The sequence below is a fragment of the Impatiens glandulifera genome, chromosome 1, assembly GCF_907164915.1.
Source record: "Impatiens glandulifera chromosome 1, dImpGla2.1, whole genome shotgun sequence".
NCBI classification, from domain to species: domain Eukaryota; kingdom Viridiplantae; phylum Streptophyta; class Magnoliopsida; order Ericales; family Balsaminaceae; genus Impatiens; species Impatiens glandulifera.
The window spans coordinates 149,973,369-150,045,457 of NC_061862.1; the positions used below are offsets into that span (position 1 = coordinate 149,973,369).

The window sequence follows — 72,089 nt, forward strand, 5'->3', positions numbered from 1 at the left end:
TTATAATATTATTTAACAATGAATATTATATATATATATATATATATTTATTAATTTAATTTTAAATATTAATAAATGACTTAAATTTAAAAATAATATATTTTAAAATAAATTATATGATTATATTAATTTTTATAAATATGATATAAAATAATTACAAATAAATTTAATAATATAATTTTAAAAACGGTATTTCATCGTAATATTTAACTCAATTATGATTTCAATAGAAAAATTAATAAATAAAAAATTAAAATTATTTTATAAGGATTCAATAATATGTTCATAATATGTAATGATATAAAATTTTCTTACCTTTTGAATATCATATCATCCGTTTTAAAATTGAAAATATAAACAAATATTATGATGCTTCTTTTCCACGTACATTATCCCTATAAAAATGATTGAAACATGTTATTATAACATAATAATATGATTAATTAATTAAATTAGTTAATTTTTATTATTCTAATCATTAGTTAAAAACAAATGATGAGAATCAAGAACGTTAACATGAAATTGTGGAACACAAAGAGTGAAGGATAGATTTAGTATAGAAAGATAAATGAGGAAATAAAATCAATTTGAAATTCAATTGTATCTTTCTAATTATTAAATCATGTAAATAAAATAAATTGACCTTTTATTTCGAATTTTTAAAAAGTAATTTGTATTGATAACAAAAAAAATAATTTATAAATAAGATGTGATTGTATTCTATATAATATCATCTTCATAAAAAAAAATATGAGTTATCTAACAATCTTAACCTACGAATTAAAAGGTATGTTTACTAAAAATATTGTACATGAAATAGTTCATCATACAATTGTAGCATTAATTAGTTATTAATCCTAATCACTATCCTGCTTCAATACTAAAATATTTTTATAAAATAAAAATAAAATGTTTGAATAATTTAATATAAATAATCGTCAAAAATTTAATTTTTAATAATCTTAATTTGAATTTCATAGCCTTCAAATTACTTAAATAATCTCGAATCAAACGAGCTATAAGAGAGAAATTTAAAAAGTTGTGAAAGATGAAATGGATTCTAATTTTTAAAATACAACTTATGGGTATTAGGCATTTAAGTACAACAAATTTTAAAGTTTCATTTGTTTTCTTCATTTTATTTTATTTTGCTATATTTTATCAACTTAATGTTTTTGTTTACCATAGAAAAAAAGAGCTTAATAACACAAATTAAATGATATAAATATAGTAATATTAGCCTACTTCATTTGTAATAATAACAGTTTGTATTGATGTATGATTTTCTTTTTGCCTTATTAAGTTTGTTTTTTTTAATTATGTAGTTTTCGACAAAATATTAGTCAATTTCTTTAACAAAAAAAAATGGTTGTACCTAATTTAATAATAAATACATATGGTTGGTTCATAAAATTCAAAATAAGAAATAAAAAATTAGTTGAAAATTCAAAGAATTGTTGATCGAAAGGACTATCGGTCCTTTCCCCTTACCGGACTGATCTCCTCCGGTATTTTTTGAAACGGTTCGGTCAAAGCTGGATGCCGAATCTTCATCATTGGGGGTTTCGGACCGCGGATCAGTCGATCCGATTGGTTGTCTATCCTTCTTGCTTCCGGATTTTTCTTTGACCGGAGCTGCTTTCTTACCGGTTGTCTTCTTCTTTCGGCCACCTGTAGAACCGGAGGCTTTTCTTTTGCCTTTCTTGTCCTTGAATTGATGGGACTTTATGATTTTGCTTGAGGCGAGAAGAACACTAGGTCCGGTGTTGATGTTGAAATGACGCGTGATTTTTTCAAGTGGGATGGCGTATCCCCATGACCGAGTGGATGTCGGATCCACCATTTCACACAGGTTAGTGAAGACTACCTTAGCTCAGTTTATTTTGATGCCGTTGACCAAACTAGCAAGCATCTCAATCTTTGCCCGGGTGAGACTGTCATAGTTTCCCCCTCTTGCTTGGACCGATTTTGTGAAAATATCACACAGCGGTCGGTACTCCGGTCGAAGAGATGATTTCTTTCCGAATACCACGATAGGGACCGTGGTTTCCGAAAGAATTTGGCAAGCTGCCTTGAAGGTTTCCTTATCTAAAGCCGCTGAGAAGTTGCTCCTTCGGATCGTAGATGTAGTATATTAGCGATCGACTCCTCCGTCAGTTCGATCCGTTGACCGCATACGGATCCGATGATTGTTCCTTCGGTCAAGAATGCGTTTAGGAAAAATTCTTTGACCGCATCCTGGTATAATATGAATGGCCCGCCCAGAAAGTGCTCGAGAATGGACTCGGAGATCCGGGATATCACATGCTTTGCCTGAGCCAAACCGTTAGCCCTAATTTCCTCGAAATCGACTTGAAAGATGTGTTTGAACAGCACTGAATCGCGACCCATTTTAGATAATCGAACCGAGAAATCAAGAGAATAAAGATTTGAGAGAGTTTGAAGAAGCTGAAAGCTAGAGAGAGAAAGCCGATTCGCGTGAGAATGAAATAAAATAAGGACCCTATTTATAGTTGCGGTTTGGAATTCCAACCGCCGCGAACCGTCCCATCATGATTTTGACGGGAATTTTCCCTCCACGGACTTTGAGCGGGAATCCATGAGCGGGAATCTATAGGCGCGAATTTATTGTCGCGAAACGATGGGCGGGAGTTTTTCCCTCCAAAGACTTTGAACGGTCTTTTGATTTTTCGGTTATGTAACTGGTGATTAGTCGGTTCTTCTTTTTAACCGTTTATTCAAGAAGCGGTTTATTAACTGCGATGATGCGGTTTTCGAGTTTGACCGGATTTTTCAACGGAGTAGTTTATCGATATTAACCGTTTATGGATATTTTGATTTTGCAATTATTGACCCAGTTATCAAGCTAAAAATAGATATTCATTGAAAGGAAAAGAAAAGGTACATGATAGAAACCGATACATAGATCAGTTTAGAATACATAAGCGATAAAAATACAACTTATGTAATGACTATCCTAGAGAGCCTATCCTCCACCCCATCCTTATCGAGAACATTCGATACGGATGCCGGTGTACCTGGTCCAAATTCTGGATGATACTTAAGGAAGAGTCGGCTTAAGTGAGGAGCGTAACCGAGACATTTCTTCGTCTCGATCATAGTCCTCAGGTTTTGATAGATGACCGATGACCAATTGATAGGTATATTGCTGACAATGTAGGTCATCATGTCAAACACTCTCTTAGAGTAGTGTTGGTTCGGAGATTGGCAGATGATGGATCGGTTGACAATCTCGTGGAGGAGTTGGATATGGTGGGCAAGACGGGTTTTTAGCCCGTGGTTCTCCACCGGTACATCGGTTCCGGAGAACATTTCCGAATAGTCGGTTGCGGCGTTTCCTACCCGAGTCGAAAAATCAGAAAACCCTTCTGTGGGCAGGTTGTACATTTGAGCGAGTTCGATTTCGTCCAAAAAAACGAAGTGGCCTCTCACCGAGGAGACAATGAAGTCTCCTCTCATAGAGGCATTGTTGAAGAACTGGGTTACATCTGGCATGAGTATTGGTCCGGATTCTTCGAGAAATTCACAAAGACCGGTGTCGATGAGTGACTCAAACATGAGCTCCTTTGTTTCCAGATCATCAAACTCCAAGCATGAGTCGAAATCAATGCTCAAGAAGTTCCTTAGTGTTCGGCTCGACATGATTACAAACTTTGCCAAGAGAGAGAGAGAGTTCAATAATTTCTGGTTTTGAGATGTGTTAAGTTGATAAGGTGGGGTTCCTTATATAGATCCGAAATTGGAGGGAAAATATCAACATTTAATGTTGAAATTCAGTTTTGTCTTATTAATGAAGAGAATATTTATATTTCCAAAACTCCTTGGGAAAGAGTTACTTTTGACCGGTTGCGGAGCTCGAGGTAAGGAATCTAGTTCAAAAGTAACTAAGCTTGTTAGATAGTAATTACTAATGTAGTTGGAAGTTGAGAGTTACTTATCATTAATGAAGAAGAGTACAAAAAATCGGAAGGTGGATAATTAAAACCGAAAAATAGCATAAACTAAGCCGAGATGATCATAATAGAGTTTGGACAATGATACAACCGGTGCGTACAACAAAATAACCGATTGTAAGAAGGAGTGACTTAATGTCCGTCGGAGTTGATGTGACCGTTGGAATTGATGTGGCGGTTCTTCCTCTTCCAGGCTTTCTCAAACCGCTCATAGAATGAGTCGATGACCTCTTTGGTGATTACCTAGGCCTGGTTCAACCCTTCGCCCGGACATAGTGGAACTCCAAGTTCCAGAAGTAGACAACTTATCTGAGGAACGAGACCGATTTCCCGAATGCCGATCATCCAGATTAAGACATCGAACAACACTCTTGACTAGTTAACTAGCGTACCCGTGGTTATGGCAGACATCATGTTAAAAACTGCGGTACAGTAAGTGTTGGTCACGTCCCTTCCCAGGATGCCTCGACCGATGACATCGTTGAGAAGCTGGTACTCAGCTCTCAGAAATGATTTGGCACCGTGATCATTTACCGGGTGGTTTGACCGAGCAAAGCTTAAGGCGATTTCGGCCTTTATTTCAGCCGGAACATTTAGGTCGGTGAGCCCTTGCTTCGGAAGGTCGAAACATTTAACAAAATCACTTTCTGTGAAATCGAACACAGTTCCTCCCACCTTGGACTGAATGTGAGTGTCGAAGTGAGGAGTACCTCAAAAAATCCTGGCATTATAGAAAAATTCCAGGACTGTTTCTGAAAGATGACATGTTTGTCATCTAGAAAGTGCTTTAGACCGGTGTCTTGAAAGGCCTTAATCATCTTGAAGACATCGTTACACTCAATACCTAGAGAAAGAGAAATTTTCAAGGTTAGGATTTTATTTGAAAACTGTAAATTTTTTTTTTGCTAAATTTGTTTTAGTCTGGTTTGTTGAATGTATGACAATGGCGGATTGATCTTTAATATGGGTGCTTAAAGTATAATTGAATATTCAAAATGAACTGGCCCAATAACAAATTTAATTTACTGGCCCATTCATTAATTAACCATTATTGAATGTTGTATGTTTATCCGAATCAGTTTTGCTTTTACCTAGCCACATATAAAAATATTAATAATAATAATATTATTTTATTTGATAATCATAAAAAAAATAAAAAATATATTAAAGTTATAATTTCAAATTAAAAAAACAGTAAAATTGAAAATTATAAAACAAATAAATTTAAATTCAATTGAAATTATAATTATAATTTTATTTATATTTATTTATCTTAAATATTTTATAAATTCTAAGAATTAAAACTAAACCATGTAAGAAACAATCAAATAAATTTATACCAAATTAAAATTTAAAATTTGAATGTGCTTATTGTATAAAACAAATTACTTATATATTTTATTAAAATTAATGATAAAAAAATATGAATAATTATAATTTGATTTTCAATCAAATAAAATAAAACCTAGAAGGTCCAAAAGAATATGTTTATGAAAAAAGAAAAAGGATAATATATATATATATATATATTAAAAATAAAATTTATATAAATTTGAATAAATATAAAATAATCTTAGTTTTATAATAAAATAAATACAACTGATCTATTATTTTATTTATGTTATAACATAATTTAATTGACTAAAAAATAATAAATATATATCTTATTTCCTTCTAATATATATTTTTTTCCAATAATTATGTGAAGTCTATCTTTCCAAATTCTTACCTATCAATCATTTAATTAAATTAAGTGGATCTTTAAAATTAAATTAAACTTATGGAGACAAAAGAATTATTATTAAATTAGAAAATAGATCTTTAAAAAGCATTCATTCCAACATACTTTTGAAACCCGAAAAAAAGGTTTATTTAAACTGTCTTATTTTTTATATTTGCATCAGTTCCATAAATAATTATTCTGTTAAAGGATAATTAATCAGCAGGTATATGTATAGTATATAGTTTATTTTTGTAAAGTTCTTTTTCTATTTCTTACTTTATGCATGAAACTGTTGTTCTGAATGAAAATTTGTATGTTTGTCCAATTTTGCTTTTACACGCGACACGTATAATTATAATAAGAATAGTAATAATATTTTATTTGACAATCATAAAAAAAAAGTAAAAAATTACAGTAAAATTTGATATAAAAGAAATCTATTTGAATTCAATTAAAATTATAATTATAATTTTATTTACATTTATTAATTTTAAATATTTTATAAAATCTAATAATTAGAACCAAACCATGCAAGAAACACTCAAATAAATTCCATATAAAAACACATTGCAAATTAAAATTTAAAATTTGAATATGCTTATTATATATTATAAAAAAAATTGACTTTATCTATTTTATTAAAATATGAATAATTTATAATTTGATTTTCAATCAAATAAAATTAAAAATGTATATAAAAGACTTCTGTAAAATATATATACAATAATATTAAAATTAAAAAATATGTTTTGAAAAAAAGAATGGATAATATATATTAAAATATATACATACATATATATTAAATATAAAATATGTAAATTTGAATAAATGTAAAATAATCTTAGTATTATAAGACCACCCAGAGCAGGGTGTCAAATTTTTTCATTTAACACTCTACCACGTCAGCTTAACACCTCTTTTAACACCCACTTTTTAACATGTCATACAGCAGCGTATTATTCAAGGTATCAAAATTACTTTTTCACTTTCTCTCACTTCCACATCATTTAAACATATACATAATTTCATTTTTTTTAACCACAAACAATATTATTCATCACTTAATAAATCAAACATACAAATATTATTTAAAACGAAGAAGAAAACAAACACTCTAAACATTGGTAATTTTTTCGGGTTGATTGTTGGGTTGGAGCAAGAAAAGTGGTTTGGGTATTCCCATCAACATCCCCTACAGATATTTGTGTAGAAAATTCGGGAATATCAGTTGAACCACTACTGAAACGTTGTGTGTTTAAATTATTTGGTTGTTCACTGTTTGGATAGTTGGTATGAGCGACATGAAAGTTATTTTCAGAGATAGGTGGATAGCCATAAGGCATATAATGATGGTTATACGAGTATTGCATGCCAAAGTTGGGTGGCATCATATATTGTTATGGAATATTAGGATGGATTCCGGTATTCATGGGATCTTCCGGACGTTCAATGTTTTGGTTCGAATGTTGTATATTTGAGTTTTGAGCTTGATTTGAGAAGTAATTTGAAAAGAAGTTGTAGTTTTGTGAAGGATCCATGTAAGAGTTTAAAGATTTCAAAAGAAAGGTGATACAAACAAGGATAATAATATGGTAGAAAATTTCTGAAATTTTTTGGTGTCCAAATGACACAAACCAAGTCTCTATTTATACATCGTGAAAAATAAAAAATATTGATATAATTTTTTTTTATTGATCAATTATTATTAAAATGTATTTTTAAAATAAGAAAACTAAAATCAAAAGATAGATATTATCCTGCCACATGACAGCCTCTCATTGGACTAAACAAAATTTGACACCCATGTCAAATTTAGACACCCAAAATTTGATATCCACCTTTGTCCCCTGCTGCCTCCCACCCTCCTCTTTTGACACCCAAATGACACCCTTCTGCGGCTGGTCTAATAAAATAAATAAAACTGGTCTATTAGGCAAACACAAGACATAATTTAATTGACTAAAAAAAATAAATAAAATAAAATATTTCCTTCTATTTTTTTTTTTTTCATAAATGATGTAAAGTCTATCTTTCTAAATTCATATATCACTCCTTTAATTTTATTTTCATTAAAATTAAATTGAGCTTATAACTTGGAGACAATAAATTATTAAATTAGAACAATAGACTTATTCTCAGTTTAGAATATTTGAATACATTAATTTTTATAAATATATTTATTATAAATATGATATAAAATAATTACAATTAAATTTAATAATATAATTTAAAATTTGATATTTCATCATAATATTTAATTCTATTATGATTTCAATAGAAAAATGAATAAAAAAATTCAATAATATGTTCATAATATAATATGTAATGATATAATTTTTTCTTACCTTTTGAAATTCATATCATCCGTTTAAAATTGAAATTAGAAACAATGCATCATTTCCACGTACATTATCCCTGTAAAAATGATTGAAACATATTATTTTAGTTAAAAACAAATGATGAGAATGTAAACGTTAACATGAAAGAGTGAAGGATTGATTTATTATAAAAAAACTCACGTAAAGGGAAAAGGCTCAATGAAGAACGAGAGAAGTTATGGAGGTGTACAGAGAGAGAGAGAGAGAGAGAGAGAGAGAGAGAGAGAGAGAGGAGCTTATGAAGTTATGAATGAAATGGAGGTTATTTATAGAAAGCAAATAATTCTTTATATATATAGAGAGAGAGAGGTGACATTTTTGAAAAATAATTGGACGGTGAAAAATGTTTTGGACGGTAAAAAAAAGGACAATAATGAACTGGTCATATTCTCCCATCTATTATCTACCCTATCTGATCACGGGTTGTACCACATAAGGACTAGCTTTAATTAATAATTGTACCACACATAAGGACTTGTTTGATTCAAAATTGCAGTAAAAAATTATTAACAATTTGTACAAATAATCTGAATTAAATAAGTGTACCCATTTCTCTATCCTTATTTGTTTTCTCTTAATTATAGCTAATTAGCATAATCAATTTAATAAATAATAATTAAATTGTTAATTAGTTGAATCAAACTAAACTTAAAATGTCTATAAATAAATATACAAGAGTACCCTTTGCAATATCTCGTTTGTTTTCAGATTTTTCAAACTTTACATCGATATTACTCTTAACAAAATTAAATATAATTAAAACTGTTTATGTGTTTATATATTTAATAAATAATTTAATTAGATTAATTACAAATATATATATTCAAATCATCAATCACACAATATGACAATACATATTGTGATTTCAATTTATTGGTGTGAAATATTTGAATTTTATTGAAAAACAACATAATCTTATTATTAACCACCTCTTATTCTATTAAAATAAAAAATAAAATATTTTTTACAATGTACTATATACTATAGATTATTAGGGCATTTGTAGCAGAATCTTTAAAATGTGTTATATCTCTATTATAAAGATAAATAATATAAAAGTTGTAAAAAAAATGTTTTCTCAAATTCTCTATCTTTATAATTTTTTAGGGATGATGAAAGTAGGATCCCTAAATAATAAAATAATATATTTTGACTTTAATGGATAACAATGAATATTTAAATATATATGAATAAGTAATTAAGTGGTTGAGATGGTTGAAAAGTTGGTTGTTTTAATAAATATTTAAATGATATATGGATAAGGATAAGGAAGCTGATGTAGAATAATTTATATTTTGATTCTCTAAAATAGAGATATTATTATTTTATATTATTTTTAGGGATATATATTTTACCTAAACAAACAAATTTTCATTAAACAATATTTATTTATTCCCCCACAAAATAAGGATTGTTAAAAAACATATCAAATAGTTATGTGTGTTAATAGGATTTAAAGATCTGGAAACACAAAACTGGAAGTTATTATTCTCATAAACTAAGAATAAGCTCAATCAAACTAACCTATATATAATTCTCTCAAATGATTAGCAAATAAGCTACTCACTAGCCTTAATTATTTATTGATTTATAAATTACACGTCCAAATATAATCAGTAATAAAATATAGTAGAACAAACTGAATCAAACAAGATATAATTTTTTTTTATTGCTAGCTTACAATCTACAATGTCAAGTCTCTTATCACCAGAGTCACATGTTGTTGTTTGCAGAGTAATTATTGTACTCTATCACCTAACAAAACCAGCTATATGTCTATTCGAATTATTTGACATTAAAAAACAATTTTAAAATTTCATTTTATTAGTGCTACAAAATTATAATACATTTAAAAGTGAAATTTAACCAAATAATTAGGTAACAAAATTTGTCATAATTAATAACTGAATATGTAAATGAAAAACAAAACAAAAAAAAACATCACATACTAAGAGCTTGTTTGAGAAAGTGGATTTTGGGTTTTAACTGAGTTTTCTCTTAAAAATCCTTGTTTGATAAAAACTAAAAAAAACTGGTTTTTAAAATTTTAAGACTATTTTACTCTTGAGTATAGAGGGTAAGGTGAATATGAAAAAATTGTGGATTAGAGAGAAAAATGATAAGGTGGCTTAGAAAGAGATGAGATAATTTTAGTATTTAAATAGATAAACTTAATGATTAGATTGTTGATAAGATGTTTGAGGTTTAGAATAAATTTATCTCAATAACCAAACATTAAATAAACCCTAAGTGAGAAAAAAAAATTAAAAAAAAATCTAATATTTTATTTTTTAATAAATAAGTCTTAAATTTAGTGTTATGGTATATAATGTTAATAAAAAAAATATTAAAATTTGTAGAAACATTCACAATTCAATAAAGATAGGTTTGGAGGAGTAAATTGAAATTAACATTAAAATTTTAATTTTAAATTTAAATTATAAATCCTAGGAGAAAATTGTAAAATATTAATTCAATTTTAATTATTATGTTTGTAAAAAAATATATAATAAAAATAATTTTAATATTTTATTAAAATATTTGTTTGACATAAATAATTAAAATAGTTTAAGCGTTAATTTTTGTAAGTTCTGATTTTTATTAAGACTATTTTAACTATAAATTTATTTTCAAACTCAAAATGCAGTTAATGTCACAATCAATCCATTAGTAATTCATCCCTAATCTAAAACCCTATTTTTAAACTCAAAATAATATTTTTAGAATAATCTTTTTTTACACTAATTTTAAATTATTTTTTATTTATTTTATTTTATTTTATATATATCAATACTTTTAAACATTTTTTACCTAAAATAATCATTATATCACATCATTATTATTTTCTCCTCTAGAATTTTTATAAAACCCAAATCTCCAATTTATCAAATAAACTGACTATAAATACACTCAAATAATTATAGCGAATATGAAAGTTAAATCATACAAACCTTAATTGTTTCACTTTATTATTTTTTACAGATAGGCCTACGACGCCCTACAGTGTCAATTTCGAGTCACATGCTTACTGTAGTCTGCTTGACCTATTAAAGCTTGATAGGTCTTTTCGAATTATTTCATTTTTTAAACTTATTTACGGAACTATTTCCTATGTTATCCACCTTTCAAACAATTTTTCCTAAATTACCCACCTTTTCATTTACATTCCCAAACTACACACCTTTCTCCCTCTAAATCATTAATCAACCCATTAATTAACTCACTCTCTATCTTAACCCACTAATTAACTCCTTCTCTCTCTAAACCCATTAATTAACTCCCTCTCTCTCTAAACCCATTAATTAACTTCTCTCTCTTTCAACTATTAATTAATTCAATTAAAATATATTATATAAATATTAAAATAAAATAACACATATGTTTTATTTTTATTTAAATCTATAAATATAATATATATTTCAAATTAAATACACTAAATTAAATAATTTAAATAGCTATTATAAATTAAAATAAAATAGAATACATTACATAAACGGGTACTTGAAATAAAATATATTACATCACAATAAAATACATAACATAAACATTACAATAAAATAAAATACATAATAAATATTAATCACGTTCAATATACAATAAAATGCATATTTTATCTTTATAATTCAATTTTTTTTTATATTTGAAACTGCGACGTTTAATAACCTTCAAAATGATCAAACTTATTGTCAAAGGTCAAGAGAATTATTTGAAACTGTTGAGAAAAAAGCATCATCACACAAGGTTATTATATACAATGAATAAAGAGGAGTCTTCGAAATATACAGAACCATAAATGGATATTAGAAGGGTGGTAACAAACATAATGTGGATTTATATAGAGGTTTTTGCTCTTGTGAAAAATGGAGTAGATATCATAAAATTGAATTATAAAGATAAAATATGCATTTTATTGTATATTGAACGTGATTAATATTTATTATGTATTTTATTTTATTGTAATGTTTATGTTATATATTTTATTGTGATGTAATGTATTTTATTTTAATGTTTATGTAATATATTTTATTTCAAGTTCCCGTTTATGTAATGTATTTTATTTTATTTTAATTTATAATAGCTATTTAAATTATTTAATTTAGAGTATTTAATTTGAACTATATATATTATATTTATAGATTTAAATAAAAATAAAACATATGTGTTATTTTATTTTAATATTTATATAATATATTTTAATTGAAATAATTAATAGTTTAAAGGTGAGATATTAATTAATAGTTGAAAGAGAGAGAGGGAAGTTAATTAATGGGTTTAGAGAGAGAGAGAGTTAATTAGTGGGTTAAGATAGAGAGTGAGTCAATTAATGGGTTAATTAATATTGTAGAGAGAGAAGGTGGGTAGTTTGGGAATGAAAAGGTAGGTAGTTTAAGAAAATTTGTTTGAAATGTGGGTAGGACCGAAAATGGTTCCTTATTCACGGGTGTACATGACCTCAGTGTTGTCAAATCAACCCTTACAAATTATTAGGCCAAAATCAAACAAGGTTCCAAATTACCCTTAGGCCTTGATCTAGAAAAAAATTATGTTTTTGTTTTAAATATTGAAAGTTAATAGACCTCAATTTCACTTATAAATAATTTTAAGTAAAATGAAACCAATTGATTATATGAGCTACAATTAAAAACTAAACCGATAAATAATTTGAGGCATTAATAAAGTTATATATACATCATGTAAATGAGATAAAAAAAAATTAATTAATTAAACAAATATCCGACGGTAGAGATACAATTGCTTTTGGTTTGATTGGACATTGCAAAAAATGAGTAAACGTACGGATGAGGGATTTTGAAAAAAATGATCCGACGGTAGAGATTCAATTGCTTTTGATTTGATTGGACAATGCATAGGCCTCCTTATCGAGACTACTATCCTACATTCAATTAAAAGTGAGAAGATTATTTATTATAAAGTCTTTTTATGGCCTTGGTTATGGTTTTTTTTTATATATATATAAATATAAATAAAATATAAAATAATAATTTAAATTAAAAAGTATTATAATATTTTGGTTAATAAAATTAGTAATTTAATTGGTAAAAATTGATTAATTGAAAATTTGATTTGATCTTATTTTTATAAAAAAATAAAGAGAACAAACCGATGGCTGTAAACCTGTAAAGCATACCAATTACCAGTTTTTAATTGCAACCCAAGATAATTAAATCTAGATTTATTAAGAATGTGACTTAAAAAACTTTATTTCTTATTTTGATTGTTGGTTTTTGTTGCTAATTTTGACAGGGTTGAATTTTAATATACTGGCAGTTGTTGCAGTTTTGTTAATTATTTTGGAAATTAGAAGAAAAAAAAATGCAACTATTATATATATATCTATGTTGTTCTAGCTACTCTTCATTTTTCTTCTTCTTCAAATATTCATGAAAGCACAATAAATAATAGTCATTGTATTAACCAATCTTCTACATTTTATTTTTAATAAGAACTATTTTAAAGTCTCATTAAATTAAATGCATGCATAGTAATTATTGTAGAAAATAAGCTTAACCAAAAAATCTACACCTTAATGGATATGGGTACAGGTTATTTAAATAACATAGATAAGAAAAAAAAATTATGATTAATAATGATTTTGAAAAGATAATAATAAAAAAAAATTAAAATAAAAAATATTTTAGTATTTTAATTAATAAATTGAGTAATTTGATGATAAAAGAATGAGTGAAATAATGTTTAATTTTTTGGATTATTTAATTAACCCAAAACCAAACAAGGCCTCTGGTACGTAACACTATTAGGGATAGTTACATGTACTCAAATGTTTAATACTGTCCTAACTAAATTGAATTAGAAAGAGGTTCTTTTATATTGAATTTGATGAGATTTTATACATTGATTTAAAATTTTGGTAGAGATATTATTATAACTAGCATTTAGCCCGTGCATTTGCACAAGTAATAATATAAAAATCGTGAAAAAAATTGCGAATAACATTTTTAATTTTATTTTTAACCGTTTTAAGTTTATGGGTGGGTCAACCCACAATCCGACCCAAGTATCCATTTAATCAACATCATTATATATTAGTTAGTTAAAAAGTTGAACTTATATTAATATTAAAACGTCCCGCGTTTATCAAATTTGGTGTTGAATTTAAAATATAAAGTATTTGTAGCATAGTTGGTTAAAGAGTTGTACTTGTTTTGTTAGGTTGCAAGTTCGAAACGGGAAATTTGATGAAATAGCCCTCATAAGAGGTCTAATTCTAAAAAAGGCCCACGGTTGATAAAGTTGGCAAAAAGGGTCTTTTTGCCCTGTGAAAAGTCTGTAATACCCCTTGCGCGACTGTTTTATCGCTCAATTACGAGAAATGTATTTCTCGCATTTGGTATTTCTCGCATTTGGTGCTCAATTACGAGAAATGTATTTCTCGCATTTGGTATTTCTCGCATTTGATGCTCAATCACGAGAAATGTATTTCTCGCATTTGGTATTTCTCGCATTTGGTATTTCTCGCCTTTGGTATTTCTCGCCTTTGGTATTTCTCGCATTTGGTATATCTGAGTATATATATTGAGATTCGGACATTTCTCGCTAGGGTTTCGAATCGATCTACAATAAACTACGAAAGAACAATCTCCAATAGAAGACGCGATCGCGATGCATTCATCTCTGGATATTAGATTAACACACATACATGACGACGACTCAAGACAAGAACGCCTTATCATCGGAGGCTCCACTTTCCCCCGTCACCGTCGAACGCAATGTTCGCTCCGACCTCGACACCACACTTCCAAAGGCTTGTATGTATTCTCTAGCTAGATCTTGTTCTTTCAAATTATTAAATCTTTGAGATTGGGTCTTTCATCAAATATGCAGACTTGGCTAGATAGGTCAACTGGGTTTGAAGGAAATGGTTGGTATTATATGAGATTAGAAATTCGAATCCCTAAAGTTGGATCTTTTCTCTCTATGATTAATTGAGTTTTTTTCGTTTATTCTTTAGTTCTAAGGGTTTTCGTCTTATGTATACAGGATAAAATGAATCACCAAAGATGTTATAACAACAGACAAGGAACGAATCCGGGAGATACACTGCCGGAAAAGGTGGATGTAAGTATTGAGATGTTTCTTAGGTTGCTGGTTGTTGGATTTCTACAAAAGTAAATTTGATTGTCTTACATATACTTCAGATATTCATACTCTTGTGTTTTATCTGCCAATTAATCACAAGACTACTGAAAATGTTGATCTTGATAATGTAGAACAAGCTTCATTGAATACACAATTATCATCTTCTAATATTGGATTTAGGCTTCTCCAAAAGATGGGTTGGAAAGGAAAAGGTCTTGGGAAGGATGAACAAGGTAAATAAACATCAGTTCTCCTATTGAAGTAGATTGATTATAATATGTTATAGCAAGGTTTTATGGGTAAACTGGCTCTCAACATAGACACTAGAATTGAACATTTCTTCAGGAATTTCATTGTTTGTACATCTGTTATGTTTTCTCTATCAAATAATTGGGTAGTAAATTATTTTTTCAGTTTATATTAAGGAATAATTGAGCCAATAAGGTCTGGTATGCGGAATGCAAAATTGGGAGTTGGAAAACAAGAAGAGGATGATTTTTATACTGCTGAAGAAAATATCCAAAGGAAGAAACTTGACGTGGAGTTAGAGGAGACAGATGAGATTGCTAAGAAACGAGAGGTATGCTTTTTGCAGTTTGTATGTGTGCATACCCGGATTGGAGATTGATGCTTGCCTTTTTTTTTTTACAAAACCAACATTTATTAGCAGAAGGCAGCACATATTTCTTTTATATGTGTGTCTTTTGAGGGGAATTGGTATCATCAAGTTTGGAAGGTCTTGAGAATTTCGTGCAGTTTTTATTACCAGGTTGCTTGCTTCTACTGCCAAGGTCCAAGATTCTGCAAAACAAGCTAAGCCAAAAAGGGAGGCAATTATTTTTCATTGTTACTTCTATTGGGACTCTTGTCATTGTTGTTTCCTAATTAGGAAGTTTCTTATGTTGGCTAGATTTCAAACAGTAGCTCGACAAAGAAGAAGGCAAAGATTCCAATAGCTTCAGTTTTCGGGAATGATAGTGACGAAGAACAGTGAAATATGTTTGTTGGATTGAACCTGAATCTGTTTAAGTTTGTAAACTATTACTGTCTTTATGTCTCTCTTTTGCATCATCTTTAAGCAAACACTATGCCAATTACAGTTTATTTATGGAGTTTTTACAGTCAGATTGTTAAGTGAAAATTACAGTTTATTTGTGGAGTTTTACAGTTAGTTTCTATCCAAATGTTTATTATTTTTTTTGCTAAACCCATTATGTTATTAAGACCGCAGGCTGAAAAATATCTGTTTTAAAATAATTTTATGAATATGAAAACCAAAATCAGATTATAATTGACAAATCGTTGTCTGGTTTCATTTTACGAGTACACATTTATAAGCATTTTTCATCATAAAACATGCACAATCTCTTAAAGTGATAGCTAAAATATCCTTTATAAAAGATACAGATTTTTCTTTATTTCATGTCAATCCGACAGACTCATGCTTCAACAACTGGAATCATGTCAATAAGAGGCTAACTATGTAGAAATTAAGAGGCTAACTATGGGCCTTGATAAGAACACAAAAACTCCTTGCGGCTTTTGCTTTGTCCTGTAAGAATTGTTGACATTATATATGTTGGTATTCGATATAAACCCTTTAACCATCTACTTTATTTATTCCCCATTTTCTTGACTATATATTTTACATATTTGAATAGCATGTTTGGTATGACCCAAAATTGAAAACACTCACATACATCAACATTCATAAATATGTTATGCGTATCACAAGAATTGAAAGGGTATATGATTCTAATCTCAATTGTGAATCAAAAAACAAAATTGACAAGTTTTTAAAAGCAAAAGAGTCCCCCGACTTTATTAGACAATAGCATTGGCAGCACTTGCAATTCTGGGTCATAAATCAGCACATTCCTTCCCAATTGAACCAGTAATGGCAGAACCTGGTTTTTTTATCATTAAACAAATAATTGTGAGTGAATGAATGAGGCCTAAAGATGATATAGTAATTTAACACATTTTGAGTTATTTTTTACCTTTCATTTCTCTCTTAGGATTCACTATCACACCAACATTATCTGCATAGTAACAACATATTTATCAACCAATATATTTACATATTACAATCAACAAATTTCATATATAAAAAAGATCGAGAAGTAGGTAAGACTTAGAACGCAAATAAGTGAGTATAGTGTTTCTAAATACATCATTCATCATACTATAAACTTTATTCATTATCCCTAATACTATTTCTTTAATATCTTAGTGGGTATATACAATACCCAAATACCCTTGAAAACCAATACTAAAGAAAAACTATTTCTAAATCCTCAGCATAACAAATAAGGGATTGTATCAATCAGATCGTGAAAAGAGTGGGTTCTTGTCTAACTGTTCTAGTAAAGAATAACAAAAAAATGGTTAAACAAGTAACAAGTTATAACACAAAACAAAATCAAAATATATTAAATCACCTTCAAAATACATGAACACTCCATCCTTTCGGCGCCAGGGCTTGCGTTGTCTAACAATGACAGCAAACATGAACTTCTTTCTCAAATCAGGTTTCCCTTTCTTCACCGTCGCAATAACCATATCTCCCACACAAGTATACGACAATCGATTCAAACGACCCTTGATCCCCTTCACTGATATGATGTAGAGATTCTTCGCGCCGGTATTGTCGGCACAATTGATCATAGCCGCCACAGGAAGACCTAGTGACATGCAGAACTTGTTTCCCGCCAATCCTCCGCGACCTGAAACGCTTTGTTTTTCAACATCGAATTACTATCAAGTATCAAGCATGTAGTTAACAGAGAATTGTATAGAAGATGAAAACACTAACCTCGCTTCGACATTTTGGCAGCTTTAGAATACAAGGACAGTGTGAAATTAGGGTTTTAGAGTATTTATATGAGAACCCTAAATTTAGGGTTCGTGGTCGGATAATATTTACCAAATGAGAGAAATACTAAATGCGAGAAATACCAAATGCGAGAAATACATTTCTCGTAATTGAGTCTACTGTCATTGTTAGAAACGTAAGCCCTGGCACCGAAAGATGACTATTCCATTGTCATCTTGATCAAAGAAGGAAGAATGTTGCTGGAGGACACTCATGCCATATTGAGGGTGCCCTATTGTTTCTTGTGGATGGTCCATATCAGGAGCAGTCGACCCTCTAGCCAAGTCTTCATATTTGATGAAAAAAAACCCAATCTCAAAGATCTAATAATTTGAAAGAACAAGATCTAGCTAGAGAATACATACAAGACTTTAAGACTTTGGAAGTGTGGTGTCGAGGTCGGAGCGAACATTGCGTTCGACGGTGACGGGGCAAGTGGAGCCTCCGATGATAAGGCGTTCTTGTCTTGAGTCGTCGTCATGTATGTGTGTTAATCTGATATCTAGAGATGAATGCATCGCGATAACGTCCTCCATTGGAGATTGTTCTTTCGTAGTTTATTGTAGATCGATTTGAAACCCTAGTCATTTTAATATATTTTACAAATGTCCGAATCTCAATATATACTCAGATATATCAAATGCGAGAAATAGAAAATGCGAGAAATACCAAATGTGAGAAATACCAAATGCGAGAAATACCAAATGCGAGAAATACATTTCTCGTAATTGAGCCAAATGCGAGAAATACATTTCTCGTAATTGAGCCAAATGCGAGAAATACCAAATGCGAGAAATACATTTCTCGTAATTGAGCGGTAAAACAGGCGCGCGAGGGTATTACAGACTTTTTACAGGGCAAAAAGGCCCTTTTTGCCAACTTTATCAAACGTGGGCCTTTTTTAGAATTAGACCTCTTATGAGGGCCATCTCATCAAATTTCCCTTCGAAACATACCTTTAGCATTTTTAATTTTATTTTTAACCGTTTTAAATTTAAAAACGGGTCAACCCACAATCCGATCCAAGTATCCAAATTAACCACAGCTCTCGACCCGGCAATCCAGACACTTTAAAAATTAAGCATCATTATATATATATAGATTATCAAATAATTTATTTGATTAACTTAAATATTTCTATTTTATTTTTATTAAATTCAAATCTCAAATCTCAAATAATATTATAATAATTTAATAAATTAAAAAGTCATTTTTTTAATAAAACAGTTTTTTACAAAATCCCAACAAAATCTTAAATAACCAATATAAAAAAGCTCTAAGAGTTAATTTATACACATATTAGTGAGAATTAAAATGAAAAATAGATACATTAGACAAGATTTTGTTATTTCTATGTCTTATATTTTACATTTTAAAACTAAAAATATTAAATAATTTTGAATAAAACTAATATATTTTTATATTTAGAATGACATCAATTCATTAAAGTACAAATAGGTGAATATCTTACCCCATAGTTTCGCGCATAGTTATAAATAAGGGTTTAAATTCGTTTTTTCGAGATTTTATGCGGTGACGTGATTTGAATAAATTTTATATAGAACATTGTTATACTTTATTCAATAAAGTTTGTTATTTATACTTTATTCAATAAAGTTAGTCTAATTGATCTTTGTTAGAAAAATTTATGAGAGTCTAAGATATGTACCAAAATCTATTTTTTTGTTAGAGTGTTATTTATGGTAAAATTCCCACTAATTATAAATGTATGCGAAAATACATGATTATTGTAAGTCGTATGTGTTATAAGGAATTTGAGATGATTTCTCATCTACTTTTAGATAGTCATATTGTTGCAAGTATATATATGGAGTCTTTTGTGAAATTTAACCGGAATTCAATGTGTTATTCCGAAGACCGTGAGTGACTATTGAGAGACATTGAGTGTGGCGACTAAATGAGACTATCTAGTTATAAAAAAAATAAAGAATAAGTAGGCCGTTAAAAATGATTCACAAGCTATTATCATGATAATGTCGGAGATTAAATCTAATAAAACTTGAAAATTCTATTGGAGACCTTAGTGCTTGAAATTTTTTGAGTTTTATCTATAATTAATATTACTTTCATGTTATGTTATGTTTTTAAAAAAAATATTTAAATTCAGTTTTTATTTTTTTATTTAATATATATATATATTATAGTAGTTATATTTTAATATATATTTATACATTTTAATTAAATTTTATATAATTTTAATAAATAATTAATAAATTTAAACTTTTTAACTTTAAGAATATAATAATTTAATAATTCATAAAAATAATTATAATTCAGTCAAATTAAATAATTAATAAATTATCATATTTATGTATTATTAAATTATTAAAAAATATATTTATTAATATTAACAATTATTTATGAAAACGATAATATGAATATTTATTATATTATATAAAAAATAGTTGAAATGTATAAATATATATTAAAATATAAATAATTAATTTTAAAAAAACAATACATATCAAAAATATAAATAATCAAATTTATAAATAAAAAAATTTAAATATATATATATATAATATAAATAATAAAATTCAGTAGATATTTAATAACAAGTTATAATTATTTAAATTTAAAATAAAAATTAATATAAAAAATAATAATAAAACTAAATTTGAAAAGTAAAATAAATTACACATTCAAGTTAATTTGAAAAAAATAAAATCAAATAAAATCAATATTGAGAAACAATCTAGCATCATATTTATTATACATAAGCACAGCAAAGTTATCAACAATATTTAAAGTTGATATTTTTTTATTAAAAGTATTTAGGACTAGGTTGTCTCTTCACAAATTATCAAAATTCAAAAATATTTATTACTCTTTTAATGTAAAATAAGTAAAATTATTGTGAGTGAATTAGAGAGGGAATAACTGACCAACTAGAGATTATTTTTCTGACAAATGATGTCTAACACCATTTTTCTTCATTTTCTCTCCCAACTTTCCTACCCATCCCTAAATAAAATAAAATAAAATTACTTTTCTACTGTTGTGGGTACAAAACAGTTGACACTCTAGCGTGTTTGATGTGCATTTTTTTTTAACAAATTTCAACATAATAATATTTATCATATAATCCATTGATTAAATCATTTTTGTTTGATATAATTTTAATCTTAAGTATAAAAATTGTTCTAATAATATAACTCAAATTATTAATTTAGTTCATAAATAGTATTTTAATTTTATAAGTGAGATTAAACAAATTCTAGTTACCTATTTTTTTTAATTAAAGATAAATAACATAACACAGAGACATGTCTTGTCAACTGAAAGCGTTTATAAATGATTATAGTTACCTATAAATATATTGAGAATGTTTGGGAAACACATGAAACTATAACTATATTATAACTGAAATGGAAAGAATAAATGTTATTAAATATTAATATTTATATAATTAAAAAATATTTTAAAACATTATTACATCTAAATAACCCCAATAAGATATTATAAAAAAAAATATAGTTTGTAAGTAAATTAAAAAAAAAAAATCGTCCAAACTCCAAACTCCTCCAATATATATACTTCCCCTCATATTCACATCCATATCCACCAAATTTATTTTAATTCGTCGTATATTTGCAATTTATTTTATACTAATTTATTGTTAAACATATTTAGCAGTTTAATAATATCAATGGCAATATTATTATTAGTCACAGTTGTACAAGTTATTAATGCAACTTTATCTAAAAACCAGGCTTTCAAACTAGTTACTAACTGAATTTTAATTTTAGTTTCATATTTGATTTCAAATTATGGATATGTATGGATTATAAATCTTTCAAATTCTGGGTAAATACATAAATTAATTCCAATCAAAGAATTCCCACCTAAATTTATATTATTTTTTGTCTTGCTAATTTAAGAAAGGACTTCACATGCATAACAGAAGTAACATGTGAAATATTAAGGTTTATTTGGCAATGAATTATAATGAAAGGTTGAATATCTGAAAACAAATGCATTGAAATTTCTTGGTAAGAAATAAATTATCAACTTAGACGAGCCATGATCTGCTCTCCAGGAGGGATCATAAAAAGAACAGGTTGAGAAGTGAAACCGGGATGAGGAATTCTTCGTCGAATTTCCCTACCTTCTTGGCAAAGCGCACAAGCATGGCAAAAAACATGAGTCCCAAAATCACAAACTCTCTCGCACTGCTCGATTATATCTTCCTCCGCCACAAAATCTCCACACACTCCACATGATCTTACAGCCGACTCGCAGCCACCCTGTTGTTCAATTTTAACCAAATACCAAGAAAGTATCATGTCAAGTACAAAACAATTCAATTTGAAGAATCATCATGATCCTCATCTTATCTGAATGAAAACATATTAGAATTATATAGGTCTTGCCTCGAGGTTAAACTTGCGACGAATAGAAGAACGATAAGAATATGAAAACCAAGGTGCTAGGAAATTTCCACCAAGAAATGAATTCCCAATCAAGTATAGGCCTGAGTAAGGCAAACAGTGACTTGCGAAAGATGTAGGAGATGAACCAAGTCTTTCCACATTGCTTGCATAGAGTACACAAGGAGCCACAGTTCCAAGAAGACCTGATTCATTATTAGCAAACCTGATTCATATCAGAAATCTGCATCTGTGGTTATCAAATTGAAAACAGAAATCATAAAGATGACCCTCATCATTATTAGCAAACATGATTCATATCAGAAATCTGCATCTGTGGTTATCATAAAGATGACCCTCATCATTATTAGCAAACATGATTCATATCAGAAATCTGCATCTGTGATTATCAAATTGAAAACAGAAATCATAAAGATGACCCTCATCATTATTAATAAACATGATTCATATCAGAAATCTGCATCTGTGATTATCAAATTGAAAACAGAAATCATAAAGATGACCCTCATCATTATTAGCAAACATGATTCATATCATAAATCTGCATCTGTTATTGTCAAATTGAAAGAAGAAATCATAAAGAAGACCTTCATCATTATTAACCCATATCAGAAATCTGCATCTGTGACTACTATCAAATTGAAAGCAGAAATCATAACAGACTTTGCATGATTACAATCCTAATCCATTACAGAGGAGAGCATTTCTTTAACTGTTTTCCAAATCATAATGTGGGAGCTAGACCTTTCAATTAGTAGTCCTGCTCCATAGAAATATAATTGAATGAACTGAATGTCCAAGCAAAACACTAAGAAATAGAAGGAATTGTCTTCACAGTTCATCAACTGATCATAATTGAAGCTGAATAATGAATACTTACAAACTTCGAAATCGCTGCTGCAGAATTCATCACTGCGGCCTAAACAATTGAATAAAGTGGAGTCCCACTGATTCCGATGATTCGGATCGCAGCTCGTTCTTACGTGACCTAACGAGTGGCCTTCGGCTGTCCAAGTAATGGTGCCAGGACCTAAATGAGAAGAAAGCGGAGGATGCACTAGTTTGGCTGTTGCCAACGGCGAAGAAGATGCAGTTGTTTCATAGAGTTTCCTCTTATCGTCAGATTGAAGATCTTTCTCCCAAAGAAGACTCGATTCCTCAGAATTACCCATGTCGATTATCAAATTTGGGAGAGAAAGAAAGTATGATTTGGGTGAAGACAGTTCAATTTTTTTGAGAGATTAAAAGGTGAAATTGATCCTCACCCATCGAACTCGGTAACATGGAAGGTATTGCTTAAAACTCTCATCTTTGATCAAATGGAAAGCCTTTTATATCAATTTACTATTTTTGGAATACTTACTAAGTATCATCATACACACTTTGGATGTTAATGGTTCGGTTCGCAGCATGTAAATACCATCCCCGTTCGAGTTTTTCGGGTTTTTTCGATTTCGCCCCCGATTCCCATATCAAGTATCGGTGCGGACATGTAAATACCTTCCCGTTCGGGTTTTTCCAATTTCGCCCCATTCCCCGATCAAAGCAGGGAAATATCGTACTAATCAGTTCGGTTTGGATCAGTTATCGCAGAAAAAATGAAATTATCATCCTTATATTCAAGTATATAAATTAAGATGAAAATGATATTTAAAACCCACACAAAACTTATTATATAGTCCACATACATATATATTATATGTTCAAATTATTTTACTTGAAATTAATTGATTAATTTCATCGTTTAGAGTACAATAAGGATAATAAGGATGAAATGTTCAATTAATAAGTAAATAGGTAAACATAACAATAACAATGTATAATTAAATAAGATGAATAATTATTAAACACCTCTTGATGATTTTGGACACACAAAAAAACAAGTGATCTAAGGACAAATATCTGATCAGACTACTGCAATCACTTCTCATGCATGTTCTTCATCCAAGATTAATGTTCTTCCTCTGTGGAAAGAGAAAATCACGTTAGAAAAAAAATAAAAATTAAGATTGAGTTTTAATTATTTAAATAATATTCAATCTTTCTTATTTTTTTTTTATTATATTAATACTAAAATATTTTAAAAAATAACCCAAATTTTAGTTATTTATATAATACAATAAGTTTGTTTAATTTTGAATTCTTTTTTTTTAAATTTTATACAAATCTCAATATTTTTCTTCTTTTCATTTCATTAAATTTATCTCACTATTATCATTTATTTTTTAAAACAAAGGAGAATTAACTAACACCTCATAATTATAAAGAATATTTTTTTTATGATGTGATAGATAATTTGATAAAATGATTTTTTTTTATGTTTCAGAATACGGTTAACCAACATGTTAACTAATCGATTACGATAAATTGGATCCGATTTTGCAAAAAAAAATTCTGCAGTACCTCGACGTGATATGAGCGTGAAAGGGTTCAAGAATCAGGTTTCTTTTTATAAGAGTTAAAATCACTTATTTTGTTTTTTTTTTACTCCATAAAATCTCTATAGAGCCCTCTTATCTCTTCCTTCTCTGAGCCTAAGTTATGGAAGGGAGAGAAGAAGGAACCGAGTCCCGCTTAAACTCAGAGCCGAGAGCTATCTCAATATTATTTGTATTCGCTAAAATATTATTTATTTAATATCTTTTATCTAAGTTATGATAATAACTAAACTTTAAAAAACTAATTCTTCTTAAAATAAATTGAAGAAAGATTTTATTTAAAACCCAATATCAAATAAGCTTGTTTCATATTGTGTTTCTTTTATATTTTTACTTAAATTTTAATATATTTTCTCTCTTTCTTACTTTATTTATCGGATCACTCATTTTAAAGATCTAAATACCGAAATACATTAAATATAATTCATTTTTGTTATTAATAGACTAAGAAAGTGAAAAAGAATAATAACTGAAAGAAGGGAAATCCAGGGCTTGATAGGCTCGTAGGTATATCTTTAAAACAAACTAAAAGGTGTGTCGCACTCACTTTATATATCATTTTTCTATCTCATGTTTTAATAAAAAATTAAGTCAAACAAAGATTTATCCAAAATCAGTTAAATTAAAAAAAAAAAACACTCAAGCTCTAAGGGAATAGTTAGAGTTGGGTTGTTAAGTTACAAACCCTAGTAACTATAAAAAGAGAACTTACTGTGATGGGTTGATCGATCTCCTGGTTTAGATTTGCGATGATGATGATGATGATGGGTTAGTCCGTTGATAGTAGATTTTCCATGGAGATAATTATAAGGCTGATAGGGAGGATGAGGAATGCTGCGTGAAGAAGAGTGAGTTTCAGGTCCTCTATAATCTATATTGTATATCAACCCTTCTTGATCATCATCACCCACTTCATATATATACATATTAAAAACAAAATTTCATATCAAATTCAATACAAGCATATAATATATATATTAAAAACAAATTTCATATCAAATTCAATCCAAGAAATATAATATATATATACCATTTGAAAAGCAAGGAGTGGCAAGAACCAGGATCAAGAGGAGGAGGAAGAGACAGATAGCACCACGGTTGAACTCCATGGGAATTATTATTATTATCTACATTAGAATAGTATGTTATATGTATATATAGAGAGAGATATATAGATAGATCTTTTAGTATTAATTGATATAGTTTTGGTCAAAAAGCTTAAATTTAGCCTTTGGGTAATAATAAGCAAAAATATGGTGGAAACCACCGTCCCCATCATCAATGAGGCATGATGTAGATTTAAGTGTGGTGTTTAGCCACATTTTTTTTTTTCATTCATTAATACCTCAGAAAATTTAGGTCAGATCATTTAATATCTAATTCTAAATTCTAATTAATCAGATTATTAATTTGTTTTTTTATTCCACTAATAAAAAAATTAATTAATTAGAGTTAAATAGATCATTTTATTCTCACTTCTGGTAAAAAAAAAAAAAAAAAAATCTAATAGTAAGATGTCAATGAGGCGGTTCGAGTCGGGGAGTGATATCCCTGCCCTGATCTACCTCAATCCGGATGGGTATTTTTTTTTTGCACATACATCCCACTCACATCGTGGATATGAATTCACCGCTACACAAAATTATTAAATTATTTTCTTAATTTATATACACAACTATTTTGAATAGAGTAGAAAAATATATACTTTTAAATTTTATTGGTGAAACTTACTCCTTAAAAAAGAAAACAGTAGAGAAAAAGAAGATGATATGTCTTGAAATATTTGTCTTAAAAATTAATTTAACCGATAGGTGGATTGTTGTAGAGAAAATTATGATATATGTTTTTAACAGTGATGCTTCTAATCATTTAGTCAGGCTAGGTAAATTGGGATTTTATTAGTTTATGTTTTACAAATTTTTATCTTAAAAATTGTATTAATATAAAATATAGTAATTTTATGCAATCGGGACGATCAATTAGCATCTTCGCCCGATCCCAGATCAATATCTTTTGGGTTTTTTCCTGTTATGCCTGGTCTTGATAAAACCGGAAACATCCACCCCAATTGGTTCATATCGACTTGGTTCGTAGCGTTTTTTAATTGTCATCATCCATACTTAATAGTGAGAATTTAATACATTTTTTTTTTAAGACAAGAATCTTGTTGTTTGATACCAGAATTATTTTATTTTCATTATAAATCTAATTGGATTTAGTTTGCATTTCTAAATTATGATTCAAGTAAATAAAAAAAAGGAATATTTAATAAATTTGTGCATTTAATAAAATGGATTATAACGGGCACAGTCCCATGTGTGCGTGATAAAGGAATTGTATGGAGTAAGGGGACATCCCCATTTAATTATTTTCTACAATTTCAAACAAAATTCTAATAATTATATATACCCTTGTCAAACAAGTCTAAATTTCAAAATTTTGGTAGTATTGTCGGTAAAAAAAAAAGGTTTTGAAATATTGGATCATGACAGATTTTAGCTTTTGATTAATATTTGCTTATTTGTTAAAAATTATAAATTTAAATTATTATTATTTATTAATATTATTGAATTGTATTAACAGATGGTGACATTGACAGAGAAGCCAAGCTCATTGCCAGCTGCTGCCATTTTCAAATTGGTTCGGCCTGACCGACCGACCTAACCTGACCTGAGCTGGAAGAGAGAGGGACGGCCGGTGAGAGATACAACACATTTTTTTGTCTTTTCAAATATTAATGCTACTTCAGCTAGCTAAATATTAAATTCGGATTTCAATTTTTATATAGTTATGTTTGATTAGTTTATATTAAATTTATTCTTATGTACGTTTATATTTTATTTCAAATAAATATACATAAATATTAGATCAGTACAGTATAATAATAAAAAAAAATACAATAGATTATTAAATAAAACGAAAAAAAATTCAAGTTTATTTCGAGGCATGTAAAAATCGCAGCAATGCCCTTAAAGTTAAAACAGTTTCACCGTCTCTTGTTTGTGCGAAAGAGTTTTGTCGGTGACTATTTCCTAAATAACAACGGAACATGCACTGGTTTAGTACAGAAAAATTACTACAACAACGAACTTAACAAAATTACATAAATCTAATCACCAGATTTCAAACATAAATGATTGAGTCAATAACTTGAAAAACACTTAAAAAAAATAAGGAAAAACTTTTGAATTTTAGAGTGAGAAATAATAAAATGATGATGTGTTGAAAATAAATTAAAGTAAAGAGATATATATATTGAAAATTAAATACTAAAACCATTAATCAATTCTTTAATTCAACGACATTACATTAGATTTCATTTTCTTTATTAGAATCAAATTAAAATTAATACGTTCAATTTGCTAGCACTTAATAAAAACGGATAACAATTAACAATATTTATTAATATTCATTTAATACATCAATGTGAATTATAACCATTAATAAATTATTTTTATTTGAATTAAATTTTACATTAATTCACATTTAAATTTATTTGAATTTTATTTGTATTAAATTCCACTATAATTTACATTTAAATTTGGTGTGAATTTCATTTGAATTAAATTTTATTTGTGAATTTTATTTGCTCAAATTCCTATATTCATTTAATTAATGAAATTAGTTCAAATTTATATATAATCAGTTTGATTTTTATATATATATATATAATGATAAAATAATAAAACTCAAATATATTAAGTCTTTTGGTATTTACATGTTTATTGAAAGCGTTTATGTCTTCAAATTTGTTGATAATTTCACCCATTTAGACATGATTAGAATACAATATTATTAAAATATATATATATATATATATATATATATATATATAAATGAAAAATAAATAATGTTAGGATTATAAAAATTATGAAGAAATTACCTTTTTTTATACAACATTGTTAAATTATATACACTCTCTTAATCAAAATTCAAATTTTTTTTTTTGTAGAAAAAAGAGTTTGAAAAAGTTATAAGGAAAAAAATCGTTAAAAAGTATGTAAAACAATACGTTAACTACTTGTAGGATAAATTAAATATGAAAGTAAGAAAGGGAAAAAGGCCCTATTTGAAATATTTGGAGTTAAATATGAAAGAACTAATATTATTAGATTCCTTAACATATATACATAATTAAAATATTTTCAAACGATTTTAAAAAAATATTTTTTTTACCAAATTCTGACATTTCAAATAAGGGCCTATAATATTTTTTTTTAATTAAAGGATAATTAACCTAACACTCACAGCCCAACCATGACCTTGACCTTAAGCGTTTCAAGATGGAATCGGACACGTGATCTTTTAGTCTTTTAAACCTACTCTTACTATTGAGCTATCTTGATGAACTTATAATATTATTGAAGGTAGTTATAATATTATTAGCCTTTTTTCTTTTTTTTTTGTAATTTTTAATTAAAATATTAATATTAATCAAAAATAGTTAATAATATTAAAAAACAGATTCATCAACAACAAAATACAGGTTTACAAAATCATATTTATAAAATAGAAATTTTTTATTTAAATATATATACTTATATACCTAGCTCATTTAAACATATATACTAATAAAATATTATGTTTATGTTAGGATCGACTTCAACAATAGAAGGGGTTGAATATTGTTGAGTTAACTTTTACTTTTAATGCGATTTTAATCCGGTCAGAGATTAAAATCTATTTTTATTCTTCACAAATCGTCGCAAATTCTTAAACGAATTCAAGTGCGGAATGTGCTTGCTAGATTTGAAGCGGCTGATGCAAGACATTGAAATGCAGTAAGGAAATAACACTAGAGTTTTATGGATGCTCGAAGATAAAACTCATACGTCACCCCTTCTTCTGTTTGCAAAAGGATTCCATTAGAAGGCTTTGGTTTGTATAGCGTCTACACAAACCCAGTTAGAACCCAAGACTTAATAGTTGCCTGTTCTGAACTCCTAGCTATCACTCTATTGAACAGACAACGTTCTGTTCAACTTACAACCGTGAGTATACTCTTAGATAATACAATGAATTAACTCTCAGCTTAGCGTAAGTGAAATACAATATACACTTAAAACAGATGAGCTAGAGAGAGAGTAATTTGATCGAGAGTTGTGAAACTTGTTCTTCATATGTGTTATCGTTCGTATGTTCAAAGGTTCGTCAATTCTCCAAGAGTTTTTTTCATTTTACTTTGCTCTTTTATATTGAAGTTGTAGCAACGGTCAAATTCTAATTCTTGGGTACGTGATTTGACCGAGAGGCCAGATATTCAGGGATCCGCCGTTGAGAAATCTAGGGATTCGACGTTGTACTTTGATGTCTTTTTATATTGAAACGTAGGTAACAGTTGACTTTTATTCGTAGATACATGTCGAATTTCTAGTGGTTGTATGCCAGGTGACAGTCTACTGTTATCGCAACACAATTATTGTCGTAACACTACTGTTGTATTCTTTAGACGACTGTTAGTGTTAGGCTACTGCCGCGCTTCTTCAGACAGCTGCTAAAGCAAGGCGTCTTCTCGCGGTTCCTCAGCTCTGCTGTTGAAGCAAGTCGTCTACTCGCGTTTCCTCAGCTCTGCTGTTGAAGCAAGTCATCTACTCGTGTTTCTTCAACTCTGCTGTTGAAGAAAGTCGTCTGCTCGCGCTTCTTCAGCTTTGTTGTTGAAGCAAGATGTGTGCTCGCGCTTCTTCAACTCTATTGTTGAAGTAAGACGTTTGTTCGCGCTTCTTTAGTTCTACTGTTGAAGCAAGTCTGATGTATATAACTTAATTTTATTCAATTAAATTATTAAAAAGAAAAACATTTAAATAAATATTAATAATATATTATCCAAACAAAAAATAATTTCAAACAATTATTAAAAGAATAATGTCAAACATATTGAGATGACCTAATTTAAAATTCCTAAATTTTGACCTAAAAACGGTTTTGAGAAATTGATATTTGTAGGGATCGATTGAACGTGATTAGGATTAGGCTTTTAATCCCCGCAATCATATGAGTTGATTGCAACTTATACATGATGATTTCATGATCTCTATCAATTTTTGTCAAATTCAAGAACACTCGGTCCTCTTGGACCAAAGCAAAGGATCGTGGTTTTTAGCCTAAGACTAAGAACGATGACCGGTATTCTTAGCCTAGGACCGAGAAATCCGACCAAATATTTTAGCCTAAGACTGAGCACTCCCTTTAGCCTAGGACCAATTTTTCTAACCTAGGACCGAGTTTCCTTTTAGCCTAGGACCGAGGACCCCTTAACCTAGGACCGAAGAACTAGACCGATAAACTTAACTTGGGACCGAGCCTCCCAGACTCAGGAATGAGCAGTTTGAGTTCGAGACCGAGCCCTCCGGATACATGAACCCACGCTCTTGAGCCCTTATCTAGACCACCCCGGTCTAAACCAAGCCCGTCCATCCCAAATCGGTATAACCGAACCCAAGCCCTAAGAGTCCGGTCCCTATGCCTGTTTAGTTCCACTCTTTAAAATCCAAAATTATTTTTATAATTTTGGAACCCCAATCCATTTTCAAATAATCTCGAAAGGTTAGAAAATGATATTTAAATATTTTCAGGATATTTCCTAAACAAATATTTTAGCTAATGCCCCGTTTGTAATTTATTTTTAAATTCTAACATTTTTTCTAATATTTTTTAGGGTTTTACTTAATCTTATATCAAAGCAATCACATGTACGCCATTTTAAATAATTTTGTATAATTATTTACGTAATCTAAATATATCCCTGTTTAGGACCCCAAACTACTAATTAAAAAAAATAAAATTTTATAAATAAATCTTGTAATAGCCATACTTTTATTTAAAAAATAAAACTGTCCTTTGATGGGCGCAGAGGACATAGAGCGAAAGCATTTTCTCGAGCGTACCAAAAACTAAACCCTTTATATAAACTCTAGTATAAAGTAAGTTTATACATGTATATTTTACTAACTTTTCTAAAAATCATTTGGTGACTCTGTTTTCAAATAATAATCTCTTAAATTAATTATGTTTGATTAATTTAAACCGGATTTTAATTAAGTTATTGTTTGTCCCCATATTATTAAAATTTGAATAAAATTAATTATTTTGTATGATTAATTTTTAAAACGGTTAGATATTTTCAAAATCTTTTAAAAAAAAAATATTTTTTTAAAAAAGATGTATGACACGCAAACCAATGTTGAAATAAATCGAATTTCGAGCCATCTCATGTCTTTCCCGTATTGCCAAATGTTGTCTAAACACGTGATAAGCTATATATATAAAATTATGTAAAGATAAAATATGTGTTATTTTAATATTTATATAATATAATTTATTTTAAAATATAATATTTTAATTATTTAATTAAATATTATTAATTTTAATTATATATATTTTATATTTATAAAATTAAGTAATTAATAAGTTTATAGGAGAAAATATATAACTAATGGTTTAATTAAAAATAAATTCTAAAAGACTACATTAATTATGAATGTGACTTTATAATAGTCGGCCTAGTTTATTTGACTTGGCTTGTTTAAAAATGTTTTGTGCAATAAGTTACAACAACAAATTATAATTAAATATACTCTAGGTTTAAACTCAACTTTTTTTTTATCTCTCTTCTAAATATAATTTTAACGTTTTCTTTCATCTTTTTAAAATATTTATTTTTTCTCCATTTTTTCATTTTTAAAATTATTTTATTTATTTTCTCTTATATATTTAATATATTTCTAATAATTTTATTTACTCTGTTTTATTTATTTTTTTTAAATAATTTTATTAATTTTCTCTCATTTATTTAATTATTTTAATTATTTTATTTGTATTTTAATATTTTAATTAATAAATTAATTAATGTGATTATTTAAAAAAAAAAATAAGATGATATGTGAGTAATTTATTTAAATAACCAACCCAATAAGTGTACACATACTTTATCAAACAAACCGAAAAAGTACAAATTATAAAAAAAAAAATTATTTTATTTTTAAACATTAAATCATTTTATCAATCAAACTAATAAAATACATATACTCTATTCTTATAAAAATTATAAAATTATAAAAAAAGTTATTAATTCAAAAAATAATATATCTAATTAATATATTTATTTATTTTATTATTTTTAATAAAAATCAGATTTAAAATAAAATATAAAATAAAATAATGTTTTAGAGTTTCTTTTGATTTAGGATTATTTTTTAATGTTTTTTAAATTTTTTAAATTTATTTTAGCACATCAATATTATTTTAATCATAAAATTATTAACTAAAATACCAAAAAAAAAAATTAAATTATTTTGTTTTAATTTAATTTTAAAGATTTTATAAGGGTATAATCTATTTTTCTTTATTATTGTTATTTCTTAGATGTGTTTCTGATATTATATTTCATTTGTTACTATCACAAAAGTTGGGAACCCTGTAAGTCAAACTCGATTCGGATAAGAATGAATCGGATAAGAATAAAAGAAAGTAAATATGAATGAAAAAAAAAACACAAAGAAGCTGAACATTTTATCCAAGTATAAGTAAGATTGAGCAGATTTCATATTTACCAAATTACTGTTCATTATGGAGAATTAGTTTGATTGTAACAAGTACTAACTTATTTGCTAATTGGTCATAGTTTTAGTAAAGATAAAGTTTATCTGTTATGTTAGCAATACATTACAATCATCATACTCTCGATGTGTCTCTGGTTCAACAGTTTTGTTCAATCAATCTGTTTCTTTCTTAGGTTCAATTAAGGACTAGATTTCAAATGAAAAGATTTGATATAGGAAGCCAAAGGACTTGTGATGAAGTTGATATTGATCCAGTATTTTCACAAAAAAGAGTGATTTGTAGAGTAGAAAGATAGTTTGTTCATGATGTGGAAGAAGATGTTGTCATTACAAGTTTATCAAGTCTCCCTATTATTGAACAATTTAAACTTTGTGAAGCAATATTTGGATTTTTGTTTAATGCTGCAATATGAAGATCAATTGATGAAGTGTTGTACTAAACTATTAAAGTTTTTGGAACACAATCAACAAAGTGACATTGATGAGAATGTATTATTTCAACAACTTAGACATTTGAAGACAATATTACCGAGGGGAATAATAAAATCGATTGACATCCTTAATTTTGTAAGTTCATATTATGAAATGATGGTTTTCAAATGGTATGAAAGTGTGTTGGATGTGGTAACAATGGAAAATGAGTTCTACGATGATTTGGTGCTATTTATAAAGCACCATAATCAATGTTATTATATTTTGTTTTTGTAATGGTAAAAGTACTATACAATCTTGATTTTGTATTTAAAAGTTCATGTCATGCTTTAACTAATTCTTGGATTTGTTCAGTGTCTTCTGCACTATCAATTGGTCTTTGAAATCCCTGTTCATGTGACTTGGGGTTGTGTTATCGATTAAAGTTAGATTCTGTATCAATTTACATGAACTTTGGATATTGAGGTAGACTAGATGCTGGAACAAATTTACTAGAAAGTCAAGTAATTATAGTTATTAGAAGTGCCAAACATTGAACATCAAATTGGTTCAGTCTTCTGGGGATAAATTTGTAAACACTATTGCCAAATAACTTACCAAATAACATAATCAATATTTGAAAACATAAAGTAAAATAACAAGCAAGTCGCATATTTGCGAAATCCAAATTCTACCCATGTTTCTTCGCAAAATGACATGACGACAAAGAGGGGAAAACCAATAAAAGTAATAGATGCAATACTGGTTCAGTTCCTGTCTTCCTTCCAACTATCATCACTACAAGAAGGGAAACTAGTTCTAATCATTCATTCTTGCTGATCCATATTATACTTCCAATATCAAATGTAACCCAACAATTCCTGCGAACAAAAGAACAAATAGTGGTCACACTATCGTATACATGTGTTCTATCGATCATGTGATTAAAAGCAAGAACACCATAGTTTAGTGGAAACATTACCTACCTTTGTGGAAATAAGTTTGTGTTCTTGCATTCATTCTAACAAACATACTTAACAAATTGGCCTTGTTGGGTATGGGTTATTTCAAATAACCCAACATCTTTTTACTTATTCATTCATCAATCAATTTACCAACCAAATATTAAAATACCATTTTAAGTATTTTCACCTAATAACCCAACTTTTCATAATCCCAATCAAAACAACAACACAAGCTCTTCTGTTTATCACTGTAATTCTTAATTCTAACATGTTATCACTATGACTAACTAATAAGAACAATAAGGGCAGATGTTAAAATGAACAAAACTTACATGTAATTCTTATTCATCAATCAATCAATCAGATCGTCGCTTGTAAGAAACATGGTTTCTAGCAGACCGTGCATTATCGTACTCAAACTTCAAGACATTTTGTATATGTGAAGTATCCTTAACATAGAACCATCTCCCAAACAAACTTTCCTCAATTGCTGGAAAATGACATTTTAGAAAAGTATTGACAACCCAGAACCAGGCTCCTCCAAGAAAAAACCCTAGCCCAGCACCGGCAAAGACTTGAGCAACCGTATGATAACCCAGATAGACACGAGAATACAAAGTGAGGATAGCCAAAGGCCAAACGACAAAAAGGGCAAGACAGAGTTGATTTCTAGTTAGAACACCAATTCGGAAATAAGATAACAGAGAGAAATAAATGGCGAAGAAGAACATATATTGAGAATGACTTGAAGGCCAGCCATGAGAATCACAAGTCTCGAGAAGAATACAGGTTTCTGGGCGTGCTTGTTGAACGGATGTCTTGATGAATTCGTTGATGAATTGAGAGATCAATAGACCAATTGCGAAGAACATAACTTGTAGTTCGCGTCGGAAGGCTATATGAGAAACGAATCCTCCGAGACTGATGAAAACTGGGACTAGAGAAATCCATGCTAAGAAATAGCCTATCTGATCCCCTTTCTGGTAACGTACGTGGGTTAGAGTTACGGCCTTAAGAGGAATGGTTGCCATGAGAAAGATTAATATGGTTTTAGGGTTTACAGTGGCCGAAAGTGATGATAATATCGATCTGGGTTATGGGTTATAGGTTAAAGGTTGTTGATTTACGATAGATGTGAAATGGGTTTGGATTTACAAGAAGCAAAAACCATCCGCAGGTGGAGAGAGAGAGATAGAGAGACGTGTCTTCTTGTTAAATTGCTATCGCTGGCGTGAAAGTGATGCCGTTGACTGACGAACAAATAGTTGCAGAGATAAATGCAGAAAAAAGGCAGTTACTACTTTATATAAACCATACAATATAAAAAGTGGGATCAATTTTTTTTTGGTTTTTTTACATATTTGTTTTAGAGAAAAGATTTAGGAATTTTTTTTATTTTTATTTTTTTTGAAAAATGACTTTATTCATGAGATTTTTATATTATATATGGTCATGTTGGGGGAGATTTTTATCTCTTGGGGAGATTTTTATCTCGTAAATGACCATGTTCGGGAGAATTTTATCCCGAATATGACTATGTTCATAAGATTGATTTTTGTTCCAAACATGACCATTTTTAAGAGATTTTTGTATAGGAGAGAATTGTTTTTTTTATCTTATGCACAAAAATCTTCTAAATATGACCATTTTTTTTTATTACACATTAAATTTATTTATGGTCTTACTTTCGTCTATCCCAAATTCAATTAAATTTTCACTAAAAATACCTAATGTGATTTCACGATTCATAACATATATTTGGATCTCTTAAAAACCACTTTTATAAAATTTAAAATGATAGGCATAATTTCATAAGAACAGTTAAGTTAAAATGGGTCATTTCTTGAATTTTTTATTACTAAATATCTCCAATTTGATTGCATGAATTCATTCTCCATGGTGAGAAAAATAAATAGCTAGGATTGTTTGATTTATTGTATCTTATTTACGAGAATAAACACGATCAAACGAGCACATAGGGTAATATTTAACAAATATAACAAATTCAAACCTTCTTACACTCTAAATGGAGAAAACAAACCAATGAGTTGAATTTGGATTAATACAATAAGACTGGGATTTTCAGCAAGTAAAAACAAACAAATAAACAGTCAATTGGGGCCATAGTCAAACACATCGATTTTCAAAACCAGACCAAACTGACGTGATCACTCGCTATCTTATCTAACACACCTGTTATTGTTTCTTTTCATAATTCAGTTCTATTCATCGTCGAGGCCATAGTCATCTCCAAAATACTTATCGAGTAACTCATTAGCCATGTTTCTGAGTTCATCGTTCTCATGAAAATGGAATCTTTCCATTGAATCAATTCCATCTTCATTCTCAACCAATTTTTGACCCTCACCATTTGGCATACCCCTTAAAACCTACACATTCAGATAAAAAACAAAATATAACATTCAGATGTCATATTAACACAAAGAGGAGACTCTCGTAGAAAGGGAAATGCTTATTACCAGCTCCAAGAACTGGAGACCTAATTTAGCAGCCTCTAGATCAGCAGATCTAACCAGATCAATGAAACCTGGAAGACAACCTTTGGAAACTAGAAAGATCAAGTGTTCCATAATCAAATTTGGCCTTCCTGTACCACCATCTGAAGGTGCAACACAGAGATTACCAAGAACATATGCAACTTCCTTCTTTATATCAAAAGGTGCTGTCAAAAGAAGTCGTAACAACGCTTGAACAGCTTCACTTGAATATATTAATTGTTTATGTTCAATTGAACCGGCTGCAATGTTTGACAGCACCCAAGCTGCTTCCTGGATAAATTGAGTAGGTTTTTAGTTTTAAACGCAATTGTTTTTCTAAAACAATTACTGCTTCCTGCTTAAATGTCGTGACTGCAGGAATTTGTGCGTGATTAAATTTCTCAATTTCTTTTTCATGTAGGAGAGGAAGATAAGAGCTATACCTTCTTAAGAACACGATGCTCACTTTTCAGACATTTAGTTAACGCAACTACTGTATTTTCTGCATATATTGTACGAGATAAGCATTAGAAAAACGAAAATGTCTCTTTTAGCTAGCAGAAATCCTGTAGAGATACTAGCCTGTGATTCCCTGTCCAGGAATGAGAATAAGTGTTGTTGTACGAGCATCACCAGCCACAAGATTACCAAGACTACGCAGCACCTGCAGAAAACACACAAGTACAGTTCAGACCACAGGTCCATTCTATAGAGGCGCACCCACTTGACCACCCGAACCAAGTGTAGAAGTTAGTTACACTTTTCATTTATATATTTTAATATCCAATCAACCATAAATTACCAACATGAAGAAAATAGCCAAATTCAAGAACTGCAAGTTGTATGCTACAAATCTTATTGCATTTCAAAGGATATGGAAGTAATAATTATAGAAAAATGAGTGACTATGTGTTATGGACTATAGGGTATAGGGATATAATAGAAATTAGTTATAACTTATAAGTTAGTACTGTGTGGAAGTATCAATCTAGTCAAGTACCACAAGTTAACTTTTTGCACTCTTATCCATGTTTACTTTTAAATGAACATAAATGAGTGTTTACCCTAATGAAAAGATATGACAATTATTTTTCGATCTCTCCTTATTCTATCAGAGCATCTCAATAGTCTTCAGCTGTCTCCACCAATGACCAGAATAACCATTGGAGGGTTCAAAATTTTCAGTTAATCAAGTTTTCAAATTGTTCAGTTAGCAGTGGACACCATCAAAATCGCCAAAAGGGGGTGTTCGTTGAGGTCCATTGTCGCATGCTATGGCTCATCATCACTGAGAAAGCAAAAATTCCAGCACTGACTATATCAATCAAGCAGTCACCACTCATAGATACTCAATGATGCCAGTTTTAGAGAATCTAGACATCGATTCTTTCTTCGGCGATTGTTCTCAAAGCCACTCGTTTTGAGTTGAATCAATTTTTTTGTACCTCCTTGTTTAAAGAAAAACCTAGGGGCTAGATTGAGGAGTCTGGACATACCAGTCTAGGCAAGTTCCACAAGTTAACTATTACCAAGTCACACAAGTCAAATATTATGAATTACTACAAATTAACTATTAGCATGTATCACAAGTGAACTTGTTGCACTCTTATCAATGGTGTGTCTTTACTTTTACATGTATCTATCTATATGGGTGTTTACCATATCAAAGATATGAGAAAATTATTCTTCAATCTCTGATCTCTCATGTTTCTCAAATTCTTCATATTGTAATGCATTATTAGTACAGCAAGTATGTTGCATATCAGTAGTAGTTGTATTGTGCAAAGACATTATGTTGATTATGAATGGTTGGATCTGGTTTCTCACCTCTAAGCTTTGACTAGTCTTCTTCCTCATCTCATATTCTTCAATATATCTTACAAAATCCTAGATGTCTAATCTTACACTATGATCAGAATTTGGTTAAAAACCATCTTTCATTTGCTGATTTGACATCAGAAAAGCATCTAAATTCTCCTAGCAATCAGTTAATTCCACTACAGCATACCCTTTCTCTTTAAAGAATCGGAAATGTAATTTAGAGATTTTCCTGTCACTTACTGGAATCAGTAACTGCAAGCTATTTGTCGTAGTCAATCTTTCAACGAGTAGTTGGAGGATATCACTTTTGACTAACATGCTTGCAGCAACATCTGAAAGAGCTGAAAGATAGGTAACAACCCAAGCCACTTCAGTTGCCAGATCCTCATCCCTGTTTTTCAAGAAAATGAAATGTATTCATGAAACGTAAAGCATGGACCTGAGCAATTTATAGAAATCTAGAAAAACATATATAGATGATATATGTAATCAGGTAGTAGAAGCATCTGCTACAAAATATTATTATGAAGATTACATGTGAGGGGGAAAATTTGCATGATAGTGTTAAAACAAGCCTAAAATCTCACAAATGTTGGAAGAAAATGGTAGCTTTTATATTCCCATATGCAAAAACTGTAATGTCAATAAGAATCACAAGACCATGTGCCCACCGTTTACTAAGAATGTCATTCATAGAGCTAGACGATAAAGCAGCTATTTAGCAAAAAAAAAAAAGGCTGACTCAGTGGACGAAGATAAAGTGAAAGCATTATTGATGAACAGTGAACATTGAAGCAAAACAAATTTGGTTAACAAGTGATTGATCAGGCAAATGGATTTCATCTCAAAAGTTTAGAAGAGTCAAGTGACTTTGTGATCATTCATGCCTTTTTAACAAACTGTCCCATCTTCCACTAGAAAACAAAGCAATTTCATATATATCCAATGCGAAGCATAATGAACATCCAAACAAGGTTGCATCGAAAAAGTCAACAAGAAAAACAAAACTATTAACATGTTTTTGTCACAGCTTTCAACAGAAAACAAATATTTTCAAGTTCAAAATTCATGTTTGGAAATACTTCTGTGACAGTAAGAAGAAAAAAACTTACGCTTTTCTCAAGTGACGAAGGAGTGCATCAAGCACCCCATCCACCCTAATTAGTTCTGTTGCAGCTTTAGGATCAGGACCCTGCAAAAATAAAGGAGAAGTTGAATATAATATAAGCGCATGACAATCTTTAACATCTATAACTACTATACCAAAGATAAGATGCATGCACTCTTGGGCCAATATGTATCAAGTGATTTGTAACCTTGATTAAGTTTGAAAGAGCCCATGCAGCTGTTCTCACGGTAGAACCCTTATCTGGCAGCATCATTCTTGCAAGAGGTGGTAAGGCTCCTTGTGATAGCAGAACCTTTCTGAGCTCCCCCTCACCAGCAACGTTCCCAATCGCCCATGCACATTGTTCTATAACATGCGAGGAACTCTTTTCTGCATTAATACCAACTTCTTTATTTTGTGTTAAGGAAATTCTGGAATAGTATCCTATGTTATTAATGAATTTGTATCCTATATATACACATATTATTCTTCCCTTAAACTAGGAATGGAAAAACTACTACATATCTCTCACTAATTGCATATATTCTAATTACAGACAATATAATCAAAGACTAGATATTTTCTACAGTCTTGCAAATAAGATATTTCCATAAGTTCTTAGTAAGTATCTAAGCTACTTTTATATGACATAGTTACCATTAAGGCACAGGCCACTGAAACAAAATCTGAGAACTAGATAAGACAAGATGGAGAATGTTAGTACAAGACAGAAGGACCTCAACTATTACATTAAAACACAATTAAGGAATTCATTGGTCTGCAGTCTGCTATTATCTAAGGTCTTACAACATATATTGTTCAACTTAAAGTAGAAATACCAACATTTTGGATTTATTCCCAGGTAATTAAATTTGGGGAGGAACAACTGTAACATACAGGAGAAGAGACAAAGGGAGGACAGATGAAGAGACAAACCTCCAAGATGAGCAATAAGCAATGGCAATGAAGGCAACAAAGCTTTAGTTTCTTCTGGTTGACCTGCCGCTATGTTGGTAAGGCACCAAGCTGCTTCCAGCAACTACAGTAACTAACTTAATGAGTGAATTTCAATAAAAACCCCTTGCATATACCACTAGGAGTGCTTCTCATAGGATAGATTGTTTAAAATAATGAATAGGAACTTGGATCGCAAAGAATATAAATAGGAATTGTATTATATAACTTTTATACATCAAAAAATAGATATAGCATCTTGTAATATAGACTTTTAGTAAGTTAAAATAAGGAATGTACTATGTAACACTGGGAAAAACATATTGAGAGAATCATAAGATTTAACAAATAATAGTAATTAAGAACCTGTTCATCTGGAGAGCCAAATGAAAGACACTGCACAAGTAAAGGTATGGCACCGCTACTCAGAGCAGCTTCAACAGGGGGATATTCAGATTTTGACAATAAACGCCTTAATTCACGAAGCGAAGTCACCTTTTTCTGCAATGCTCCTTTCCCCCTAGTAGTTATTTAATCACTAATGCAATATCAGCCACAGCGTATGGTAACGAGGATAAACAACATAACAAAGATGTGAGAAGAGCTGTACAATAATAGGTAATGAATAATGCAAGACTTAAAATATATAATCTAGACCAAGGATGTTCTCACAGCATGAATTCATTTTGTTGCTTCTCCAATCATAGCCAATGTGACTTTCGCGTTGACTTTGGTGTTTTATGGAATTTCCATTTCTTAAATGCCAATCTCACATAAAAATATACACAGAAACACACAAAAAACTATACTATCTTCATGTTCATAAATTAGCATATAGATTCATAATCAACTTATTCAAATTTGACCCGTCAGTTATTCCTATCCCTAGAATTATCCAAGACTATTATAAACACATGCCTCTAGGGCCTTGTTTGGATTGGATTCTTTGAATCATCTTCAAATAAGCCACTATATTTTCACCCATCCTCACATCAATCAAATTATCAACCTAAAACATCAAAATACCCTCTATTCTTTTTTCAAAAGTTTATTTTGCCATTATATATCAATAACCCTTTCAGGATTTTTACCCAAATAACCCAGAATTTCATAACCCCAATCCGAACAAGGCCCTATGAGAACAACATAATAACAAGCTGGGTCCTGCCATGCCCATGTCCTTGAATTTGAAACAAAGACACAAGCTAGAAAAGAATAGGAGGAACTACATTTAATCACAGATAGATTCTACAATAAGTGGACATCAAGTTGTAAACTAATGACCATGTCTAAACAAACAGATCATCACTGAAAGATGCATCTAAATCCTAAAACTATCAAAAGGGATAAGAAGTGTGCAAAAATAAGCTCTAACTTACTGATAGGAAATAGAAAACTTTAGTTCTTCCACTGCTGAAGCAGTCTTAGCCTCTAGAACTGATTGTTCTTCTTCTATCATCATTTCTTCACTCTCAATAGGAATATCCATATCATTACTAACTCCACCTCTACATAAACGTTTTGCTCGTACCAATGCATCTCTCCTCTCTTTTCCCACAGTCACAGCATGCTGCCGTCTTCGATGTGCAGCAACATTACCAACTGAAACATAATCTCTCAATTTTTCAAAATCAATGGAAAATGGTCCCAAAGTTATAGACAGCTCCAAATATGAATACCCAAATGCTTAAATTCATTAATCACCCAAACTGTGAATATTAAAGTTTAGCAAACTCGTCATCTATGACTCCAAATAATAGAAGCATGAATTTTAAACCTGGATAACAGTTGTTTATATATTATTTAAAAACAGAGAGAAATGAGAGAAGGAAGTACCTGATGACTTGATTGGTTCTCTTCTATGAGTTAATCCTTCAGAATCCGCCATTTTTATTAACCTTTGAAGAATCTGCGAGGTGGAGAGACCTTTTTAGCTAATAATGGGATTGGCGGTGGGGGTTTTGGTGAGAGACGACAAAGGAAAGGGGAAAAGAAGAAGATGGGAAGAAGATCAAATAGACCCTCAATCTTACAGTAGATTATCCAAATCAACCTTGAGTTGTTGTTGTTTTGCTAAGAAGAACCCATTTTATTTACTCTTGGTTAATAAAAAAATACATAGCACAAGCAAAGAAGAAGAGAAAAACAGGAAACCTATGCATTGTACAACCTCGGAGTATAAGGAAAATTGAAAAAAAAAATAGAAACTCGATCGAAATAATTATAAATTGAGACGAGCCGAATTGTATATACCAATCCTGAGTTCATATTTTGATATTACATAATGATAATGTAATGTACATGATGTATTATTTTTATATATTTGATGTATTATCTTTATTTAAGAGAAATAAATGTGAAATATATTATGATTCATTATTTTTTTGGGATGATAAATATAATTGTTTTTTTAGGATTTGTTTATATAGCTATTTGATTGTTTTATAATTTATGGGTATTTTTTTATTTTTAAGTTATATTATTTTTTATTTAACATCAAGGTGGCACAATTAAGACAAATTTACATATTTTAACATTTAAAAAATAATAATAGTAATACTGATGAAAAGATACATATATTAGTTTTTGTTAGAACGCTAAATTCTAAAACTCTTTTCAAGTAAAACTAATTTTCGCGAGCTAAACATATAATTCACAAACATACTATAAAATTGAAAAAAATGAAAAATGAACACTAGTAAAAGACCATTTATACTGATTGTATAAATGATATGTTTGATTGTTAGAGCATCTCTAATGAAAAGATACATATATTAGTTTTTGTTAGAGCGCTAAGTTCCATAGCTCTTTTCAAGTAGAACTAATTTTTGCGAGTTAAACATATAATTCACAAACATACTATAAAATTGAAAAAAATGAAAGATGAACACTAGTAAAAAAAACATTTATACTGATCGTACATAGATATGTTTGATTGTTAGAGCATCTCCAACTATACCAATACCAATACCTAAACCTAAAACTCTTTTTTCCTCTCTGATCGATACCAATACTCAAACTCAAAATAGGTTTTTCCCCATTTTCCCTCTCATTCAAAACTTTTTTATTTTAAATTTAACCCCTAAACTTAATTTAAGTACATTTTATATATTAAACTTATTTATATAATATTTTTTATATAACATAAATTTATAAGAATGTTCAAAAATAATTATAAGAATGTTAAAAAAAATTATAATAATATTAAAAAAAATTATAATAATGTTAAAAAATTATAAAAATGAACCATATTTAATGATGTTTAATTTTTTTAAATAATATTTATTTCATCAAACAATATTAAAATATTATAGTGTAATTTATAACATTGTAAAATATATGTGGTGATATTAAAAAGTTATAAAAGTTGATGTAATGAAAAATATTATAAGAATATTCTTTTGGATTTGAGAAAGTTTTTTGTTTGGAGAATAATTGCTGTTTCATGTGACATTTATACAAAAAAATGAGTTTGAAAATGAATTTTTTATTAGGACGTCTTATAAACCATAAAATTGTATAACTTAATAACCATAATATTAATTAAGTTTACATATATTTTGTACTATATATATATATATATAGTAATTAGATAAATTTATGAAATATTTGAATAATAAGATTATCCTTCACGTATTTGTAAATTAAGTATTTGTAAACCATAAAATTGTATAACTTAATAACCATAATATTAATTAAGTTTACATATATTTTGTACTATATATAGTAATTAGATAAATTTATGAAATATTTGAATAATAAGATTATCCTTCACGTATTTGTAATTTAAGTATTTGTAAACTATCTATAAATCATGATTTAGATGAAAAGAGGGAAAAACCAAAAATAAGTTTTAACTAAAATAGTTTTAATATATATTTCAAAATTTAATTATTTAAACAAAACATATTTGATAGGAGCGTGCCTGTTTACGTGGAAGTATCATGGCCGTAGATGGAATAATGATCAAACGGATGTCAAAAAGCCCTAGTTTGGCAGAAGGTTTTCCAATACGATGGTTGCAAATTTAGCTCATTTTGTAAGTTTCTATGAATTTGATGTCTTCTTTTGTAAATTATTTTCAGTGGAATCAAAACAGATATAATTTGTTTGATAATGGTATTTGATGAATCAAAAACATCTCTGAAACCAATTGCCGATGAAGATCAGTGCCGTTTTGTTATGAAAAAGCTCAATGTCTCTATTCACAGCACGGGTCCTCACCGCCGCCGGTCTTCTTCACCGCCACGTCCACCGGAGGAACTTCATTGCCGCAAGAATTAAATGGGTACGTGATCCTTACTTAGATAATGTCGTCCAAAGAGAGAAAGATCTCAAATCAGTAATCTCCCTCAAAAACCTAATCTTTTCTCAACCTTCAAAATTCCTTCCCATCTCCGTCGCTTCCCTTGAAAAGGACCGTCTTGGACTCCCGACCACTGTCGTAAAGTTTATCGAGTATTACCCATCTGTTTTTTCCGAATTCCGGCCAGAAAAGCCGCTATCTTTGCCCCACTTGAAGCTTACCCGTCAAGCTTTAGCTATCCACCGAGAGGAAACACGATTGTCCAATTCTCAGGAACAGCTTAAAGAAGCGGCGGAAAGGTTGGCTAAGTTTCTGATGCTCGCCGGAGCTGGAAGGGTTCCTTTTGTTATTATTGACAGGTTTAGATATGATCTTGGTTTACCTCTTAATTATGTTCTCAATCTTCTTCCAGATTACCCTGATTACTTTCAGATGTGTAGTATAAGATGTAATAATGGTTGTGAAATGCTTGGATTAGAGTTGGTTTCATGGAAGAATGAATTAGCAGTTTCAGTTATGCAGAAGAAGGAAATGGATAACAATGTGGGTAATAGAAGAATACCTTTTCTGATGGAGCTGCCAAGAGGGTTTGATTTGGAGAAGAAAGTGATGAATTGGGTTCATCAGTTTCAGAGATTACCATACATTTCTCCTTACGAAAATGCATTTCATTTACCGCCGAAGAGCGATCAGGCTGAGAAATGGGCGGTTGGGATTGTACATGAACTGCTCCATCTTCTTGTTTCAAAGAAGACTGAAAGAGAGAATCTGTATTCTCTAGGGGATTATTTAGGGTTTGGGATGAGGTTCAAGAACGCTCTGGTGCACCATCCTGGAATATTCTATGTATCGAATAAGAATAGCACTCAGACTGTTGTTCTTAGAGAGGCTTTTAGGAAGGATTTCTTGATTTTGAAAAATCCACTCATGGGGATAAGACATAGGTATATCCACCTTATGAACAAACAACCACCTAATTTGAGACGGAAATTGATCCCATTTGAATCTAGTCGTCGTATGAACCGGGTTTTGTTAGCATCCAAACATGGCTTAGTTTGATTCTTAGGATTTATCTGCATTGTTATTGCTGAAATTGGTAGTTTCTGGATTACTACTTCAATAGAGTAAAATAGATATAAGGCAAGAAGAGAAGAAGATAAGCCTGTGTTTAAAGGTTTATTTTCAGTTTTCTTCACTTCTTGCTTTTATCTCTTTACAATGGATGGACTTTAGTTCTTCAGGGTATTAGAGATCATGGTTACTTAATTCACTATACTTGTATAATAATTAATGTTGATTTAATTTGTTCTCAAATTTGACAATTTGATTACTTCATTTGGTTTAATTGTTCTTAGACTTGGTATTCTACATTTTAAGTTAAATTATTATCTTGAGACAGTCAAAAATTGAAAATTTATATAAAATAAATTGATGATCATTGTAATTTAAAAGATTATTATTTATGTATAAAATTAATTTAAGAAATAATTTTGTAATGTTCTTAGTCAACTATCCTAGGTCAGAAGTAATTGTGGATTTGATTGAGTTGGTTTTTCTGATAATTTTATATTCACCCTATTTCGGTTATACTTTAGTCATTATATATTTTAAGACTTAAAAAAAAAAAAAGTTCAAATTTATTGTTTCTGATTTGATGTTCAATCTTACACAACTTTCATAAAAAATAATTATTTTATAGATTAAATAAAAATTAATGAAGAGTTATTTTGTCAAAGGTGGTACTATGTAAAAGCAGATTTGAGGTGAAAAAAAAAGTTATCACAAATTAATCATAAAAATGAATTCTATGTAAAAGAAAAACTTGATGAAGTAATATAATCCAACCAAATTAATGATCCCACTCAATTTTGATTTGAAAAATAATAACTGCACATCTTTGAATTCAAACTCAAACAACCACAACTTCTCAATAGCGGTTTGATAATGCTTCATTTTGAAAATTTACTCAAATGATGATTGAATCAAAGATCTAATCACAATTTGTATATGTAAAATCCCTTACATCCCTTCAAAATACACTACAATTTTCAGTTCAATTTTTCGGTTTGACAAATAATATCTGTACATCTTTGAATTCAAACTCGAACAGCCACAACTTCTCAATAGAGGTTTGATAATGTTTGATTATGAAAATTCACTCAAATCATTCTTCAAATATCTAATCACGGGTACTAACCAGACTCAATTAATAGTTCTTGAGAAACTTTTTATGGGTTGATGCTAAGGACATGAATGATTACACCAGTTTCAACAATGTGATGTTTTTCGATACCAGCTACATCAAAGGTAGCGATAAAATATTGTTTGCTCCTTTTATTGGAGTTAATCATCGCATTCAACTGGTACTACTCGGGTGTGCTTTTTATCCGATGAAACAAATCAACTTTTGAATGAGTAATGAAGTCATGAATTAATAGTTCTTGAGAAACTTTTTATGGGTTGATGCTAAGGACATGAATGATTACACCAGTTTCAACAATGTGATGTTTTTCGATACCAGCTACATCAAAGGTAGCGATAAAATATTGTTTGCTCCTTTTATTGGAGTTAATCATCGCATTCAACTGGTACTACTCGGGTGTGCTTTTTATCCGATGAAACAAATCAACTTTTGAATGAGTAATGAAGTCATGACATAGAGAAATAGATGAAAGTGCACCTAAATTGATAATGACAGATCAAGGCATTGCTTTGAAGACATCTATCAAAGAAGTTTTCCCTAATACACGCCATTTCTTTATAAACCTTCCATATTTTTAGTTAAGTATATCAAGTCATATACAAAAAGAAACAGTTATACTATAAATACAAATGAATCTCTCAATTTACTATATAAGAATAAAAAATATTAAAGAAAAATCATAACTTAAAATAGAAATTGGCTTTATGCAGATTATCTCCCAAAATGGTAAAATCCATAATTAGTTATAAATAGTATTCATACAAGAAAGAAGTCAACCTAACATGCACACCTATAAACTGACATAAAAAAGAAAAATGCTGCCTAATTAGGAATGTAGAATCCGTCGTGATCAATGTTTTCAATAACTGCTGGCCAACTAATGTTAGGAGCTTGTAGTTCAACCATTTCAATTAGGACCAAAATGCTTCTTACATTGCAGAGCATAACATAGGAGGGAATCAAGCGAAAGGTTCAAGAGAAATTAAGTACAAGATAAAAGTTGAACCTACAAGCTGTTTGGTTGAATCAATCAAAACATCAATATTCCATTAGTTCATTACAGACGGATCAAAATTCAGAAGAACTGTACCACCAAGAGCACACAATAAAATGTTGAAACTGTATGATGGTGGTCATTGAAGGAATTGTGTCCTTTAATTTAATGTGCAATGACTAAACTTGGATAGGACAAATTAACAGATATAATTTAATCCGATTATTTTAGGAGTCGCAGTGCTTTGCTAGAAGCCAACTACGATTAATGGGGTTAAACCTATAACTATTATAATCGGGTCCTATGACGTCACACTTAGAGTTGACCGACTAGATAAACGAGAAAGATGGTTAATTATTAATACATATTAGATATTATTAATAATAAGAAATATTATTTATTTGTGAAATAAAATAATATATAATTAATACATATTAGATATTATTAATAATAAGAAATATTATTTATTTGTGAAATAAAATAATATATAATTAATGGTTAATTATGGAGTTAAGATTGTAAAATAAAATAATATATAATTAATGGTTAATTATGGAGTTAAGATTGTGAAATAAAATAATATATAATATTGGTTAATTATGGAATTTTATTTAATACAAAAGGATTCACTTATTTGCAAGAAAACGGGAGTGAATAGAGAGAGAATTGTTCCTCTTTTAAAACGGCTTTTGCTATATTACGGTGAGAACTCCAAGAGGAAGAAATCATCTTTTAATCTAGCAATTGGATTGCTTCCCCTTTGTCTTTTTCGTCCTAGCAGTCGAAAGTAAAGAGATCTAGTCGGGCTCGTGTGGACCAAGTAGAGGAGCAACACGTGGGGCTCTCGATTATTCATTACTACCAGATCTGATCCGGTTCACGCATCAAAAGTATATTTCTATAAACTATATATCATGATTCTATCAATTATGCATGATCATATGATTAGATGTTTAGATTAGATCTATAAATTATTCCGCTGCGAATATCTAATTAACCAACAGTCATCCAGTCCAGTATTTATGTAAAGGACTGTGCCAAGTATTCTGACAACAACAACTTCAGTCAAAAGGTAAAAACAAAGACATCTCCTTGCAGTGTGACACACTAAATTTAGATCCATAGCCCAATTCCTTTATAATATAAAGGCCATATATGCTCATCTTCTTCGTAATACAAAGCACTTCAAAATATGCAATCTAATTTTCAAATAAGACATAGGCATGAAATTGATTTATCAATTCTTTCCATTCTGGATTCACAATCTAAAATGTTAAAAAAACATCGAGCATCCATAGGACCTTAGGGCAGCACCACGAAGCTTAGGTTCAACTTTAGCTTACCGGTAGATTTCAGCTGAGACCATAAAAAATCCTAGAGAAATTTTAAAAGAAAATGTAACGGTCAAACATTACTAATTAAAACATTCAAAAGGAATCAAACCTTCACCTAGTTATCCGTCTCAAAGATAACATGCACATCTTTATAAAATTTCCAACTAGAAAGATGATCATCAGTCTGGGTGTATAAACTCACCGGTCCTGGGTTAGCTCTGAGCTAAGTTTATTGGTCATAGACCTGGGAATTCTCGGTTGAGTTCGAGATTCCTCAATCCTAGATTTAACTTCTCGGTCCTAGGTGGAGATTGTTGGTCATAGGTTCGGGAGTCCTCGGTTTAAATTCTCGGTTGGATGGAAAAAATCCTCGGTCGGACTTCTCGATCCTGGGTGGAGATTGTCGTTCGGACCTCTTAGTCCTAGTCAAGAACATTGGTCGGACCTCTCGGTCCTATCGAATTTCTCGATCGGACCTCTCGGTCCTAAGATTGGATTTCTCGGTCTTAGGTCTCGATCTGGACTAATAGTTATCGATTGGACCTTTCGGCTCTCAAGAACATAAAAGTGCAAATTTTATTTTAAGCTTGAATTTTTTGATCCAAGAGCTTGGGTAACTTCACAAAGCTCCCAGAAACATGTTGATCATCATCTTAAAGTATCAATCAACCAGCTGGATGACGATCGAATCATTCAAAACAGTTTATGATAAAATAAAATGGATTTTTGATTTTAAAGATATTTTGAGGATAATTGAACTATCCAATTGCTTCATTATATCTCATATACTTGATTGATACCAAAAACAAGAACACTGAATGTTCGTTTTGACCAAATCAAGAACTCAAAAAAAATCAATTATTTTGAAAATTTTAATTTTGATCAAACATGGTCGGGATGGATCGAACATGATCTAAACAGTTTCCCAACATGATTACAATCATGTTGAGAAACTTTATGAGTTGTGATTAAGGATAATTAGCCTAAGAACAACAAATACGTTTTTTTTAAATTAAAATTTAGGTTTTTCTGTTTAAGGTTGATTGATTGTCTCTAACCTATTCAGAAAGTTTATAAATAATCTTAGGATTGATTTCTAACCATAAAAACCATAAACATCAAGCATAAAAGCTTATGCAATTTAAAATATAAAAATTTCAAATTCAAACTATAAATATGAATTAAAGGATGATTGAAACCTTATCAAGGATTTGAGAACACTCCTAGATTTCTAGGGAAGATTTTAGAATGCTTAGATCCAAGCTTTGGAGCCTTAATTCAAAAATTCGAAAAATCTGAAATCTTGAACCTTTAATTGCAGATTTGATTTTCTTTGATTCATGGATTGAGATGTTATCTCTTGCCTTCAGAATGATTTAGGTAAGATATTTATAACTGTCTAAGGTCAATTGGAGGAGTCAAGTGGACTGAATCATTTAAAAGCCATTAATGACGTTTTGGTTGTTCTTCTGGCCACTTGCTGGAATATGGGTGATTCATCCCTATTGATGTAGGGGAAATGATCACCGTTGTAGGGTGATCATTTCACTTTTTGAACGGAGTCAATCCGTCCAGAAACGACGAATTTCCATCTTTGAAAAATCAAAGATGGTTGCGGATGGTTATCCATTTGGTGATCGCATTGAAGACGATGGTGGCGCATGAAACGACGTCGTTTATGCACGTTAGAGCGTTCTGTTAGTGGTCTGTCCAACACCGTTGGCGTTTGGGCGTTCCATTAGCGATTCGACTAATAGACGTTAGGCGATCTGGTGCCTCGCGAGTGCGCGCTCCTTCTACTACAACGGGCTACGCGGGCACGCCTAGAGCGTTGGATAAGAATCCCGTTTTATAGAACTTAATAAAGTACCCATAAAATCCATGGGATAAAGATAATCATAGGTATTGAAATATCAATTTCTATTTGGTATGAATATCAATAGATTATTCATAATAGTCATGTACAAATGACTAATGTTTAATGTCAAGAGATATGTTGGGAACATGAAAAATCTAACAATTTTCATGTGGGTTACTAACAAGTAACACTCAAGGTGATCATATGTGTATGTTTGCGAGACTATCAACATAAGAGTCTCGGTGAGAGCTAACAAGCTTACTTATGGGTCTTATTAACAAGTAATGTGTTGAACGATCATATACAAATGATCATGATACTATCAATAAATATGTTTGTCATGGGAGCTAACGAACTTGCCACATAGGTCGCTCGCAGGTAAGGCTGAGGACGATTATGTATAAATGATCGTGGTACTATCAATATATATATATATTCACATTTTGTGAATTAAAAGAAGAATACCTATCGAGTGATAAAGTTTTGTTTGAGGACCTATCGAGGGATAGGGTTTTATTAGGATCATGTATTAATGATAGTTGTGCTTGTTGATGAAAGAAGCTTGGATACATATTAAGGGATAAGATTGTGATATGCCTGTTTGGATGACAGGGCTTAGATTACCTATCGAGCGATAGGGTTTTTCTTGGATACCTATTGAGAGATGGGGTAATATTTTTGAGATATTTGGTCGTAGTGATGTTAAGAGAGGGGAAACGAGATCATGTACGAACGATCTCACATACCTATCAACATATAGAGTTTAGGATACCTAACTATAATTACGATTTAAAAACGGGATCGTGTACGAACGATCTCACATACCTATCAACAAATAAAGTTTTGATACCTAACTACAATTAGGGTTTAAACAAGATCATGTACGAACAATCTCACGTACCTATCGACATATAGAGTTTATGTATCTAACTAATATTAGGGTTTAGAAATGGGCTAATGTACGAACGATCTCACGTACCTATCGAAATATAGGGTTTAGGTATCTAACTACAATTAGGGTTTAGAAATGGGATTGTGTACGAACGATCTCACGTACCTATCTACATATAGGGTTTAGGTACCTAACTACAATTAAGGTTTAGAAACGGGAGCGTGTACGAACGATCTTACGTACCTATCAACATACAGAGTTTTGAAGACTCGATTTTGCTTATTTTTCTTTTGTAGTATCAGTCTCGGCTCTATGCCTTTTAAGAGAATATTTCAACATAATCTTTATTTTCCTTTCTTTTCAAAGTGTCATTCGTAACTAGTTGAAATTCGTCATTCGGTGATTTCAAGCTTTATTTATGGACAAATGACTCATGTTTTTGGATAAAGGAACATTTTTTGTTTCCCCAATTCCTATCCTTATTTATATTGATTGGAATGAACCTTCATTCTTCTGAATGAATCATGATGTTTTTGGATCCGAAACATATTTGGGGCTAGGTTTTGAACATATTTTCTGTCATTTGTAATGATTTTACTTTTATCAAGGAATAAAATTTATTTTTCCCAAACTTTTGAGATATCAGCTATAAATTCGATCTTGTGTACAAACGATTATCAATAATCATAACTCTTGAAGAAGATAGTCAAAACTTTGACGTTTTAATAAAGGAGTGCAACTTATTTTTGGTTGCTCGACCCTAAACCACATTTCTCGAAGTTCAACTCATTGCAAGAACATTTGGGAGAGGTTTTTCAACTTTTTACTTTGGGTTTTCATTTGTCATTTTCTCCATTTTTTTCTTTTGTTGACTCGTAGGTATATCTGGTAGAATCGGTACATCCTTGCCCTTGTTGTAACAATCAAGATTAGAGTCTGAGTGAGCAGTGAATGGTGATTTCAATATCTCAACCACTTGATTCGTTTTTTTTTGTTTCCGGTGTATATATGGTAGAATCAGTACATTTTGCTCTTGTCGTAACAATCATGACTAGAGTTTGAGTGAGCACGAATGGTGATTTAAATACCTCAACCAACACAAAAACATTTTTCAATTTTTTTAGAGATTTTTAGGGTTTATTCTGGTTCTCTTTTTGGAATTTTCAATTTTTTGTTTTTTTTCTTCCCAAAGTATGAGTTTCAAACCTCTCTTTCTTTGACAAAAGTAACGATAAGGTTTCATTTCTCAATTTGGGGCTATGGGCCTCGCTTTTATGGAGTTTATTCAATTTTTCCCTTTAAAAATCTTTGAGGAAGGATTACTCTTAGGATAATCGTCTACAAACGAAAAAAGCTTATGAGTGGCATATTTTGAATTAGAGTCAATGTGAAATCCTCGTTTTGTTTCTGAGAACATCACTCGAATGTAAACGATGTTCTTAACTTTTCCCCCACTTGTTTTCTAAAATCCGACACATTGGCTCTAGGATGAGATCAATTTTTTCTTCTTTTCTCAGAAGATTTTCTTTTTCTCTTAAGGAAGAGATTAGAGGGTCTTATTTATGTGAGACCGGACCTGCAAACATGCAAGTTGCCTACGTATCCTCTCTCTTTTATTTTTCTACACTAAGAAGAATCATGTCTCCGTAATTCGGACATGAGTCATCTGTCCATGTTGCAAGTTATGCAAAAATTGGGATTGGATTATGTTGAAATAAGCTTCTTTCAAGGTCGAACTTTAAACTGTTCTACGCATAGATTGATATCATACAAAATATCTTTTAAGCACATCGAGATTGCTTGGCGTAACAATATCTTCACCTTCTATGTTAGATAGACATACATCTCCTCTAGAGAGGATGTGATTAAGTAGGAAAGGTCCTTCCCATTGGGGTCGAAACTTGCCCCTAGATCTAGGAGTTTCCGGGTTCGTTTGAGAACTAAATCACTTTCTTTGAGGTTTCTAGGTTTTACCTTCCTATTGAAAGTGTTTGGCATGCGTTTTTGGTAGGCTTGAGTCTTACATAAAGCATTTAACCTCTTATCCTCCATTAACGTTAGTTGGTCATATCGAGATTTGAGTCAGTCTTATTCAATAACATGGCTCTCTAAAGAGTATTCTTAGGGCTGAAATCTCGATTTTGATGGGTTGTACGACGTCCATGTCGTAAATCAAGGAGTATGGAGTTTCGTCCGTCGAAGTTCGAGCGTTTGTAGGATATCCCCATAAGTCGTATGGTAGATTTTCACGCCAATCCTTATACGTGTTGGTCATCTTCTTGATGATCCTAATCACATTTTTGTTTACCGCTTCGACCGAACCATTGTTTTGGGGTCTATGAGGCGATGATTTATGATGCTCGATCTTGAACTCGTCGAGTAATTGCAACACTTTTCTTGGAAGTGTCGACCATTGTCTGAAATCAGGGCGTGAAGAACTTCATATCTAGCGATGATGCTAGTTCGGATGAACTTTTTCACTTAAGATGATTTCAAGACCTTGTAGGAGGCTCATTCAACCCATTTGGTGAAGTAGTCTATAACGACGAGTATGAATTCATTTGACGCGTGGGGATAGATTTTCCTAATGATGTTAATGCCCCATGTAGAAAAGGGCCAAGGGATGTCATGTTGTAAAGGAGCGAGGCCGATGTTAGCATAAATTTGGCATTGATAACAACTTCTTACATAACTCACACATTCTTGTTCGAGGTTTTTCCAATTATATCCTAAACGAAGTATTTTCTTGGATAAAGCAATTTCATTCATGTGTGGTCCACATGTCCCTGTATGTACTTCTTCCATGATCCTCTTAGATTCAGAATTATCTATGCAAAGCATGTTTAGACTATCGAAAGATCGACGGTAAATCCTGTTAGCGATCCAAGCATAATTGGTAGAATACTAGCGTAGAGCCTGTCGTTCCTTAGCTCGGAAGCGGGAAATATACTCTCCATACTCAATGTACTTCTTGATAGTATGATACTAGGGTTTAACATCATTCTCATAGTAAGTGATTGTTCCTAATTCAAAAGTAGGCCGTTGTTTTTGTTGGATTTTAAGGGTTTAACTTTGATTCCGTCAAGAATTTGAGTCATGGCTTCCAAAGTAGCTAAGGCATCCGCAAAGCAGTTTTGGGTTCTTGAAACATGAACAAATGATACTTGATCGAATTCGTTCATGAGTTTGGTCAGATGAGCGTGGTAGAGTTTCAAGTTTTCCCCTTTCACTTGCCACGTGCCATTGGCTTGGGATATAACCAAGTTAGAGTCACCAATGACTTATAACTTGGTTGCCCATTTTTCATATGCCAATTTGAGACATGAGAGGCATGCCTCGTATTCAGCATCGTTATTCGTGACATGATATTCAAGTTTTATGGATATTGTGTTGTACGTCCCTTTCAAGTCAACTAACAAAAACCCAATTCCATAACCCTATTTTTTGGAAGCTCCGTCAAACACTAGTTTCCATGCATCTAATGTTATACTCATAATTCTTTCATCGGGGAATTAGAGTTCGTCATTTGACTCAATAATGATGGGTTGGTCAGCAAGGAAGTCCGTAACAACACTTCATTTTATAGACTTTTTACCGTATAGGCTATGTCGTATTCGGATAACATTATCATCCATTTGGCTAGCTTTGGTGACATAAGAGTTTGTTGAAATAAGAAGTAAATCGGGTCCAGTCTTGATACCAACTTGATGGGGATGGGCTTTCATGTAGTGTCTTAACCTTTTGGAGACTCATGCTAATGCCCAACAGATTTTCTCGGCTAGAGTGTAATTAATTTCACTCATTCATTCTCTTACTGATATAGTGTACAACCATTTCGAGTTTTTCCTCGTTTTCTTCAGCCAACAAGCTTTTCATGGTTGTATCTATTACAATAAGGTATAAGATTAGAGGAATGTCGGCTCTAGGCAGCATGAGTATGTGAGGGGATTTTAAATAATCCTTGTATTTGTCAAAAGTTTGTTGATAGTCTTCATCCTATACAAACTTTTGTTATTTCTTTAACATCTTAAACAATGAATCGCATGTCATAGTAAGCTTGTTGATGAATTAGCTAATGTATTGGATTTTATCCTAAAATTCGCGGACCTCTCTTTTATTTCGAGGGACTGGCATAACCATGATTGCTTCAATCTTAGAGGGATCGACTTCGATGCCCCTTTGTGTGATTAAGAAGCCTAGTATTTTACCAACAATGACTACGAAGTTACACTTATTCGGGTTGAGTCGTAACTGATATTTTCTGATTTGTTGCCGGAATTTCTTAAGGTTTAGGACAAATCCTTCTCGAGGTTTATGACATATCCACTTTCTTGTGAATCATTTCATAAAGTATCATGGTGACTGTCCTTTGATAGGTGGCTCCCGCATTCTTAAGACTAAGAGATATGACCCTATAATAGAATGTTCTATATTTGTTATAAACATGGTCTTTTTCTTATCTTACGGGCCATCAACATTTGGTTGTATCTTGAAAATCCATTCATGAATGATAATAGTTCTTGACCGGCAACATGGTCGACTAATATGTCGATGTGTGGTAGCGGGAAGTGATCTTTATGGATAATCTTATTCTGATCCCGATAATCTACTCACACACGTATTTTCCCGTCTTTATACAAAATGGGGACTACATAATTAGCTATCCATGTAGGATATTCCACTAGCTCGAGAAATCCAGCTTCGAGTTGCTTTCGGACTTCTTCTCGAATTTTGTTCACAACTTCCTCTTTCATTCGTATGAGCTTTTCCTTTACAGGCTTAGTGTCAAGATATAGTGAAATATGATGTTGTGTGATCATTGGATAAATGTATGGCATGTCCTTTTATGACCAGGTGAAAACGTCTTTGTTGGCTTTTAATAGCTCAACTAACTCTACACGCTCTCACGGGTTTAAACATTGGCCAATCAGTACGATCTAATGATCGTCGACTGTGTTTAAATCGATTTCAATTGTCTTTTCTGCTACGGAAACAATCTCATCATCAGCTTCCAAGAAACGTCTGGTTTTAAATTTTAAGTAAGAGTAAAAGGAAATATCATTTTTACTCATAGATTCAAAGTCTACTTCTTGTGTTACATCGAGGGTTTATTACATGTAAGAAAATATGATATAACAATATCATTGTTCTTAGATTTCTTACAATGTACATTATTTAAAATCTCTCTACACATGAGAGAAGAAAGAGTTATACTTTCGTCGATCACATTATCGACGAATAAAAGGGAATCGGTTTCTTGGGAACCAAGAAAGCTAGATTATTGAGCTGGATCAACTATCTTGGGAATCCGAGCCAAGTTTTCCAAGGCGTCGCATAAATAGTCTGTTCTTTTCCTAATCATGCAAATAGAGGGGTTAGGATTACGAGGATAAATTGAAAAGATTTCGAGACCTGGAAAACATCTTTGTAAATCTGGATTGGTAAAGGGTTCGAGGAAGTCAGAGTATATGTTGCTTTGTCCTTCGCGGATGATTTGTCCATTCAAGGTTGGTGGAACAACTATTAGAATGATGCGTAGAATGAGATATTTTCCTAGGATGGGCTTAGGCCCGAAAGCCAATGGCATGCCATCATTCCCAAAACCATGTTCTAATATGGATCGCCATGGTCTAGGATACATCCCTAGAGGATTCAAAGAAATCGGCAAGGAAATGACATCTAAACGACGCATAGTTGTTCCACCAATCTTGAATGAATAGTTCATCCGCGAGGGACAAAGTACCATATGCTTTGACTTCCCCGAACCCTTTACCAATCCAGATTTACAGAGACGTTTTCTAAGTCTTGAAATCTTTTCAGATTATCCTCATAATCCTAACCCTTATGTTTACATGATTAGAAAAATAAGAGACTATTGACACAATGCCTTGGAAAACTTGGCTTGGATTCCCAAGACAGATGACCTAGCTCAAGAATCTAGCTTTCTCGGTTCCTAAGAAACTGATTCCATTTCATTCGAGAAGAAACCCGAAAGAGGAAGTTGTGAACAAAATCCGAGAAGAAGTCTGAAAGAAACTTGAAGCTGAATTTTTCGAGGTAGTAAAATATCCTAATTGGATAGCTAACGTGGTTCTTGTCTTGAAGAAATATGAGAATAAACATGTGTCTGTCTGTAGATTATTAGGATCTGAATAAGGCTAGCCTTAAAGATCACTTACCGCTATCACACATCGATATATTGGTTGACCATGTTTCCGGTCATGAACTGTTATCATTCATGGACGAATTCTTAGGATACAACCAAATCCTGATGGCCTCACAAGACAAGAAAATACAATGTTTATAACAGAAATAGGAACCTTTTGTTATAGGATCGTGCCTTTCGGTCTTAAGAACACGGGAGCCACATATCAAAAGGCAACCACCATGATCCACCACGAAGTGGAAGTATATGTCGACAACATGATTGTTAAATCGAAGGATCGAGAAGGACATGTTCTAAACCTCAAGAAATTCCTACAACAAATAAGGAAATATTAGCTACGACTCAACCCAAAGAAGTGTACATTCAGAGTCACAACAAGTAAAATTCTAGGATTTTTAATCACATAAAGGGGCATCATAGCGGATCACTCTAAGATTGAAGAAATCATGGCTATACCGGTCCCTCGAAACGAAAGAGAGGTTCACAGATTTTTAAGTAAAATCCAATACATTAGCCAATTCATCAATAAGCTTACCATGACATGTGATTCGTTGTTTAGGTTGCTAAATAAAGACCAAAAGTTTGTATGGGATGAAGACTATTAACAAGATTTTAACAGAATCAATGATTATTCAAAATCCCCTCCCATACTCATGCCGCCCATAGCCAACATTCCTCTCATCTTATACCTTACTATAATAGATACAGTCATGGGAAGCATGTTGACTCAAGAAAACGAGGACAAAATCGAAACGAATGTGTACTATATCAGTAAAAGGATGACTGTGTGTGAAATTAATTACACTCTAGTTGAGAAAATATGTTGGGCATTAACATGTGTCACCAAAATATTGAGACACTACATGCAATCCCATCCTATTAATTTGGTATCAAGACTAAACCCAATCCACTTCTTGTTCCAACGGACTCTTCTGTCACCAAGGCTAGCCAAATAGATGATGATGTTATCCGAATATGACATAGCATATATGGTACAAAATTTTATCAAAGGAAGCGTTATTACGGACTTCCTCGTTGACCAACCCATTATTGTTGAGTTAGAAGACGAACTCGAATTCCCCGACGAAGGACTTACGAGTATAATATCAGAGGCATATAAAATGGTATTTGGCAGAGCTTCTGGAAAGTAAGGTTACAGAATTGGGATTTTGTTAGTTGACCCAAAAAGGACGTACAACCCAATATCCATAAAACTTGAATATCTCGTCACCAATAACGAGGCCGAATATGAGGCATGCCTCTTGGGTCTCAAATTGACTTATAAAAAAGGGGAAACTAAATTAGAAGTCATTGGTGACTCTAATTTGGTTATATCTCAAGCCAATGGCACATGGAAAGTGAAAGGGAAAACTTGAAACCCTACCATGCACACCTGACCAAACTCATGAACAAATTTGATCAAGTATCATTTTTTCACATTCCAAGAAGCCAAAATCGCTATGCGGATGCCCTTTTCTAACGGAATCAAAGTCAAATAGTTAAAAATACAATAATAACAACGACCTGCTTTTGAAACGGGAGCAATCACTTCTTGTGAGAATGCTTCTAAACCCTAGTACGATACTCTCTAGATGTACATTGAGTATGGAGAATATCCTTCCCACTTCTGAGCTAAGGAACGGCGAACTTTGTGCTAGTATTCCACCAACTACGTTTGGATCGCCAACAGGTTTTATCGTCGATCTTTCAACGATCAAAATATGCTCTGCATACATAATCCTAAACCCTAGAGGATCATGGAAGAAGTACATACAGGGACATGTGGCCCACACATGAATGAAATGATTTTAGCCAAGAAAATACTCTATTTGGGATATTATTGGCAAAACATCTAACAAGAATGTGTGAGCTATATAAGGAGCTATCATCAGTGTCAAATCTATACTAACTTGAAATATACAACGACCTCACTCCTTTACAACATAACATCCCCTTGACCCTTTTCTACATGGGGCATCGATGTAATTAGGAAAATCTATCCCCATGCGTCAAATGAACACGAGCTCATACTCGTCGCCATAGACTACTTCACAAAATGGGTTGAAGTAGCCTCCTACAAGGTCTTGAAATCATCTCAAGTGGAAAAGCATAACTGGAATTATCGCTAGATATGGAGTTCCTCATGCCCTAATTTCAGAGAATGGTCGACACTTTCAAGGAAAAGTGTTGCAATTGCTCGACGAGTTTAAGATCGAGCATCATAAATCATCGCCCTATAGACCCCAAACCAATGGTGCGGTCGAAGCGACAAAAATGTGATTAAGATCATCAAGAAGATGACTAATACGTATAAGGACTGGCATGAGAAGTTGTCATACACCTTATGGGGATATCGTACGACCACTCGAACCTCGAAGGTCGAAACTCCTTACTCCTTGGTTTATGGCATAGACGTTGTACAACCCATCAAAATTGAGATTCCAACCCTAAGAATACTCTTAAAAAGTCATATTATTGAAGAAGACTAACTTAAATCTCGATATGACAAACTAACGTTAATGGAGGACAAGAGCTTAAACGATTCAAGAGATATTGATAATATTCTTATAAACGCATGATCGATATCTCGAAGGTTTTTGAAGAAAAAAGAACTTAAATAAACCCTATAAAAGTGAGGCCTAGAGCTTCAAATTGAGAAATGACACATCATCATTACTTTTGTTAAAGAAATAGAGGTTTGAAACTCATGCTTTGGGAAAAAATGAAAATGCAAAAAGAGAACCGGAATAATCCCCGAAAATCTCTAAAAAATTGAAAAAATGTTCAGGTGTTTGTTGAGGTATTGAAATCACCATTCGTGCTCACTTAATCTCGTCATGATTGTTACGGGATGAGAAGAATGTACCGATTCTATCAGATATACCCCGAAAACGAAAAAAGAAAATGACTCAAGTGATTGAGGTATTGAAATCTCCATCTGTCCCCTACTCAGACTTTAGTCTTGATTGTTATGGTAAGGGTTAGAATGTACCAATTCTACCAGATATACCTGCAAGCCAACAAAAAAAAAGAAAATGGCAAACAAAAAAACCCAAAGTAGAAAGTTGGCAAATATCTCCCAAATGTTTTTGCGATGAGTTAAATTTTCAAGAAATGTGGTTCAAGGGTCGAGCAACCAAATATAAGTTACACTCTTTTATCAAAACGTAAAATTTTTTACCATCTTCCTCGAGGGTTATGATTATGGATAAAAAAATAAATTATATTAAAAAATTATTATTTAAAATTATAAAAAGGTGAATTTAAGTTATTATATTATTTAAATTTATTTCTATTTTAACTGTATCATTATATTTGCTTTACATAAATAATAATTGTTAGTAAAAAATAATATCAACTTATTTATTGAAAGAGTATAAATTAGTAAATAAAATATTGTTTTTCATCATTTTGTGCATAAAGATAGAAAATATTTCATATTTGGAAATAATAAGATGCATTTTATGTATTTGATTATTTATAATCTTTTAATTTCTGAATTATATCATAATTTGTATGGCACAAGAAATAATTATTATGAAATAAAACACCAGCTTTTGAAAATTAAATTACAAATTAACTTAATAAATATATATATATATATATATATATATATATATATATATATATATATTTTGATGATATTGTGCATAAAGATAGAAAATAAATAAATATGTGAAAAATAAAATTAATTGTAGAAATTTTATTATCATAATAATTTTATTTTTAAATTTTATTATTACATAATATTAATTTATCATCAATAATTACAGTAAATTAATTATATAGAATTTATAATAATTTAATAATTATTTCTTATTAAATAATGAATCTCATCTTTAAATATGACATTTTAATAGAAAAATAAATATTCAATTGTTAAAAACTATTTATATTTAATAGTTAGTAGATATTATATGCATATTAATACTTATAGAGAATATATTACATTTTTTTTATTAATATAAATACTTAGAATTAAATATCATAATTATAAGAACAAATTATATTATTATCTCTCTTTTAATATTTAGATGAATAAAGTTGAAAAAATTATTCTCTTAGTTTTCATAAACATGTATGGTAATATATTTATAATAATTTCAAAATGACAAATATTTTTAATATAATTAAAGTTAATTTTATTTTTTTATCTTCCTCTTTCTATATTTTAATATATCTATGACCCAGGAATTGGCTCCCCTCCATATCTTAGTACGTGTTGCGGACACGTGGCAATACAGGGGGAATACATCGCGAAGTGTCTTGAGGTTCGTTGCGTTTCAACATTGGTTTGCGTGTCCGACTTCTTTTAAAAGAAAACATTATTTTAAAGTATTTTTAACATGATTCCTGAGAACTTATGGAATTAATTATGTAAAAATAATTAAATTTTTTTCAAATTTTAATAATCTGGCAGTAAATAACAATTTGGCCAAAACTCGGTTTAAATTAATTAAACATAACTAATTAAAAAGATTATTTATTTGAAAATTAGAGTCGCCAAGTGATTTTATGAAAATCAATAAAATGATACGTGTATAAACGTATTTATACCAGAATTTTATAAGAGTTCGTGTTTTGGTTACGCTCGGAAAAGAGCTTTCGCGATATATGTTCCTCGCCTGTCAAATGACGATTTTAAAATCTTAAAATAAACAAGTCTGGATATTTAAAATTTATTTATAACATTTATTTTTCTTCAATTAGTAGTCTAAGGGTCCTAAATAAGGACATGTTAAGATTGCGTAAATACTTGTACAAAATTATTTAGAAAGGCGTACATGCGATTGCGTTAATATTATACTTAAGTTAAAACCCTGAAAAATATCATAAAAGTGTTAGAATTTAAAAATAAATTCCAAACAAGACCTTAGCCAAAATATTGGTTTATGAAATATCCCAAAAATATTTTAATATCATTTTTTAACCTTTCGAGATTATTTGAAAATGGGTTCGCATTCCAAAATTACGAAAATAATTTTGGATTTTAAAAAGTGGAACCAAACAGGCCTTAGGACCGGAGTAATAGGGTCTGGTTTAGTTTAGTGGATCTGGACTTGGACGGGCTCGATCTAGACCAGGTCTCGGGCATATGGGTCCTTGGATTCGGAGGGCTCGGTCTTGGGTTCGAGAGGCTCGGTCCTAGGTCAAGTTCATATGTCTAGATCCTCGGTTCTAGGGTTAGGTAGTTCTCGGTCCTAGGGTTAGAGGTACTCGGTCCTAGGTTAGGATAGAACTCAGTACTAGGTTAGAAACATTTGTCCTAAGCTAAATGGAATGCTCGGTCCTAAGGTAGAAAACTTGGTCATAAGTCTTGTGTATCGATCCTAAGGCTCGGTCTTTCCTCAAGAACATCGATCGTCACTCGGTCCTAGCTGAATAACACTAGTCATCGATCTCAGTCTTGACTCAAGAATACCGGTCCTTGGTCTTGGTCCGAACCGAAGATCCTCAGTCCTATTTTTCGGTCCTGATCCTAGAGACTCAGTCCTAGGACCGAGTGTTTTTCATTTGGTATGAAAAATTTACAGTTGTTATAACTTTTGATTCAAATCATGGAATCATGATCGGTAAGCTACAGTTAGTTCATATGATTATGAAGAACAAAAGTCCTAACATAAATTACGATTATTAGATCTTTACAAAGATCAATTTCTAAAAACCTTTTTTATGTTAAATTTTAGGATCTTTCAAATTAGGTCATTTCAATGTCTGATTTTTGTTTATTAGCTGTGAAATGATGAATATAGTTGAACACGGCCAAAATAAGAAGATCATTTCAAAGATATTTGAAGTTGAAATCAAAATCCAAAATTTTCAAAAACACAGTTTGATCAAACATGATCAAAACGATGTTACAGTCATTGGAAATTCATCCTAACATGTCTAAAAACATGTTTAGAATCCATTTGAATAAAAAAATCAAGATTAAACTCAAGAACATGAAACTTTACAAAATACAGTTCTTTAAGCTTAATTTTTCAATTTTTTTGATTCAAGTTGATTTGATCCGATTTCTTTCAACAGAAAGTTCATACATGATATAAGGAATGATTTTAAACAAAGAAATCACATGAACAAGCCCTAGAATATATCAAACCGATCAAATTAGAAAAAATTAAAATTTTTAATTACATATTGAAATACAAGGCTTCTGGATTCATACCAACAGTTGGAGAACATTCCTTGGTGTGTTAGAGGCTATCCAGGCTTGTTGAAGCTAGGATCGTCGAAAATGGTTTTGACAAAAACTAGTTTTTGGCCGAATCTTCAAACTTTGATTCAGTCGTATTTTGATGTATTTGTTTGATGATTTGATGTAGAAACTATTAGGGAGTATTTATAGTCGATTAGGACGGTCGAAGGTAGACGAATTCAACTTCAAATTGAATATCTTCATTCTTATCCCTAGTTCTTACCTAATTCGTGGCAGCCTAGTTCTAGGTCACGGTGTCCCTCCAAGTTATAGGGATATCATAGGTGATGACAAGGGAAGGATAAGGGAGAAGAAATCAGGGGATAAGGTGGATAAATGATTGCGCTAGCCCTTCTGGAAGAATCGCACTGGCGAGTCGCGATTCTGGCGAGCGTCCGACTCCAACAAAGAAGACGACCTAAAACGACATCGTTTCATGGCGCCGTTAGGCATTCCGTCCAGTCAGTGATTAGGCTAACGGGGTTAGTTTATCCCGTTAGTTGATCCTGTGTGGCAGGTACGCGCTAGTTTCTTTACAACAGGTTGTGTGGCACGTTCTTGGGCGTTGGATGATGCTTGGGCTCTCATCTGAAGGCCACAGATGCTGCTGCAAAAATTAAACATAATTTCTACTGCAATGGATTATTAGATTTTTTTTATAAAAGGGTTATATAAATCGATTTTTAATCTTTTTTTTTTTTTCGTGTTTCTTCATCAAAAATTTCAAAAATAAATATTTCTAGAATCATAATTAAAATTATGATATATTTTTATTTTTGATATTTTTGGGAATATTGGGGTATTTATTTATTTGTTTTTTTAAACCATAAATTACACATAATTCATGATTAAATCCTAATTAAATCATTTTAACCACTTCTTGAGAATAATTTGAGTAACATAAATATAATATTTTAAACTCAAATTACTTTTGGATTTTTGAAAAAAATTCCTAGTTAGAGTTTAATTATCATACTAATTAACCTTAATTTGGTTTTAATTCCTTATTGGGTTATTTGAAATTTAAAAATTCAAATAATAATATTAAAAAAAAAAAATAGGTTGGTCAAATTTTCAGACTTACGTTTTTGATTGAGCCAGTTCAAATTTTAATATTAAAATTATAAGGTATGAGCTTGTTCAAAAATATGTTAGACATTTTGTTCAAATAAAATTTTACCATTTGTGTACAATAGAATAAAATTTTACCATTTGTGTACAATAGAACATCTTCTTGTACCTAAAACAAATCTTTCAATATTACAATAATTTTAAACATTGTATGTGAGAATGTGATTGTCAAAATTCAAATTCTATTTATATTAATAGTTTTATTAAATTATTAAATAAATATGTACTTTTATTTATAGTGTTATGTTTAATTATTTATTTTGTATATGTTTCTTATATATTAAAATATTTTGTCTCTATACATTTGTTAAAACTATATAAATATTCTTGTGATCCAAATTATGCTTATAATCTTTTTCTTAAACTTTAACATATTTTGAAATCTAGATAAAATAAACATAATCCCATGAGATAATCATGTTTGACAAGTATCAGTAATCCTATAAAATTTTTAAATATATATGAACAAACTAATTTTAATGCTAAAAAATTGAATGTTAAGATTTAAAAAAAATCTTATATATAATTTATATAATATTTTAACACCATATTTCATATAAAAAATACATATCACATAAAAACTCATAATTCTATTTTATTTGATTATATTTTAGTGACCTAAAATATACATTGAATGAAATATAAATATTTTCTAATATTTTGACTTAAATTATTTCCTTATTTAATCTCTAATATTTGAATTCAAATACACTCATTCATAACAAATTGTTGTTTTTAATTAGCTTATTTTTTGAAAAAAAAAAATTATATTTGTTTTCTTTATTCATTTACAAAAGTTGTTAATGAAAAAAAATCAACTTATAGAAATAAAATACAAATAAAACTAATAAATATATAATAATTTATTTGATAGTTTTTGTTATTAAATATAAAAATAATAATTATTTAAAATTATAAAAAGGTGAATTTTAAGTTATTAAATTATTTAAATTTATTTCTATTTTAACTGTATCATTATACTTGTTTTACATAAATAATAATTGTTAGTAAAAAAGAATATCAATTTATTTAAATTAGTCTTTACTTTTTTTTTTGTATAAATACTCTCATTATTCAACAATAACAACACAAAAAATATTATCATTCTTCTCTCAAGTTTTTAAGATGACTAAAGTTGCGTTAATTATTCTTTTCTTCTTCTTAAGCATCTCTGGTAAGAAATTTTCATTTTATTTTATAATTATAAGTTAATGTTATTTTATTTATCATTTTACATGTAAACAGGTATTTTAATGACAGAGGCTCAATTTATAGCTCCAGTGCGTCTATATTGTACGGTTGACACTCAATGTTACGACTTTGGTTACAAATATTGCCAACAAATTGGATTTTGTGGGGACAGGAAATTTTGTGTCTGTAGCGTTAAACATCCTACCGTACCGAGAAAAAGTTCTTAATAATTTTAAACTCATTCTTTTATAATGAGATAGAATGTCGTCCAATTTATATTAAGCCTTCTATCAAATTATTAAATAATTTATATGGACACATATTTATATATATTTAACTTAATTTATTTTTGCAATGTTTTCTTATATTTTTTACAATATGTATCTTGCATTATTGCATAGCGATAGTGCAATATTGTGGTTAATCATAGATTCATAAAATGCTGGTTAATTTATAAATTTTTAATGCAGATTAGTATTTAGAGTTTTATCAAGTATGTCTCTTATAAAAAAACAATTGTTTGGGGCAGAAAAAAGAAAGAAAAAACAAAAGGAAGATGATTTAATTCAAATTCAAGTAGGAAACCTTAATAAGTATTTCACAAGCGATCAAATAGTAGAGCAAATGAACCAGAATGACATCGATTATAAGTTGAATGATCGGGAACATGGTGAAATGAATGAACTTTGCAATGAAGACCCAAAACAGTCTGAAAATGAGAACGATGTAAGTATGCCTAAAAGTGACATTGATGGAGATATAAATCAAAAGATTTTGTTTCCTTTAAATGTTGATGATCCAGGAAATTGGGACAAATGCAAAATATTAGGGACTTTTTGGTTGAAATAGGTCCTAAAAGATTTGTTTCCTCTTGATAACACTGGAAGACATTTCAATCCATCACATTATAAGAGACAATTGACAAATGGTGAGAAAAGTGATAGAAGATGGTTTGTGTACTCTATTTTTATGGACAAGATCTTATGTTTTTGTTGCAAGTTGTTGAGTTATGGAGTCTACACTTATAATAAATTCTACATTGTTAATTAGAGTTTATTGGGTTTTCTTTTTTTGATTTTGGGCTTGGGCCTGACCAAAGTTATTTAGGTTTATTACCTGAATGTTTACCCTATAAATATGTGATTATTAAGGGTTTACATTGAGAGACAGAATTCTAGAGAGATAAAGTGTGAGGCAAAAACTTTGTATTCCTTCTTCTTCTTCATAGTAAATCTGGTGGTGGCTGAAGTGGATTTAGCTCAATTTGAGTGAACCACTATAAATCTGTGTGTTCTTGTGTTCTTCTTTCTTGTGTTTTTACAGATTGTTTTCAAATAGGTCGGATTTGGGAGATACAAATCTTAACAACTAGTATCAGAGCAGCTGGTCTAGATCTGAGCATTGGAAACAATGGCAAGTGAGAACAGTATAGGACATGGAATTGGAAGGTTTGATGAGACAGATTATGCCTTCTGAAGAATGCAGATTGAAGATTATCTCTATGTAATGAAGCTTCATGTTCCTTTGAGTGAGAAACCAGATAAGATTGATGAAGCTGAATGAAAACTCCTTGATAGACAGGTTTTGGGAGTTGTCCGATTGACGCTAGCCAAGACAGTTGCTCACAATGTAGCAAAGGAGAAGACCACCATGGGTCTGATGAAAGCTCTTTCTGATATGTATGAGAAACCATCTGCTAACAACAAAGTACACTTAATGAAAAGACTCTTTTACTTAAGAATGGTTGATGGTACTTCTGTCACTACTCATTTGAATGAATTCAATACAATTGTGAATTAATTGTTATCTATTGAGATTGATTTTGGGGATGAAGTTAGTGCTTTGATTTTGTTAGCAAATAGTTGGGAACCTATGAGGGCAGCAATTAGTAATTCAGTTAGAAATGTTAAACTGAAATTTATTGAAGTTAGAGATCGTATTCTTGCTGAAGAGGTTCGTAGAATTGATTCTGGTGAAACATTCAAAGTTTCTGCTCTGAATGTGGAAAACAGGGGAAGAGGTAATGATAGAAATTTCAACCGAGGTAAGAGTAGATCTATGTCAAAGAGCAGGAGGAGTCAGTCCAAGTTTGGGAGGACATTTGAGTGCTGGAATTGTGGTAAACAGGGTCATCTGAAGAGGAACTGCAAAGCACCGAAGAAAAATGGTGATGATAAAAATGATGCAGCCAACGTTGTTACAGAATCTGTCACTGATGCGTTACTTCTGTCTGTTGATAGCCCGATAGATTTATGAGTTTTGGACTCAGGAGCGTCTTTCCACACCACTGCTCACAAAGAATTAATGGAGAATTATGTGGCCGGAAACTGTGGGAAAGTTTATCTCGCAGATGGTGAGCCACTGGATATTGTTGGCATTGGTGACATCAAATTGAAGATGGCAAATGGTTCTATTTGGAAGATTAATAAGGTGAGACACATTCCAGGTTTAATGCACAATCTTATTTCTATTACACAACTTGATGAAGAATGTCACAATTTTAGTTGTGGAAATGGTGCGTGGAAGGTGACTAAAGGAGCAATTATTGTTGCTCGAGGTCATAAAACTGGAACGTTATACACGACTTCAACTTGCAGAGAAACAGTTGCTGCTGTAGTTGATGACTCGAAGAACAGTGAGTTGTGGCATTGCAGGTTGGGCCATATGAGTGAAAAAATGATGATTTTTTTTTGAAGAATGGACAGATTCCAGAACTGAAGTCTGTTGAACATCAGTTATGTGAAAATTGCATTCTCAGAAAACAGAAACGGGTGAGTTTCTTAAAGATTGGGAAGGAGCTCAAGAAAGAAAGACTAGAGTTGGTACACACTAATGTGTGGGGACCTGCACCTGTTTCTTCTATTGGCGGATCATACTACTATGTGACTTTTATAGATGATTCAACAAGAAAAGTATGAGTTTACTTTATGAAGCACAAGTCTGAAGTATTTGCTATTTTCAAGAAGTGGAAGGCTTTGGTTGAAAATGAAACAAATCAGAAAGTTAAGTTCTTGAGATCCGACAACGGAGGTGAATATATCAATTCAGATTTCAAAGAGTATTGTGCTGAGAATGTGATCAGTATGGTGAAGACCGTTCCTCGAACGCCTCAAGAGAATGGAGTAGCTGAAAGAATGAATCGAACATTGAACGAGCGTGCTAGAAGCATGAGATTGCATGCAGGGCTGCCTAAAACCTTCTAGGCAGAAGCTATAAATACTGCTGCCTATTTGATAAACAGGGGACCCTCTGTTCCTCTTGAATTCAGAATTCTTGAAGAAGCTTGGAGCAATAAAAAGGTAAACCTTTCTTATTTGAAAGTGTTTGGATGTTTATCATATGTTCATATTAATGAATGTGATAGGAGCAAGCTTGATCCAAAGTCTAATAAATGTTTTTTCATTGGTTATGGTGATATCGAGTTTGGTTATCGTTTCTGGGATAATCAAAATCGGAAGATCATTCGTAGCAGAAATGTTATCTTCAATGAATAGGTTCTCTACAAAGATTGTGTTGGGAAGACATCAGATGGTGATTCCAAGTTGAAAGAGACTGGTACAGTCGATTTGAGAGAATTTTCAACTGAATATATACCGACTGTCGAAGAAGACCAGTGTGTTGTTGAAGATGAAATCGTTGAGAACGTGGCCCCAAAGGTAAATCAACAAACACCGGTTATACAGTTGAGAATATCTTTAATGAATCGAAAACCAGTTGAGAGGTGGTCTCCATCTCTGAACTATATCTTGTTGACAGATAGAGGTGAACCTGAATGTTATGAGGAAGCAATACAATCTGATGAATCGATTAAGTGGGAGTCTGCTATGAAAGATGAGATGGACTCTTTGATGTTGAATCAGACTTGGGAGTTCACTGAACTGCCAAAGGGAAAGAAAACACTTCACAACAAATGGATCTTCAGGATTAAAGAAGAACATGATAAAACCATGAGGTATAAAGCAAGGTTGGTTGTGAAAGGATTTCAACAGAAAGAAGGTATTGACTACAATGAAATCTTCTCTCTAGTAGTTAAATTGATGACAATCAGAACTATTTTGAGTTTGGTTGTGAAAGAAGACCTTCATCTTCAACAAATGGATGTCAAAACTACTTTTCTTCATGGTGATTTAGATGAAGAGATTTATATGCGACAACTAGAAGGATTTGAAATCAAAGGAAAAGATGAGCTTGTGTGTAAGCTTCAGAAGAGTCTGTATGGTTTGAAACAGGCTCCAAGGCAATGGTACACGAAGTTCGATATCTTCATGAAAAGTAACAATTTTCTAAGGTGTGAAGCTGATCATTGTTGTTATATCAAGAGATTTGATAAATCGTACATTATTCTGCTCCTCTACGTTGATGACATGTTGATTGTTGGAGCAAGCTTGTATGAGATTAACAAGCTCAAGAAAGAGTTGTTTGAAAAGTTTGCAATGAAAGATTTGGGTGCAGCTAAACAAATCATTGGGATGAGAATTTTCAGGAATGAAGATGTTCTCAAACTTTCACAAGAAGAATATGTGAAGAAAGTTCTTAGCATGTTCAACTTGTATGATGCAAAACCAGTTACTACCCCCTTAG

The 72,089-nt window shown here is 30.7% G+C and overlaps 5 protein-coding genes and 1 long non-coding RNA gene across 6 annotated transcripts; 1 reads left to right on the forward strand and 5 right to left on the reverse strand.

Moving 5' to 3' along the window:
- Window positions 1-17,024: 17,024 nt before the first annotated feature.
- On the reverse strand, window positions 17,025-18,022 carry LOC124914954 (60S ribosomal protein L23-like). The gene is made up of 4 exons (XM_047455590.1): window positions 18,010-18,022; window positions 17,636-17,920; window positions 17,195-17,236; window positions 17,025-17,101 (listed from the first exon to the last, which is right to left on the reverse strand). Exons 1-4 carry the CDS (start codon window positions 18,020-18,022, stop codon window positions 17,055-17,057), a joined length of 387 nt encoding a protein of 128 aa, XP_047311546.1. The 3' UTR covers window positions 17,025-17,054.
- A 3,975-nt stretch (window positions 18,023-21,997) lies between these two features.
- On the reverse strand, window positions 21,998-23,792 carry LOC124914944 (cell number regulator 8-like). Its single transcript, XM_047455579.1, has 3 exons — window positions 23,362-23,792; window positions 22,464-22,666; window positions 21,998-22,337 (listed from the first exon to the last, which is right to left on the reverse strand). Exons 1-3 carry the CDS (start codon window positions 23,651-23,653, stop codon window positions 22,098-22,100), a joined length of 735 nt encoding a protein of 244 aa, XP_047311535.1. The 5' UTR covers window positions 23,654-23,792; the 3' UTR covers window positions 21,998-22,097.
- Window positions 23,793-24,338: 546 nt separating this feature from the next.
- LOC124914963 lies at window positions 24,339-26,088 on the reverse strand. The gene is made up of 3 exons (XR_007096839.1): window positions 25,950-26,088; window positions 25,632-25,829; window positions 24,339-24,445 (listed from the first exon to the last, which is right to left on the reverse strand). It is a non-coding gene; the product is annotated as an uncharacterized LOC124914963 (long non-coding RNA).
- Window positions 26,089-34,483: 8,395 nt separating this feature from the next.
- LOC124914989 (lipid phosphate phosphatase gamma) lies at window positions 34,484-36,109 on the reverse strand. The gene is made up of 2 exons (XM_047455632.1): window positions 35,186-36,109; window positions 34,484-34,769 (listed from the first exon to the last, which is right to left on the reverse strand). The coding sequence occupies exon 1, from the start codon at window positions 35,882-35,884 to the stop codon at window positions 35,210-35,212; it is 675 nt and encodes a 224-aa protein (XP_047311588.1). The 5' UTR covers window positions 35,885-36,109; the 3' UTR covers window positions 34,484-34,769; window positions 35,186-35,209.
- A 709-nt stretch (window positions 36,110-36,818) lies between these two features.
- Window positions 36,819-43,234, reverse strand: LOC124920115 (importin subunit alpha-9). Its single transcript, XM_047460528.1, has 11 exons — window positions 43,071-43,234; window positions 42,614-42,836; window positions 41,601-41,754; window positions 41,217-41,319; window positions 40,489-40,670; window positions 40,285-40,364; window positions 39,413-39,563; window positions 37,934-38,015; window positions 37,795-37,853; window positions 37,334-37,642; window positions 36,819-37,243 (listed from the first exon to the last, which is right to left on the reverse strand). Exons 1-11 carry the CDS (start codon window positions 43,120-43,122, stop codon window positions 37,076-37,078), a joined length of 1,563 nt encoding a protein of 520 aa, XP_047316484.1. The 5' UTR covers window positions 43,123-43,234; the 3' UTR covers window positions 36,819-37,075.
- Window positions 43,235-45,249: 2,015 nt separating this feature from the next.
- LOC124915000 (protein WHAT'S THIS FACTOR 9, mitochondrial) lies at window positions 45,250-46,859 on the forward strand. The gene has a single exon (XM_047455643.1). The coding sequence runs from the start codon at window positions 45,430-45,432 to the stop codon at window positions 46,597-46,599; it is 1,170 nt and encodes a 389-aa protein (XP_047311599.1). The 5' UTR covers window positions 45,250-45,429; the 3' UTR covers window positions 46,600-46,859.
- The last annotated feature ends 25,230 nt before the right edge of the window (window positions 46,860-72,089 follow it).

Bases quoted from the DNA above. Each gene is read 5' to 3' on its own strand.
- LOC124914954 (XM_047455590.1), bottom strand. The intron at 17,237-17,635 runs GTGATTTAATAT...GTTACTATGCAG, and splicing joins AGTGTTCATGTATTTTGAAG to ATAATGTTGGTGTGATAGTG. The intron at 17,102-17,194 runs GTAAAAAATAAC...TAAAAAAACCAG, and splicing joins TCCTAAGAGAGAAATGAAAG to GTTCTGCCATTACTGGTTCA.
- LOC124920115 (XM_047460528.1), bottom strand. From the start codon at position 43,122: ATGGCGGATTCTGAAGGATTAACTCATAGAAGAGAACCAATCAAGTCA. The intron at 38,016-39,412 runs GTAAGTGACAGG...TGTTTTCTGCAG, and splicing joins GCTTGCAGTTACTGATTCCA to GTGCTGCGTAGTCTTGGTAA. The intron at 37,244-37,333 runs GTAATAAGCATT...CTGAATGTGTAG, and splicing joins GTCTCCAGTTCTTGGAGCTG to GTTTTAAGGGGTATGCCAAA.
- LOC124915000 (XM_047455643.1), top strand. From the start codon at position 45,430: ATGTCTCTATTCACAGCACGGGTCCTCACCGCCGCCGGTCTTCTTCAC.
- LOC124914989 (XM_047455632.1), bottom strand. From the start codon at position 35,884: ATGGCAACCATTCCTCTTAAGGCCGTAACTCTAACCCACGTACGTTAC.
- LOC124914944 (XM_047455579.1), bottom strand. From the start codon at position 23,653: ATGGGTAATTCTGAGGAATCGAGTCTTCTTTGGGAGAAAGATCTTCAA. The intron at 22,667-23,361 runs GTAAGTATTCAT...ATAATGAATCAG, and splicing joins CAGCAGCGATTTCGAAGTTT to GTCTTCTTGGAACTGTGGCT. The intron at 22,338-22,463 runs GCAAGACCTATA...ATTGAACAACAG, and splicing joins GTCGCAAGTTTAACCTCGAG to GGTGGCTGCGAGTCGGCTGT.